At 34.0% G+C, this 72,089-nt stretch overlaps 5 protein-coding genes and 3 long non-coding RNA genes across 31 annotated transcripts; 4 read left to right on the top strand and 4 right to left on the bottom strand.

The window, feature by feature from the left end:
• Positions 1-13,276: 13,276 nt before the first annotated feature.
• LOC112288001 (uncharacterized) lies at positions 13,277-15,638 on the top strand. Its single transcript, XM_024531728.3, has 2 exons — positions 13,277-14,751; positions 15,128-15,638. The coding sequence occupies exons 1-2, from the start codon at positions 14,110-14,112 to the stop codon at positions 15,413-15,415; spliced, it is 930 nt and encodes a 309-aa protein (XP_024387496.1). The 5' UTR covers positions 13,277-14,109; the 3' UTR covers positions 15,416-15,638.
• Positions 15,639-15,781: 143 nt separating this feature from the next.
• Positions 15,782-16,749, top strand: LOC149988206 (uncharacterized). Its single transcript, XR_016504984.1, has 2 exons — positions 15,782-16,338; positions 16,585-16,749. It is a non-coding gene; the product is annotated as an uncharacterized LOC149988206 (long non-coding RNA).
• A 5,287-nt stretch (positions 16,750-22,036) lies between these two features.
• Positions 22,037-23,126, top strand: LOC112288002 (uncharacterized protein At5g01610). Its single transcript, XM_024531729.3, has one exon. It carries the CDS (start codon positions 22,268-22,270, stop codon positions 22,721-22,723), a length of 456 nt encoding a protein of 151 aa, XP_024387497.1. The 5' UTR covers positions 22,037-22,267; the 3' UTR covers positions 22,724-23,126.
• A 10,833-nt stretch (positions 23,127-33,959) lies between these two features.
• LOC112287917 (flowering locus K homology domain) lies at positions 33,960-38,356 on the top strand. 18 transcript variants are annotated; one of them, XM_024531540.3, is made up of 8 exons: positions 33,960-34,184; positions 34,636-35,222; positions 35,785-36,040; positions 36,268-36,419; positions 36,643-36,903; positions 37,157-37,351; positions 37,626-37,670; positions 37,882-38,356. In XM_024531540.3, exons 2-8 carry the CDS (start codon positions 34,638-34,640, stop codon positions 38,056-38,058), a joined length of 1,671 nt encoding a protein of 556 aa, XP_024387308.1. In that variant the 5' UTR covers positions 33,960-34,184; positions 34,636-34,637; the 3' UTR covers positions 38,059-38,356. The 18 variants fall into 18 exon arrangements, with proteins under 18 accessions (XP_024387308.1, XP_090109599.1, XP_090109596.1 ...); XM_090253470.1 differs by having other exon boundaries at positions 33,988-34,184; positions 36,271-36,419; XM_090253472.1 differs by having other exon boundaries at positions 33,998-34,184; positions 34,645-35,222; positions 36,271-36,419.
• A 2,438-nt stretch (positions 38,357-40,794) lies between these two features.
• Positions 40,795-41,987, bottom strand: LOC141045872 (uncharacterized). The gene is made up of 4 exons (XR_012218404.2): positions 41,958-41,987; positions 41,507-41,606; positions 41,119-41,266; positions 40,795-40,988 (listed from the first exon to the last, which is right to left on the bottom strand). It is a non-coding gene; the product is annotated as an uncharacterized LOC141045872 (long non-coding RNA).
• A 191-nt stretch (positions 41,988-42,178) lies between these two features.
• On the bottom strand, positions 42,179-44,491 carry LOC112287595 (non-specific lipid transfer protein GPI-anchored 14). Of its 6 annotated transcripts, none has more exons than XM_024530741.3 (4): positions 44,411-44,491; positions 43,335-43,687; positions 42,743-42,787; positions 42,179-42,420 (listed from the first exon to the last, which is right to left on the bottom strand). In XM_024530741.3, the coding sequence occupies exons 2-4, from the start codon at positions 43,660-43,662 to the stop codon at positions 42,308-42,310; spliced, it is 486 nt and encodes a 161-aa protein (XP_024386509.1). In that variant the 5' UTR covers positions 43,663-43,687; positions 44,411-44,491; the 3' UTR covers positions 42,179-42,307. The 6 variants fall into 6 exon arrangements, with proteins under 6 accessions (XP_024386509.1, XP_024386512.1, XP_073392960.1 ...); XM_024530744.3 differs by having other exon boundaries at positions 44,271-44,465; XM_073536859.2 differs by lacking the exon at positions 44,411-44,491 and adding an exon at positions 44,084-44,303.
• Positions 44,492-48,653: 4,162 nt separating this feature from the next.
• Positions 48,654-55,374, bottom strand: LOC112287594 (uncharacterized). 2 transcript variants are annotated; one of them, XM_024530740.3, is made up of 12 exons: positions 54,811-55,317; positions 53,599-54,488; positions 52,879-53,053; positions 52,516-52,647; positions 51,966-52,123; positions 51,584-51,692; positions 51,070-51,384; positions 50,594-50,815; positions 50,332-50,398; positions 49,802-50,068; positions 49,551-49,621; positions 48,654-48,957 (listed from the first exon to the last, which is right to left on the bottom strand). In XM_024530740.3, exons 2-12 carry the CDS (start codon positions 54,360-54,362, stop codon positions 48,877-48,879), a joined length of 2,361 nt encoding a protein of 786 aa, XP_024386508.1. In that variant the 5' UTR covers positions 54,363-54,488; positions 54,811-55,317; the 3' UTR covers positions 48,654-48,876. The 2 variants fall into 2 exon arrangements, with proteins under 2 accessions (XP_024386508.1, XP_090109595.1); XM_090253469.1 differs by having other exon boundaries at positions 53,599-55,374.
• A 3,091-nt stretch (positions 55,375-58,465) lies between these two features.
• LOC112287229 (uncharacterized) lies at positions 58,466-59,891 on the bottom strand. The gene is made up of 3 exons (XR_002971216.3): positions 59,750-59,891; positions 59,163-59,287; positions 58,466-58,906 (listed from the first exon to the last, which is right to left on the bottom strand). It is a non-coding gene; the product is annotated as an uncharacterized LOC112287229 (long non-coding RNA).
• Between the last annotated feature and the right edge of the window lie 12,198 nt (positions 59,892-72,089).

Genomic DNA, 72,089 nt, shown 5'->3' with positions numbered 1-72,089 from the left:
AATTCCTACTCTACCCCCCTTTCTTTATTATATAATTGAGCATGTTTGATTAGATTGGGCACCATCCCGGCCTCCACTTGCGGGCGGCACAAGATTTTTGTTTAACCCCCCAGTCCATTTCATAGTTCAAAGAAAGCAAGAGCCTTACTCCGTGGATACGGTTGACATGGGTTTGGTCCCTGGGGGGGTCCCATGATTGCGCCTTCATCAGAGGACTGGTGACCGCGGAATCTTTATTCGATTTTCCCTTCATTGCACAACCCCACCACCATCAATGCACATCCCATCCTAAACTTTTACTTTTTTATGGCAAGGGCACTCATGCAATTTATCGCGCTGTGACCCAAACTCATCCCTCTTGCAGCTTTACTTTTTCACCTTCCATAAAACTTTTTATTGAGTCTGCTGAAAAAACCGGAACTGTTGGAAGTGTTTCATTCCTTCTTTTTCTTTTTCTTTTTTCTTTTATTTAATATTAACATTTCCAAGGAGTGTGAACCAGATAGTTATGTGGAAGAGGAAGGAGATGAGGAGATAGTTTTGTCCAGAGGCAGCACCACCACCAATGGTCATGGAGATCCATCTCCTGGTCCAGCCCGGCCTGCTGATTCCCTCTTAGCCCAGCCCAGCATTGCCCAAAATTATGGGTGGTAGTGAACGCCAGCCTTGCCCTGGAATGGATGAGGGGTTTGCTTTGGATGAATTTAATGGATGTGAATCTATTTTCATCTACTGAACATGGAGGGAGATGGGGGTATTAGGCTGGTGGAGGTTAACCCTAATTTGGAGCTTAGGGAATGGGGGGGGGAGTGTCCCAAGTGGCAATGGGGCAATGGTTCTGTAACTCTCAGACACTGTGGCATCTGTTGACCTATTCATTCCCCTCCATCAACTTCCCCCCCCCCCCCTCATGCTTCAACTTATTTGACTTGACCAAGTTGGCCACTTCATTATTCTGACATGAGCAATCAAATTACCACTAATATATGGTCTTGTACATTGTTGAAAAATATGCAATTTATTTTGTTTTCTTTGCCAATTGTGTATACATAAAGATAAATAAATAGTCATGCATTCAACCGATCCACACAATCTTTTTGTATATAGTTCAAGATTGTGTTGCAACAATTACCATTGATACACAATCAACTATACAAATGAGGAAGTGGGTTGTGTTGAACGGAAAGATGGGTGCACTTTATTTTAGAGCTATAATAGAATTTCTCCTATTTCAATTGATGAAAGGGGTTCTATTTTAGATAAAGACAGGATGTTCAAGGCATGAATTTTAAATAAAATATGAACTTGGGGACATTATCTTTTTGTACAAATCACATGTGGTTATGACTCTGTATGCATCATTACAATTTTCTATAACTACAACCTTGTAGTTAAATTTAGGTGATACATTTCTGTACATGGGTTTCACTAAAAATATCAGCAATTTAATGCAATCATTTTACACATCAATTTCATACCAAACAATAAAGTGATAACACAGATATCATTACAAAAGTTTTTGTTTAATGATGCTAATAATGACAATCTCAGCAATGATCAATTTCATTTACATAAACATTGTTTAAAAAAAAAGGAAATAAATATCATATTGATTTTTTAATTAACTCTACATGCTGAAATTGACTCCTATTTACATGTTTATTTCCAGAGTTTTAAACAAAAAATAATGTTGATTGTTCATCAGAATCAAAGTCAGGTATTTCAATAAAAAAAAACCTAACACACAAAAGAATCATGACTTCCATATAACCATCAAATTAACTCTATAAGATAATTTATATTATTGCATTAAATGTTTGCAACTATCTGTAATAAGATTACAATAAATAACAACATTAGTAATCTGTTGGTGAATTTTAAATATTGCATGCAATATGATGTGTTGTAGGAAGATGAGGATGTCAATTTAGAGAATTGTCGATGGTCCATCCCCAACTGATATTGTTTCATTCAAACATGTTTTTTTGTTTGTTTTGTTTTGTTTTGTTTTTTTTTTTTTTTTTTTGCTTTCTCAAAGATAGGAGTGGTTGAAAGGAAGAAAGTGAATATTTTGTTAAAAAGAAGACCACGAGCTGATTCAAAAAATAAATAAAAAATAAAAAATAAAAAACATAACATAACATAACATATCAAAACAATATACATTACTGCCAAACATATAATGAAAACTTATTTTTCAATTTTTTATATTTTGGGTCAATATCAGGGTTAAATATTGGGTTGCAAACCACATCCTAAGCATTGAAGCAAGCTTTTTAGTCAATTGAAGTTGTGTGGAGGTCATGTGGGGTGTAGTGATATCAATTGCAAATGTAATGTTAACAATCATCTTAATTTAATACTGTTTTATATAAAAATATTCAACACTGCTCTATTTTGATTTGGTTTGAAAAAAATACTCAAATAAATAAGAACTATATTTCAGAATTTGAACTTTCAAACAAATTCATAATTTAATTAATAATGCAGTTAACAATAAAAATTTAATAATGATATGTTTTGTTCCCTATTATATGCATAGTAAGTTTCAAAGTGGTAAAAAATAAAGTATAGAAACAACATTTGTAGATTCAAATTAACCGTTTTTAGATTGTCAAAATATAAAGTAAGATGAAAATTTAAAACACTAATTGTGTACACAGTGTGCAAAATGGAATGCATTGACTATGTTCTGATGTTTATTTTAAAATTATACTCACAAGTTAACATTCATCTGTTAATGGAAGCTTTTAACATAAACTTCGTCCTGGAATAAAATTGTTGAGAATCTATTAAGCATCAAATTTAAAACTTTCAAGTGTTATTAGCAATGGGATCCTTGCTTGGCTCCCAGAGTAATTGACACATCAGTACTTACAATATAATAATGGATAATAATGCAAACAATTTCAACAAGAATCACATAAGATATCTATATATTGCTACACAGAAAGTAGCTGGAAAATTTAAGCAAGAGAGTGAATATTATAATTTTGTAAAAGTTTTCACAAAGGATTAAGTTGCACCGGACAAGAATGACTTTTTACAAGGTATTATTGAAGTTGTTGCTGAAAAGTTGTCAGAAAAAGCTCATGGGAAGGTTGTGGTAATCCTATAAACAATTTATTTGTTAGTTTATGGAGTACTTGCTTCTTCTTCATCTGCTTTATTCTTTTATTTTCAGGGACAGATAAATTTGATTTTTTTAAAAAAAAAACTTCAATCTACAAGTCATTTGATTAATTTTAATATTTTATACATAGTCACCTAATTTTTGTTTTTTAAGAACGTACATTGGTTTTAGAGATAACCGTCAATACCAATTAAATCCTAACCAACAAACTCCAAGTCTAAAATTCTCTGGTTAAGAATATGTTTTATTGTTATTCATTTTGTAGTTTATGATTTTATAAAAATCTAAAAACTTCAATTATTTTACTACTAATTTCTCAACATACCTTTAGTTGCGTATACAAAAAAATTAATCTTATTCAAATTATAATTTGCTTCCGTATTTGCATAATAATAACAACATTCTTCATTAACCGAATCTCTTGCCTGCTTGAAGTAATTGGTGCCCGACCAGTTATAAACAATCCAAAGTGAAACATACATTTATAGTTGATAAAAATAAGTATTTATAAATTTAATGATGACTGCAAAAACCAAGTATTATTAGCTTTTAAGTGCGTGGTGTAATTTATAATTTTTATAGCCATGTCAGTAAATACATTAACGAACACTAATATACACACATATATATAGTAAACACTTCAGACTTGATTAGTACAAGAGAGAACAGTGTGGGAACTCGTTTGTTCCCAAACTGTTCCAACCCCGGGAACAAACAGCAGCAGATATTTCAGAACGGGTATGCGAAAAAGTGCACGGGTCTGCCTTCTAATCTGACCCATTCAACCCAGTCCCATCTCCTCTAGTGCCGACCCAGGTTCTCTTTGCCGCCCCTAACCAATTTGCACCTGCCACGCGTCACAATATAATTGGCCAGGTCGAGTACCCATCATGTTCTGTCCACGTTTGCATGCAAAGTGCCTGTAGTGCTGAGCTGGCACCACATGAATATAATCGTGTGTGAACGTACAATATTCACTATTAGTAACTTTGTAAAGTAAATCAATAACTAACTAATTAAAAGAGATTAAGGATTCTTAATCATCAAACTGTGTGTTTCCCTATTTGTAATAGTGAGGTATATTTGGGTGCTTGACATTAGTTTTCAAGCAAGTTTTCTCCTGTGTTTTACTTGTCCTTCCAGAGATTTTAACAAATTATTTCGATATCATTGTATTGTATCTTTTGTTATAACTAAATATCCTTGAACATGTATCTTATTACAAAAGCATTCTTTTATTTTTATTTTTATTTTTATCATAGAAGTAATTGTCTTTACATGGTTCTTTTTATTCTTTGAGTTGTATTATTGCACTGCGCATGACTACAGAAGCTTGCCTTTTTTTCCATGTGCCAAAAAGGAACACCATTCTTAATGTGATCTTTGAAGTAAATTTTACCCATGCACTGTGAAAATTTTAAAACTTGTAAACTATGTATAAAACCACAGTATGAATGTTGTTGTTTAAAGAAATTTGAAAAAAAACATGGATTAGAGGACACAACTTAACTATTAGGAATGTAGAAACAAACATAGCATGGACTGACTTTTCATTATGTAAGGTAACCCTCTACAACTTGGATATTCAGCCCTAATATAAGATTCTCTATGTGTACCAAGTTTCTGAACTTATCAGCAAAGGGATTAACTTCCCTGCATTCCATATGTATATGTATATATATATATATATATATACTATAATGTAGTAATATTTTTTTGTTCATATCAGTTGGCATTATTTTTTCAAAATTAAATTTTTAGTATTAAAAAATATATATATATATATATATATATACAAACATATACAAAACAAAACAATCATAACAATATGCAAGTGATCATTGTTTTTGTAAGCCAAATGAAAAATCATAATAGATAACATTCGGAGTGACAATTTATGTATAATGAAAATTACTGTATAGCATCTTAAATCACGTATATATATTTATATACACAAGTGTTATTTTTCTTTGGAGGTAATATGTCAAAGAAAAATATTATATAATAATATATGATATAATGCACCACAACACACACTCTGTAACCAAGGATTACACAAAGACACTCCATTAATAATACAAAAAGTAAATTAAAATAGAAAAGTGTAAGAGAAGAATAAGTATTGAGAACAAGGGATAATACCACTTAAATTAGTACAGAAATGAAAACATAACTTGTATAAATGTAGAGATGCAGCAGAAATAATACTTAAAGTGCATTAAATACTTTTTTTTTTTTTTTTTTTTTTTTTTCTAATTTCTCTTGTGAGAACTAGAATCGTACAAAAATTTCAACTAATACTAATTTGCATAATATAGTAATTGGTTTTTTGAGAAGCAGAGTAAAAACTGTGAGGTAATAAAATAAATTGTTATTATCATCAGTTTTTAGTTTTTTAAAAAAATAGTTTTTTTTTTTTCTCTAGCACTTAATAAACACAAAGGGTGCTTGTTTGCTTTTTGATTCCCACGAATGTTGTTGTTATTATTACCAAAGTTAAAAAAATAAAAGAATACATGGCAATAGTGAAACACATTTGTGCCCATGTGACTTTTAAAATCTATTTATTTTTATTATTGGTAAACCACCACACACCTTTGAATTCACATTATATGAAGCATGTATAACAAGATATGTAAAGAATTCACATTTTATGTGTAATTATATCAATTATGACATATGTCCATTGAGTTTTTTTTTTTATTATTCTATTTCGGTGAATTTCAACATAGCTACATGATTCTAAAAACACACGTAAATGCAAACAAATGCTTTTGAATAATAGTATCTTTCTTTTTATCAATTTCAGCATGATAATAGATATTGGGTGATATTTGGTGCTTACCAGAAATAACTAATCAAGTTCGGACCGCAAATTTCACTTTGTTTATTTATTCATAACACAAAAATGATCAAAATATGGAATAAAATAAAATACAACATTGTTTATGACATAGATAATATGATTTATGGTAATCATAAATGAATTTGGGGGTCTAATTATTTGTAAATTTATTGTTAAAAATTATGAAATTGAGATCTCAATATACTATATCTCAAAGGTAAACATGTTCAGAAAAGTAGAAAGTAAGGTATAAAATTTTAAAGTTACCTCAAACATATCTCTGAATATGTCTTGATTACGAATGAAGTGGTCCCCGATAGCGGCTACGGAAACCATCCATCTACTACGTTTCATCCACTGCCCATCAGTTGAGACGAAAGCTGACGTTCCGTCGGAAGTTGGGGGCTCCAGAAGTTCCATCTCTCGATAATGGCCACACGCAGTGGACGAAGGACGAACAGAAAATAATCCGTCGGCACATCCAGGTTTGAATAACGGCCGACGACGCCCAAGCCCCGCCTGCAGAGTTCTCGCGAAGGATTTGAGTGTTTCACTGTGTCCGGGAAGGGAATGGAGCTCAAGCTAATCGGTAGCTCATACGGCAAGTGGCTAAGTGCAGTCTTTAGATTCTCTTGGACCCCCTACGGTCTTCATGAATCTCTGGGGACGAATTTGAATCGTTTCTTGGTTGCAACTTGCGGGGAGGTGTTATTGAATGGAATGTCGAAATTTGGAGGTTAGGAGTGTGGTTAGTGGCGCCATCGCACTCAAGGGCTCGTGAGTATATGCTGCTCTAATTCGGGAATAAGAACAAATTACAGCAGGCTTTAAGGAGGCATAAAATCTGTGCACGAGTGATAAAGAATTGCCGGTGGAGAATCTTTGCGCCATGATCGCACATGAATCAGCTGAAATCCTTTACTCAACTCAACTTGGTGATTAGCGTGTTTGTTATGTGGAGAGACAGAGGAGTTGAGAACTGTATTATTTTAGAAGTGTCTTATCGTCCGTTTTTTTTTATTCATTTATTTATTTCTCAAGGGAGAGTAAATTAGTTAGTGGAGTTCGGGCGTGTGCGCGGTGGACCCCCATGCAAGGCGTGCTCGTGGTAAATGCTGGAAACTGTGCGTCTTTCACGTGGTGCCAAAAATGCTAATGCTCAGTGATGTATGAACCCTGAAGCTTTGATTTGAAAGAAAGAGACTGACGCTTCCTTGCGTGCACTGCACGGTGAAACTGCTTCTACTTTCACTCGTTTTGCTGCTCATATCCTATTGAGTTGATAGATGCATTCTTCCGTATGGCTCCATGACAGTGAATCACTGGAGCTTCTCTTTGTGCTCTTCTAGGTATTTGTTTGCTCCATTGTTCAGACTACTCCAACGTTGAGATGGACATTGCAGATGCTTCAATGGTTGCCTTCAGAACTTCCTGAGACGTGAAATCAATCAGAGAAGTGGTGAACTTTTCCGGCATTTGACTTATTGTTCAACTGTTATTGGATGCATAGAAGTTGCCCAAATTGCATTAAGGAATCTGCTGCAAATAAGACATTCATTCTGTAGTGCTTAAACTTCGAACCATTTCTATTTTACCGTGTTTCACTTCTTCAATGTTTTCAAACCTCGATGCATGTCTTAAACTAATAAAAACATAGAAAAAAATCATTATATATATTCATAGATATAGCAACCTTTAATACTCCATAGACAGAAAGATGTATCCACTCTAAGGAATTATTAGTGCACGAATGGTATATCTTATATCAGTTTTAATTTTTGAGCATAGATACACATAAATAAGAACTAGTAATATTATTATACTGGTTCATTGATGCAATGTTTTTGTAAGATTGCTTGGGATATGTGCGATAAATGGAATTTGATGACATCATGGCAATGGTTAAACAAAGACACAGTGATATAGTAAAGTGAGGTTTCATTAAATGTTGCAATAAAAGTTAAGTGATGAATCTGATAGTTTACATAACAAATCTCAAAACTAATGTCAAAACAAATCTCAAAACTAATGTCAAAACAAATCTCAAAAATAGGTTCAGCGTAGTACGTGCTTTATTTTTTCGTTTTAATCCGATTTTTTGATAAGTAAAAAACACATTACAATAAATACCAGTTAGTTTGTGTCTAAAATTTTAAAACCCTTGATTTCTATTTTGAATTTTAAATTTCAATGAATATACACTCGAATACTAACTAAAAGTATACATGTATTAAAAGTTGACCATAACATAATCTCTCACTGTTTTATAAAACTTAGAGCTAAATTCTAAAAAAGTATCATAAAACAAAAAAATAAAAATGGAATCAGTTTAAATGTATGTAGATATATATATATATATATATATATATATATAACCAATAAAAAACTAAATTTATATAAAATTAAACCATGCTAGAAATATAAAATTTGAATTAAAAAATAAAAAGAAAAAAATGCCATTACAAATGTTTTGTAAGTTATATCAATAGTGATGATGATATTATACTGTAAAGTAGTTTTTTTGATAGTACACATGATTTACAAGTAAAAACTTACTATATCATCTAATTTCAGATTTAAGATGACTTTTCAAGTACAAACATAATCTTGAAAGCACTCTCCCTTGGAATACAATTGCCATAAGAGCCCAATGATTTAGTTATATTTGTATTACTATAAAAAAATACTAAAGGGTATATATATATATATAGATATATGTAATGAATCTGCAATAAATTAAATATACTTTGTTACTTGCAAAAATGTAACAATATTATATATATATATATATATATATATATATATTATTGTTGTTATATATAATGTGTGTTCAATCTTGATCGACCGTGTTAATAAATGTTATAAGGGAATTTCAAATATCTTATAGATATCAAAGATCTTAAACTTATTCATAAACATGAGTATGTATAAACCTTTTTTAAAAAATAATTGTTCATTGTAAATATATTAAATGATTCTTACTTGCCAAAGATTTTTGTCAGGAAAAATTATATAATAACCATCCTATCTTTCATCAAAGCAAAAATATCTTTCTTACTAAAAAAAATATTTTAAGGAGTTGGGTATTTCTTATTGGATACTATTAGATTGAACTAAAACTATCAAAGATGCATAAAAAGTAAATACCCTGACTTTATTATCAATCATACAAATAAGAATAAAATGAAAATTTATGAGATATAAGATACTCATCTAAAGAGAGAACGTGCACATCAACATGTTCACAAAATCAATGGAAAATTGTTAAATATAATGGTGGATGATTAAGCTCTTAATCTTACACTAAAAATAGTGATATAAATCCTTAAGTTGTGCTTTCTCTATTGGATTAATTTATAAGCAAATTCATTGTAAAGAATTTAAGTCTATGATTTCAAATCTATTTTTTCTTGGAGAAAAAAAAAACAAACAATTGTGTTGAAAGGCATGTATTGTGTATTGTTGAAACTTACATTTTTAAAATGTACAATATATAAATTTCTTTTAGCTCATGTTTAAAACAAAATTTTATAAGATAAAATGAGTTGTTTGTTTGAAAAAAAACACATTGGTGAAAAAGGAAACAAATTTTAACACCTTAAAATGGAGTATTAGAGCTGGTTGACTACATTTATATATACGTTTTTACTTTTTGATTTTTTTATACGTTTAATATTATGGTTTAAGAATGATTAGACAACATGTTATGCAATGGATCTTTATGTTGAATCTAATTTGGAAGCAAAAATAAATGAAGCTTTGATCTTGAATGATAACAATATTCATGATTTTACCATGGTACTTCATGATAAAATTCTAACACAAAATCCATTTGGTAGTTAATGATGTTGTTTGAATTTTTTCAAAATGAACTTATGATAACACAAACATGTTCTGTTCTGTAGTCACGTTTTAAATTGTTTTTGAGACAATATGATATTGTTTTTCAGAATCATTTTTTAAGATCATCAACACAAACTGGAATCCACCTGAAAAGAGCTTTAGAGTAGAAGATCAACTTGAGGTGGAAACAAATATGCATATTAATTTAACTTATTTAATGTTATAAAAAATTTAAAAAATAAGACTCCAAAAGTTAAGAAGTATATCTAATATTGTTGTTTTGGATTTCAATTTCTTTTTATCATATTTATTAAATTTAATTAAAAATCTGCCTCGACCTACTATAGATCTTTTTTCTTTGGAGACTGAGTCTGCAATTGAATCTTGGAATTTCAAAGCGGCACATTTAAAGGAGTTAAAACATTTTAAGATCATTTTTCCAGAAATAGTTCTATTATTCTGTAATTGAATAAAAAAATAAAATATCATGCATGTTTGTAAAAACATCTTTGTGGTGTTGTTACCAAATTTCAGTAACTTTGATAAAGTTCAAAGTTTGAATATTTCATAGAAAAGCTCAATCAATTGTTATATGTATATATATATATATATATATATGTGTGTGTGTGTGTGTGTGTGCTTACATTCTTACTTTTATAACAAATATGATTAAGTAAATTAAAAAGAGAAAGATTTATACATAAAGACATAACAATACAAAAAGGATGTTAAATCTCATAATATCAAAATTCTAAATACATAAATATCTGTTTTTTTTAAACATATAAAAAAAGAAGAAAAAAAAAACTTAAAAAAAATTAAAAATTATAAAAAGAAATTGGTGGCTTTCTTGTTACATGTGATGAGAACAGTTGAAATTAAAAATCTCTATGCAAAAGATTTGTTTTTTTGTTTTTGTTTTTGTTTTGTTTTTTGTTTTTTGTTTTTTTTTCAAGTTAGCAATTTAATTCATAAAAGATACAACATGCCATTCAGTGGATTAAGTTTTTAACTATTACTTAAACACAATATGAATCAAACTTACAAAGTTATAACCAACGTTGGTCTTAAAAAAAAAAAAAAAAAAAAAAAAAGAGAGTAACGATGGTTATTTTGGGACTGCTTTGTGATGATTTGAATTTGTATTTGAATTATTTATTTGTCTTTGAATTTGACCTACTTAAATTTTTCAAAGATTCATACGATTTCAATCTATTTAATTACCCTTGATTGAATTGAGATGTAATGTATAAATAAATAAATAAATAAAACAACAACAACAACAACATTCTTTGATTGAAATTGGTGCAAGACTAATTCTGAAGCAAGCTAAGAACATGATTGAGAAAAAACTGCTTTTCTATTTGAAATGTATTAAAGGAAAAAAAAAAAAAAAAAAAAAAAAAACGTTAAAAATTGCTGCAAAATTAGATGGAGTAATACATTTCCTTGATATTGTTTTCTTTCATTGGGGTAATTTAAGTATTACAATTATGTTTGTGTTGCTAGTGTTAGTGGTGCTATTATCAATGAAAGAACCATAAAAATACATAGTCAAAGACTGTTAAACATATATGTATATATATATATATATATATATAAACATATTGGTTCTTTCTGAAGTTGTTAAACAAATATGCTTTGATCTGTTGTGGTTGATTTTTATTATTAATAATAAAAAAAATTATAAATCAATTTTGTCACAGAAGATTATTTGATATAATCCATAGGAGAAGATTAATATCTCAGAAGAGAAAGCTTAGAGACTTACAATGATCAGATGAGTGAATTCTATTCATGGTGCAGAATATGAGGAGCTGCCGGGCATTTTGAAATTTGATGTTAATAAGTGCAATAGGGAGTTCAAACATGACACTTTTGCAAAACCAAATAACTCAAATTCACCACCTGATACTTCTAGAATCACTTGAAATATCAAATCCAAAATATCGCAGTTCAAACTTTATTACTTCCTAATATTAGCCCCTAATTCAAACTGTATAATCCCTATGGTATGGAGTCAAATAGGGAAGAGAGCTGAGGCGAGCGACACACTTATTGATATTTGACTTGCAAAGTCACCCACCTCGCAAGGAAGATGATTTGGTGAAGGATCAAGTGATATTTTGAAATATCATGGAATACTTTGAGATCTCATTACGGATGAATTTGAATTTGAAATTGACAACAACAGTAATTTCACACTACATAATTATCCTATTTGATATCAATGTATATATTTTTATATATATGTATATATATAGACACACACATACAAACATATATGTACTAATTGAAGGGAGAATTCTGAAGTATCCTTGCAAGAACATTGTGTGGATTACTTTTTTTTTGTTCTATAAATTTATGGAGTTATTTAAGAGCAATGAGTGAAATAAAATTGGGAAAAAATAATAAAAAATAAAATAGCTAGATATTGAAAAAGAAAAGAAAAAACTTATAGAAATGATACTAAATAATGTATTTTTTATAAATATCTATTTAAAACTTATTTGAACTTTTAACAACAAGAAAAATGAAACATACTTTAACTTGGTTGATAACATGAACAAGAATTTTTTAAAGGATTGTAATTATTGATGATGTTTGTCTTTTTGTAAAACTTACATTCTATTTGTAGGATTTATATATATATATATATATATATATATATATATATAATTAACGAGCATATTTTTTCCAATGGTAAGGTTACTGCAAAAGGAAAAAAAGAGTGAATTAGAATGTACAGAGATTACAAAAAGTGAATGTATTTGTTAGTAGTCTATTTAAAGGTTTAATCTAAATTTGGTAGTAATTTCACTTCAACTTTAATTTTTAATATGAAAAATTACAAAGGTGGAAAATTTAAGTGTTTCTTAAATAGGTGATAATAATATAAAATATAGTAAGAAATCAAAGAAAACACTAAAAGAAGAAGAAGCATAGAACATGTTCTTTTTAAAATGATATTGGCCTTGTATTTTGATTTTGCTTCATTTAATATTATTAGTATCATCATCATCATCATATATCTTTTTTCTCGTGCAAAAATTTATATTTCTCCATCTTAATTTCAAGGCCATGTAGACGACTTCTTTGAAAAACATAGAAAAGTTTAGTAACACAAACTTAATTTTTTAAAAAAGAAAACAAGCAAAAAAAAGAAAAGAATCTTGTAATTTTGAAATTGCAAGTCCATTAGTCATCGTATTATAAATAAAAAAAATGCAACAGTATTAATTTTTCGATTCTATTAATTAATTACATGAACCTAGAACTTCCACAGAGTTCTCTTATTTAGCATCAGCTTAATTGGTATGACTAGTAGTGTTATCAACCCATTCACTTGACGATTTTCCCGCCACAGAACGCGCGGGTCCGGAGGTCCAGGTGGGCAATTTCCCGCCCCCGCGGATCTCACGTCCGTCTCCCGCTCCCGCGCTTTTTTGTTTTGTTTTGTTTTGTTTTCTCTTCGTGTTTCTGGTTCTGGAAGGGGCGATATGTTGCTCCTTTTGCACCTTCAGTCAATCGAACCCTTCGAGTCTCCTCCTCTTCCTCGTCTCGTTCCTTCGCACCGATGCATTTCCTCTTAGGAGTACCGACTTCGTTTGCCTACAGTGACGAGATTTTGTTTCCTTTCTTTTTGACTTTTAGGGCTTGTGAGCGTATGAAACACCCACAATCCTCCTCATCAATTGATGGTTTGCAACTCTCGGTGGCTCTGGGTTCATCGCATTGTTGAGTTTATGTGGCGCGGCTTTCTGGGTCCTATTTTCTAGAGCTTTTTGGGCGAATTAGGGTGATTTTGTTTTTTTTTGTGGGGTGGGGTTGTTCAGTCTTTGTGCTTGCAGGATTTCTGTTGCTAATCATGGAAATACGAGAGGGGTTGGTGTATTTCTTTCTCAAGGTTGGGGTCGGAAGATGACGTTGTAAACGGTTGATTATTGTTGTTGTTGCTGTCTTGTTGGGAGTTGGGGTGTTAGCTATTTGCGTTTTTGGGGGGTTTAGGGTTTAGGGTTTCGGGTTTCTGTTACTCATGTTTCCCGTGTCCCAGAATATTGTTCGTCAAAGTGAAGTCGGGAGCAGTGTAAGGAAGTAGAATTGGTCCAAGTGTGATGTACTGTTCATTCGATTAGCTCATGGTCTTGTTGCTCTACCGTGATTTCATGGTTATCGTGTTAGAACTCTTCAAGCTCTGTACATGTATGCGGAAAGATCGTCTCTGTGGAAGAATTCAGCTGAGTGATCCGGCGCAGAGTGGAGGGCCTCCGAAGGGCTAGCCTCGAATATGGGCGACGAGGTTAAGAATTATGAGCCTTACAAACACAAGCTTACACTGACAGGACACATCAAACCCGTATCCAGTGTCAAGTTTTCTCCTGACGGAAAGTGGGTGGGGAGTTCTTCGGCTGACAGGACTGTTCGTATTTGGAATGCGACGGATGGAAAATGCGAGCGTTCTCTCGAAGGGCACAGCAAAGGCATATCTGATCTTGCTTGGAGTTCTGATTCGCACTATGTATGTACTGCCTCAGATGACAAAACCCTAAAACTCTGGGACGTGCATACCGGAGAATATGTGAAAACGCTTAAGGGTCACACAAATTATGTATTCTGTGTGAACTTCAATCCTCAAAGCAACGTGATTGCTTCAGGATCATTTGACGAGACTGTGCGCTTATGGGATGTGAAAACTGGAAAATGCTTGAGAACCTTGCCCGCGCACTCAGATCCCGTTACGGCGGTTCACTTCAACAGGGACGGTTCTTTGATTGTATCTAGCAGCTACGATGGCTTGTGCAGAATTTGGGACAGTGCTACCGGGCATTGTTTGAAGACTCTCATTGACGACGAAAATCCACCCGTCTCATTCGTGAAATTTTCACCCAATGGAAAGTTCATTCTGGCTGGCACACTCGACGATAATCTGGTGCGCTCTCTTGCCTTGCTTCTCCCTAGTTGCCTTTGACAAATCACAGCGCAGCTGCAGTGATATGTGGATGTTCGAGTGAAAATTCACTTCTATAAACCTTCTTCCATTCCTACTCTTGTGCTCTTTACAAAATAGACGTGGTTATAAAATAAATTTGCTCGGTCATTGCAATCCAAATAGAGGAAAGGAAATGCGGACACAAGTTCGATATATGGACTTAATTGAGTATTCCTGTCAATTGTGAGGTCTATTCCTGCACAAGTGATTAGCCGAAGAGTGGACAGAGGAGGCGCTTCTTTCGTCAATACTACCCCTCTGGCGGTTTATTCCTTTCTGTTACTTGAGATTCACATTTGTATTCGGGGATGTGCAGAGATTATGGGATTACAACACCGGCAAGTTTGTGAAAACTTACACGGGACACAAAAACAAGCAGTTCTGCATATTTGCGACATTCTCCGTTACAAACGGGAAGTATATCGTAAGTGGCTCTGAGGACAATTGTGTCTATCTCTGGGACCTCCAAACACGGAATATCACCCAGAAACTGGAAGGCCATGCAGAGGCTGTGCTTACCGTCTCCTGTCACCCAGTGGAGAACAAGATTGCGTCAGGTTCGCTAGACAGAACGGTCAGAATATGGGTGCAAGACGATAAGTGAGATGTACATTTCCTTGTATCATATTCATCTCTAGGCTAAAGCGCGTCTAGTTATCTCCATGCGAGTAAGATCAAAGATAAGTTGTACAGGAGGCAATGAGTCAACGAGGCATTGGTCTGTGGGCAATGTCCTTTGTACGATTCAACCTGCGAGATTCAATGTTAATGTGTATTCAGTTGGTGCGCTTCCCAACTTGGAATAGAAGTCTGCCTTTTTCCAAAAACTTCGTGCTCGAATGCTCCAGGTCGTATTTGCAGCTGTGTCGCAGGAACAGGCGAACAGTATTATCTGCCATTCAGTTGTAACTAGCGTTCTAACCGTCTCACCGGTTTATGTTTGTGGCGTCGGCATAATCAGGATGTAAATTGCAGATGATTATTCAATCTTCTGCCTTTCGATTAATTTTTTTGGTGAAAATGTCAGTTGACTTTCTAACCAAAGTAGATGTAGATCAAAGTCCAAAATGCATTGTGAACACTTCTTCAACGCATACCGATACCATAGGCTGATCCGTTTCTTCATAGTCTCAACTGCATAAATTTGGGTACTGATTATCTCAATGTCAAATTTCTATATTCCTAGCTATGCACTCAACATGTGTGAGAGATCTCGTTAGGTCAAGTCGAATTAGTCTTCAGTAATGATCTCTAAATGTGCAAGTATTTTTTCATGTCGTGAAATGGTGAGCACCGGAACAATTCAAGTAAAGAACCGACTCTGTATTGTTGATTAGCATCAGATGTGTGAGGCTAAATGCTCAGCTCACAATGTTCCGTGGAGCATACATCGAAACCACCTCTACATCGTGACAAGCATGATGTGCCCCTTGGAAGCTCTTTGGACCAAGCCTGTACGCACCAAGCGGAGTGGGAGTTTCTGTGGAACGTACCTCTTCAATTTATTGCCCTTCTTGCAGTTGGAAGGTCTCATTCTTTTCCCTTAATCGACAATATCTTCACCAACTCTTTTCCTGTTTCTGAGCTCTGAAGTGACATGGTCTTTTTTGGTTGTCCTAAGAGTAAAATGTGTACATAGATGCAATTTCAATTTACTGAATACTTGTGGAGCAGTATTTACGTAAAATCGTTTGTACATTCCGTTTACATCTTTTGTCTTCATCATGGTACTGCCATTGCTTCTCTAGCTCAAACATGCGCTGTGACTTGCAGTTTTGAAACTGGTTTTAAATGCAAAAAAAAATCTTTAACTGCACGAGGTGTGATCTTGTTCAAGCCCAAAATATGTGAAACTTCTGGAACATTGTAAAAGTTTCATGAACATGAATTATGTATAATCAATATGAGTTGTTAGAAATGAAGTAAGTGAAATACTAACGGATTTGGTAATGACTTGACAATTAAGACATATGGGTTGACATTGAAAGTTTAAATTATATATATATAGAGGATATTGCTAATGCCATCACAATTTTTTGAAACTTATATATATATATATATATATATATATAGGGTGTTGCTAACGTCATCATAGATTATGCTATTGCTACTATAATTTGCCATCCACCACGTCATCACAATTTTGCTATTGTTGTTGCAACTCATTGCCAAATTGACATATTTTTTTGTTTCGTTTTGTTTTTTTACATAAAAAAGTCTATTAACATTTCTACTATATATATATATATATTAAAAATACTTATAAAGTAAATTTTATTTTGATAAAAAATATTTAAAAAGTTAAAAAAATAGATTGTAATAGTACTACAAAAATGTGTGGTAGATGAAAGGTTGTGGGAATATCAAAAATTGTAGTGGCATTAACAACACCTTACATACATATGTATAGATAGAAGTTGTTGGTTTGTTATAAACTTACATATTATATAAAGGTATTGAGGTAGTTCAATCTTAAGGTTATTGAATTAAAAATAATAATTGCACTTATAAAGATATAGAAATTAATACCATATTATAATATAATTTTTTGATAAAATTTACAATCTTAAAATATGCATCTTGAAAATATCTTAAATTTTCTTCTCAATTTTTTTGAATTAGTATGTATTTTTTATATATAATTTATAACCTTTTTACAATTATTTTTTGGCAATGCATAATCCCAAATTAATTAAAATAATCTTATATTTTGGTAAATCATATTAATTTTTTAAAAAAATTAGGGAGATACTCTTTATTATTCATTCAAATATTTTATGATTTTAGTTTTTATATCACTGCTAATGAATCCAATGTAGTTTAAAGCCTAACATATTAAACATCTTATTAAGTACTCTCTATAATTCTATTAAAATTTAGAATTTAAAGTGTTATAATTTATATCATTTTTATGTTGAAATTTAAATTTAATTAGAAAGCTTTAAAATATTCAAACTAACTTAAAACCATACAAGTTTTTATGTATACATGTGGAGATTAAAGTTATATATATTTTTTCTAATACAATATTTATTGTTTAAACATAGAAACAAGATGGACAGATAATTTCTAAATTTTCTGAGAATGAATTTTTAAATACAAAAATATATATGATAGAAATAAGTTATTTACTTAAGTTTTGAAAAAAATATAATATAATATATTATTTTAAATAATAAATTAGCCAATGTATTTTGCAAGAAATATTTTAACATAATCTAATTGTTTTAAGTTATTTAAAATATATTTCTAATATAAAAATGTATATTTCTAATATATATACTCTTTCATACATACTAAATGAATAAATGGGGCACAATACTTTAAATACCCCCTCCTTGGTTATTTTGATACCTCAAAGTTGCTCATTGGTTGTTTGAGAATGGATCACATGAATGAGTAGAGGATAAGAGGATTAGTGGTAACAAAACATTTCATTGAGGTCATTGATTTGATCAAGGGATGTACTAAAATAGTCAAGAAGAGTACTAAAATATTAATTTCCAATAAATAATATCTAATTAATGATTGTCTTCAATGCTTCATTTTTTAAAAAACTGATTTTATTTAAAATTTCTTCAAAAATCATTTACTATCATTTTTTACAAAAAATAATGTATTTTGAAATAAAAGACTTAAGTATGAACACATTTGCTTAAAGTTCTATTCCACATAATTTTTTTCTATTAAAGTATTTAATTTCATTCAATATTAATTCTCTAAATTTCCTTAATAACATATTACACTTTTAATGATTCATAATTTAATACTAAAAATATATATCAAATTAAAAAATATACCAAAGGACATTTTGTAATTAATAATGTGTAATTTTTATATTTTTCAAGTATGCATTGGATTTTAACTTATTGTATTATCTAAATAAAAATAAAAATTTATTTATTTATGATAAGAGTTTTTGTTTTGCAAAGTTTGTTGTTGTTTATATGTATGCATATATGTATTTATGTAAATATTTATTAAAATGTGTATACTTTTATTTTTTTAATTATAAATTAATAAATTAAGTAAAACTGATAACAGTAAATTTGAAATTATAAATATTCTAGAATTATTTATGTTTGATAAATATAAACATCTATCAAATTTTCAAATTTTAGCTTCATAAATATTAAAAGTTAAGATACCTATGTAAACTTATTATTGAGTTGGAATATTGGTACATTTAGCATAATAACATTAACAACATTTGTGAATTTTATTTAGTTTAAAAAATTCAAATTATCTTTTATTTAATAATTATATAAATTTCTATTACATATGTATATAAATTCATTAATTCTCTTTAAATTGATATAATTCCATTCCTGTGTATTATAACACTTTACTTTTAAAAAATCAACACCATCAAAAGAGCATAGTTTATTTAACTTATTGAAACATATTTTTAAATTGCAGAAAAATTAATAAATACTATTAATCAGATGATTAAATTTTTAATTTTATTATTTTTGTAATTATTATTTCTCAACTTTCTTCTGTTGCAAATTAAAAAAATTTCAAACTAAATCAATCATTAAACTATGCTAAATTTGAATTCTAAAGCTGAAAAACGCCTATTTTATTGCATTTAGAAATTTAGAAATGTGATTTTATTTAATACGTCGAAAAGAAAAAGCATGTGTACATAAAAAATTTGAAATATTTCATCAAAAACAAAATATTCATGAAATTTATATAATTCAAAATGAGTATAGGAATGTCTTTAAAACTTGATATTATTTTCTCTTATACCCAACTTGTAAACTACCTACAACATTAAAGAGTTTTCTTCTCTCACTCATGAAATAGCTTTTTTTCTATGGATATAACTTTAAACTAACTAGAACTTCATATATATATATATATATATATGTATAGATACAGATATACGAATTTCCATTCTTATATTTTTGTTTCTTATTAGTATATAAATATGATGTGCAAGCACTTGAAATGATAAATTAATAATAATAATAATAATAATAAAAACAAAATATATGATAATGCTAAGGTGCATAAATGATATTACACATGGGTTTTGTTTATTTTTATTTCGAAGCTTGTTCTGTACTAGATGTCAGCTTTTTGATAAAGATATTGGAATCATTTTTGTTAATTATTATTAATTCCAAACCAATTGGTTGGGTTTGTTTTATTTTATTTTTTGTAAACACTATTATCAATAAATTCCTATATATAAGGCTACTTTTATTAAAATAAAGATATCAAATTTTTCGTTATTAATTTTTCTTTTAATTTTAGGAAAAGTATAATTATAATAATATCCACAATCATAACTTGATATGATTTCCTTTACAAACAACATGGCATCTAGCATATTTAGTGTCTGTTTTTATTTTAATACATGTACATATGTACGCATGTATTTGAGTTATTTTTTTATTTTTATTTATGATTTTTTAATTTGATTTTGTGCAGATTTTTTCAATCATTAGTACCTTAAATACTCGTTTTTAGAAAAACATCTTGGTAGAAGGGATTTTATAAAAATTGCAGAACCTTTGTAAAAATATTAGACCATATTAATTATTTTCGAAATATTGTTACAATTTTTCTATATTTGAGGACAATTCTAAAACTTTGCGATAAAATAAATTTAATCATAAAAACAAAATTTGAGATTAGCTATTCTTTTTCCCATACAAATACAACCTCTTTTATAACAAAGAACAATTTTAATAAATTGCAAACAAGAATAGGAAACAAAACCAATAAACACAAATAAAGTTATTTGTATATATGACTAACATTAGATAATTCATGGTTTTTACTTTATGTGATTCAATATAGCATCTAATTGTTGCTTCTATTTTTTATCTTAGAGAAGAAAAATCCTTAAAAGATTTTGATATAATTTTAAAGTGTCTCTAGCTCTTTAAAGTAATCACAAGTATTTCAATTTTACTAAATTTACTAAATTTTTAGTAATTTTACCAAATTACTACAAAGAGGATATTGGAAGAAAAAAAAAAAAAAAATCTTTCTATAGTAGTACATATAATTTTTGGTAAGTACTTTATTTTCTCTTGTTGAAACAATTAACTTTGTTGCATGCTATTTTTCTTACTAACAATTGCTAACCATTATTTAAGGTGGATTTGATTCTTCTATTGACTGTATCTTCACTTCTTCTTTTCTTATTATTTATAAATTTATTTAATTAAATAAGAGAAGTATTTATATGGTTGTGTATCCTTTATATAAATATTAGTAAATATTTTACTTGTTGGTTTTTCATCTAAATATTTGGAATTTTTAGTTTTTGTTCTATTCTATTATCTTTGACAGTTTTCTAAATTCATGACTTTGTGCTTTTATCTTCAAATCGAGTAGTTTTTGGTATTTTAGATAATATTTTTTCTAAATTTTATTTTACAATTTTTTCCTAAATTTAAACATCTGGTATATTGGCATGAGATTGGAAGTTTTAAGATATCATCATTTTTTTTGAACTTGTGTTCACCATAGAGGAATCACAAATAATTATCAATTCTACAAAAAACCTTTGTCTATATATATATATATAGAGAGAGACACAAAGCATTGAAAATACAAAATAACCACCCACATGAAAACAAACCATCCATAATGCAAACATCAAACATATATTGTATTTAAAACCAACTTTATATTGCAAAAGATGTTTCAATACAATGATTGCTATTAAATTCTATTGGTCAATATATGTCCCATAACTACCACACATAATTCACACTTATTTGCATGGCAAATAGTTAAAGGTCTGCACGAATTTAATTGTTTTAACATTTACTGTTGACAATGGTAGATTAATGTACCACTCCAAATATCACGTACCCCATTCTCTCTCACTCTCACACACACACACAAACACACTTGCCCAGAACCTTCTCAACGCTTTTTGGGGCTTTAAAGAATAAAAATTATATATTAAAATTCATTCCAAGTCCAATTCGCAATGGCATTTTTCACCTATTAATTTAGTTTTGAAATGAGCATAAGATGGATTTTATCATCCATCTTAAAATATTAATATTAATACCCCCCCCCCACCCACTTTAATTAATGGGTAATAGACTCCCAAGCAATGGGGTGTTCATAAACTCCCAAGAGCTCCTCAATGAACGCATCTTATTCCCGCTGGAAGTACTCAGCTACTGGCACGTGAGGTATGTTAGCACGGGGATGGGAGCTGTACCACCTTCACCCGTGGTAGTCAGTTGTAAGTTTTGTGAGGAAGTGACTGGTAAGTCATCAACAGTGAGTTCCGGTGAGTTTGTAAAAGGGGGCGCATTGCCAACGGCCGGCGGCACTCGCGGTGCGCTTCAAAATTGCGATTGCCCGGGCCGAATTCTGTGAGAGAAGGCGAGGCAGAGAATACAAGTTGTGTTTGGTATGATTGTGTGGAGCTATTAGCAATTGGGTAGTGAGGGTTTGAGAGTTTCGAAGGGCGATGGCTACGCAAACTAGCGGAGGAGGAGGAGGAGGAGGCTTGGCGTCGGAGACGAAGAAGGACGTGGTGGAATTGTGCTACTCGGGGGAAGAATCGCTGAGCAAGGCCGTCGAGCTGCTGAAGGATTTCGGTCTGCCTGATGGGTTGTTGCCGATGCAGGACGTGGTGGAGTGTGGGTACAACAAGGAGACCGGGTTCGTGTGGGTGACGCAGAAGAAGCCCATCGTGCACACTTTCAAGCAAATCTCGAAGCAGGTGAGTTACAGCGATAAGATCACCGCGTACTTGGAGAAGGGCAGGCTGCGGAAGCTCACGGGCGTGAAGGCGAAGGAGTTCCTGTGGGTGTCAATCGTGGACATTGCCATCGACAAGAACGACAAGGAGAAAATATACTTCACGAGCTTCTCCGGTCTCGGGAGGTCTTTCCCTGTCAAAGCTTTTGTTCGAGGGGCTTGAAGCGGCCTCGTGTTCTTCGTCGTTGTGTAGGTTTTTTTTTTTTCTTTCGGTTATTAGGATGATGACCCAATTCGTGTCTCTTTCAATGGGGGCCAATCAATCTCCCCATGTCCATATCAACTTGGCAGGTTTTTAAGATTCTCCGAGGAGATCACCACTTCTGCCGCCACCGACGTTGTAGAGCTACTGGACATAGCCATTAATCTCATGCTTGTGCTTATTTCTTTTTTTCTTTGTTGTATACTGTCTCACAGCCGCGCTTGTTTTTAGCACAAGTTTAGTCTGCTAGAGCAGTACACGCCATAGCCTCAGTTCGAGAAGACGTGAACCTTGACAAACATTTTTGTTATTTGTAATTTATGCAAAGCAAAACTGCTTGGCAGTTTTTGTATTCTTCCTCAAACATTGTTATTCGTTAAGTGGTTTTTCACTACAACTTGGATACTGTCATTCACGTCTATGCCAAGACGGAGAGATTAGTGTCACGGTCGTAGTTGCGTTATCGTGTGCATTTATGAAAAACTACCACCTTATGACGATTTTTTTTCCTCTGCAACTATTCCTGTATTGTTAAAAATTATTGTCAACCTTCATACTAGAACATTCTCATGCCCTGTTGATAATCATGACACGGATTCCCTGAGTTCAACAGCTTCACTAATACCATAAAACCTGCACTGATGTGGTGAGATATGTCAACCTTGACAGTATCCTCATTCCACACTGCAGCGGCTTGATCTGCCACAACATTTTGATACCTCGTCAATAATCTGTATAGATGCAGATCGAATTCATGAGCCTGATCGACGTGGATAGTGCACGTAGTCTACTATAGATTGAAACAGGTAACCGACCAACCAGATGACTTAATTGTATCTATCCATCCTTGTCTGAATTGTGATGGATACGAACTTGACTTCTCGAGTTGGAGTGCAGACAAGGCGATGGTGCACTTTCAACACTGCACCGCCCACATCATCTTTGCCAAGTGTCAGAACATTGAAGAAGTCGGTGCGTACTACAGCTCAGTCCTCAACCTTGTTAAAAGTTTTTAGACGACAACTGTCTTCTTCAAATAGTTCTACTGCTTTCTGTACGAGGAAATCGCCCACAGCAACGCGCTTTTCCTCTCTTTCTTTATCAATCCTGTTTGCTGGAGTGGTATCTGATTCTGTGATCAAGTCTTAAAACAGATGGCCAGTGTAGATTCTTCCACTAGAGTTTCAACACGGTCTTTGAATCAAGACTCCTGCATATACAGAAAGGGCTTGAACCTAAAAACAAGGCAAGGTAATCTCAACAGAAATAGGCTTTCCGCAACTATTGTCAGTGACCTCAGTAGTGGGAGTAATCTTCAATCAATGAAGGCAACAAATTCACACAAATCTTCGTATATATCAAGCATGTGAGCATCCACACTGTCGGTGTCAGAGGTCAAACTGTATCTTTATGTATCTGGACAGGAACAATGATTCAGAAATGATATGTATGGTGGTGAGGATGTTGAAACACAAAATGTCTACTTATTTAACAACCGCAAAGTATGTATACATCTCATACGTTACAGTCAGAATTATCAATGTAAATGTGTCGTTGAAAAGCAGAATTTACTGAACTCGCACAACTTGGTTACTCTTTCCCAGCAGCCACATACATTAACCCAACCCTCCAGAAGTGCACATTGTGTTATTTTAATAGATCGCTAATTCGCAATTAGTAAGAGATGTAAATTGCACGATCTGAAGGAATCCTACTCACAACTGTCCAACTCCAAGGATCTCTTTGATCTCTAAACTTTGAAACCTCAAGCCATCCCACAAGCAACCAGCGTTTGCTAGCAGACGCTAAAATGCTGCACACAATACAAATTGTAGCCATTGCCTACTGCAAGCCACCGTCGGGGACCAACTCCCACAGTATTCACAAAAGCAACCGAACAACTGCTACAACAGTTCTCCAAGTGATAGACTGTCTGCCACTAAGACAAACGTCGTGACTGAAGACGATACAGATGTACAGATTGTTGGTTCCCCCTCTCCTTGTGGAAACTTCTCTGCTTCACTTAATAGTAAACAGTAGCAAGCCTTTTGGCTTAAATTACCAATCCAGCGTAGTGTTCTGAATGTAACGTTTCTTATTTCGATTGTTGACCTTTTAGCTCTATCGGAAGTGTCTAACACCTGCTATTCTAGCTCTAAGCATACAGTTGAGAATTTTGAACGCCAACACCCCCTCTCCGGAGAGTTTAGACACTTTGTGCTTCTGAGCTTTAAGTAGAGACGAGAGATATCTCATTCCGAAAGCATCTCGGAAATGAAAAAACTTCTTGCGTCCAATAGATTTAGTGAATAGATCAGCTAATTGATGCTCGGTGCCAACATGATGTACTGTGATCTCTTTTTCTTTAATGAGTTCACAAACAAAGTGATGTTTGGCTTTTATGTGTTTGATTGAGTGTAATAGGCATGATTGTGAGCAAATTTCTATGCGTCTTGATTGTCACTATTTAGATGAAGATCTGCCAGAGTAGGAATGTGTGCACTTTGAAAATCTGTCTGAATGTTTGAATCTTTGTGATGTACAAAAACTATGGTTTAAGTAAAACTTAAAGTTCATTGAGTAATCTCTTTGTGGAGACTCCTTGTTTGATTTCTTTGGACAAAGCCTTGTATTTGGCCTCTGTAGAGCTCTCAGATACAATTGCTTGACATTTGCCAGATAGCTATATGAAAACACTAGCTACTTGAAATAAATAAGAGCCAATAAAGTGACATAAATCTAAATATTTGAAAAAGTTGAAATCAATATATCTAATAAGTGATTAATTTCCAATTTGCTTGTCGGAGATTCCTAGGTCAATGGTATTCTTGAGATATTGAAGAATGTGTTGAATGGACTTCTAATGTTATTCCTATAATTTATTCCTATATCTATTGACAATTCCAATTGCATATGAGATGTCAAGTCTAATGTAAGTGAGGAAGGTCATTTTATCTATTGTATGATAGTATAGATTGCCATCTAATGTAAGTGAAGAAGGTTAATTTATCTATTGTATGATAGTATAGAGTGTCATCTAATGTAAGTGACGAAGGTCAATTTATCTATTGTATGATAGTATAGATTGCCATCTAATGTAAGTGAAGAAGGTCAATTTATCTATTGTATGATAGTATAGATTGCCATCTAATGTAAGTGAAGAAGGTCAATTTATCTATTGTATGATAGTATAGATTGCCATCTAATGTAAGTGAAGAAGGTCAATTTATCTATTGTATGATAGTATAGAGTGCCATCTAATGTAAGTGAGGAAGATCAATTTATCTATTGTATGATAGTATAGATTGCCATCTAATGTAAGTGAGGAAGGTCAATTTATCTATTGTATGATAGTATAGAGTGCCATCTAATGTAAGTGAGGAAGGTCAATTTATCTATTGTATGGCAATATAGAGTGCCATTTGCTTGTGAAATGTTTATTTTTTCTTTAAATACATGTCATTTGAAGAATGGTATATATATATATATATATATATATATGAATCTCCTATTTCTCTTTCTTGTATAATTTTGATATAAAATATTATTTGATGCAAAAATAAACCAACAAAAACTTAAAAAAATTAAATTCTTACATAACATTCAGCTTCTCTTAAATCCTTCATCTAATATATAGACATTACTCCATCTTTTACAATTTATAGTTCATTTAAATTATTTTTTTGTTACTAATAATTCATCAGCATATAATATTATGTTAATATTTTTACAAAATTTCTATTTAAAATAGAGATTGTAATCAACAAGGCTGCAAGATTAATCAAAGTTCTACAAATATTTGTCAATTTCTTCATATTAAGCCCTTGGAGATTGTTTTAGATCATAGATTGATCTTTATAGTTGACACAACAATTCTTCTTTGCTAACAATTTCAAATCTTTAGAACTATTGCATAAATACTAGTTAATTTAGAATTCTATTCAAAAGTACTAAGATGACATCTAAATGAAATAAGTCCCAATATAGAATTACTTCAATTGCAATGATTATTCATAAGGTGCTTCATTTGACTAAATAGACAAAAGTCTTATCATGATCTAAATCTTTCTTCTACTCAAAATTTTCATGCTACTAGCTTTAATTTCAAGCATAACCTTGTAGAATTCATGATTGGCTTGGTTTTATAAATCTACTTAGCTAATAGTGCTTTTTATCTTAGATGTAGAGATGTAATAATCCATGTAAGATTCTTTTTTTAGAAAATCTATCTCTTCCTATATTTAAACTCTTTAGTTAGCATTTGCAAAGACTTTGTTAAATGTTAAGTTGTTTTCTTGAGATATTATCTTTAGAGATGTAATTTCTATTTGTAATATAGAGATGATAATCTTTGAATTAGATAAAAGTCCAATGCATTTTGATGCTTTGTGAATTGGATCCAATATAATAGATTGATTTATTGGAATAATATTAAGAAGACTAATTCAACTATCTCTTTCTTGTTCTTTGTAAAATAACTCATATTTATATAATGCTTTTGTAGTATGTGGATTTGGCACACAAGCAAGTTCTTCATCTCATTTCAATAAAACAAACATGCTTGAAGAAGAGAAAATGAGCTACTCAAAAATATCAAGTGCCAAAGTAGTGGTTGAATGAAATATGCATATAAAATCTTTAAAGAAGGCTACATCATAATTAAAAACAATTCAATAGTAAACTGGATCATAACACCAATTATCTTTGGTTTGGACATCACAATCAACCAAAAAAATGTAAAAAGCTTTAGAGTCCAATTTAATTTGAAGAAAAGAATATAAAAGAACATACTCTATGCATCTAAGTACCTTGAGATGAAATAGAGTAGATTTGATTTTGAAAAGTAGTTCAAAAAATATAGCTAGTTTAAAAAAGCAAGTAGAGTAGTGGTTAGGTATATATTTTATAATAAAAATAGATTTTATCCATAAGTAAAGAAGAAAAAAAAATATAAAAAATAATTATGAGAAACTTTAAATAAAATCTAATTCTTTCTTTTAAAAATATTTTTTTATTAGAGAAAGCAAGCGGATGTGAATTGGCAACATGCACTTCTATTAAAACAAAATATATTGAATGCAATAGAAATAACCTCATTGCTTTGATTAGTTTGTAATTAATTAACTTTTAGACTAAATTAATATTCTATGAACTATATGAATTTTTGTATAATTAAAAAACTTTTGTCTTTAGTGGTAAGGAAGAAAAACCAAGTATAAAAAGAAGAATCATTACTAATTGTTAGAAGATATTTAGCTCCTATATTTAAATAATTTTCCTAAAAAGATTTGAATGCAAGAATTCCAAAGGTTAAAAAAATTAAAGTAATTGTCTTTAGAATTCTCTCTCAATGGTGTTTGGATTGAATAGAAATCTCATAAAAGAAATTAATGACAACTTGTTAAAAGCCAACAATAAGTTGCTTGGTGTGCATGTGATATATCTATTGATGATGAATGTCACAAAGATATCTGTATCAAAGATCTAGAGCATTTTTGGTGCGACTATGTAGTCCTGATAGAGCAAGAATTGGATGATTGACTCAAGTGGTTTGAGCCACTAGGATCAATAGAGTATCTATAAACAAAGTAGTAAGTGGAGAAGAACTGAATTTGTATAGACTACTAGAAAGATCTTCATAAAATAAAATATTACTTAATTTTTTTTTAAGATAGACACAACAAAATTGATTATTGAACAATACTTAATATCCTTTATTTGTGAGTTTTTCTTTTGAAAGAAGGATCTTTGTCACTCTTGACATGTATAAAATGTTGTGTATAAATTTATTTTTACCAAAACAAGAAATTTCTTTTCCAACAAGCATAGTAATTATATTGGCTGTAGAACCAATAGATTTGACATATAATTTACAAGAAATAATATCTGAAATGTAAGCACTATTTCTAATAACATGTTGGCAAGTCAATGAAAAAAAAAAATTCATAATTTTCAATCACAATGATTTTTGTTAAGTTGATTTTATATGTTTTATCTACATTATCATCTATTCTATTAGCTTCTTTGCTAGTTTTGATTAAATATAGCTACTGATGAAGAATTCTTTCTATTATAATAATATAGACCTTCAAATTGACAATGTTATTTTTAAATTTTCTTAAATCACAATCTTTTTTTGAGTAATTTTTTAATTCACAACATTCACAGTTAAGATAGTTGAGATGATTAATAAGATTGCATTGAAAATTTAATTAAAAATACTTGATAATTTTATATCTATAATTAAATAAATTTGTAGAATCATAAGTTTAATTATTTTTATCTTTTTTAGTATAATTTTATTTATAGCCACTTATAGAAGAGTTGATAGTCTCATAAGATTGTCTACATTTTCAATTAGAAGAAGGCAATCAATTAAACTTGATTGTAAATAGTGCCACTTTGTAGAAGATAGTATTGTCTTTTTTGGCTATCCTTTTAGTATTCATTTGTTTTTATGCCATTGCAAAGGTTTGTGTACCTTGACTTAGGTTGTTTAGTAAAGTCTTGATCAAATATAGATATAAAAAGTCTTTAAAAATACAAAAGATTTTTAATGATTATATTCATCAATTTGTAGTCTAAAATTATCTTGATAAGTCTAGCCAAAAGTGAGACTTGATCATCCATAGTTTGCAAGTAGTCCTCCACCTTCATTTTTTTTCTCATTGTGGTGTTTTTGAATTTTTTCTCTAGTGGCATGATGTTTTAGAAAATATCTCCTCTATCTTTGGGCTTAAAGTAGTTCAACAAGGCAATAAAATTTATATTATAATCATGTATAATAGAAAAGAATTTATTATTGATTGTGGAAGTAAATAGAGACTAAGCCTTGATACAAAGTTTTTTTTAACTTTGCTTTTGAGTAAAAGATTAATTAGTTTGTCAACTAGAATATTAGGCTTAATTCTTTATTGAACTAGTTCAATAAAATCATCATCTTCTTCAACTATTCCAACAATTTCATCTATTTTGGCATCATCATTATAATTTTTATTCTCATCTTTAATTGCAAAATCCAATTTAAATCAAATTAATTCAATTCTCCATGTAAGTTGTCTTTTTGATCGAAATATTTTTCTAAGTCCAACTTGGACTATGAATTTGACTAAATAAGAGACTCAATTCTAAAAATGCATTTTATTAAGAAAATTATCACTTTAGTAGAGCATATAAGTAGCTAATTGTACTAAAGTTTTGATACCATGTTGTTTCCTTCTTTCATTGTGGAAATCTCTCTATTTCACTTAATAATAAATAATAGCAATCTTTCTTGCTTAATTTATCAATCTTAAAAAATATTCTTAATGCAATTTTTTTTTTAATCTTGTTTAACACATATATGAAATGTTTAACACATGTTTTATATGTATACAATAAAAATGTCTATTTTAGAATATGTATACAATAGAAAATTTTAAATGTCAACACTGATTAGTACTAACTTATAGCATCAAGCTAAACACAATGTGCAAGAGTGTTGAATTGTTGAATATAAAAATTGACTAATTTAGTGATTAGCACTTAAATAAGCATATTTTAAATATATAATTTTTTTAACATAATATGATACTTCAAGTAATTTTTATAATACAATTGTTTCAAATTGGTTCACATAGTAAATATAAATATATGTATATATAAATATATGTATATTTTTTGAATTTTTATAGAAATTCTAGTGTCCAAGCATTTGCCTTCCAATGATGTGCTACACAATACAATACAATACAAAAAGATTAATTTTATGATTTATTATTATTATTATTATTTATTTATTTATTATTATTATTATTATAAGTAATATATATTATCTTATATTAAAATATTTTTATATAATTTTATAGATTTTTTTGTATATTTAATTTAAATTAAAATAGTCTTATTTTATATATATTTAATGAAAAGTATTTATTATTACAAAAATTCAACGTGATATTTATTTATATGCAATCTTTATATATATATATATATATATATATATATATATATATATATATATATATATATATATATATATATATGCAAATGAATAAAATAAATTATTAATAAGATAATATTTAATTATTTAAACCTAAAATTAAAAAATAGATCCAATGCTATTTTTGAAAGTCTACAAATCTAAAATTATAAAAATCCTTTAATAACAAAAATAAAAATCCTAAAGTCTAAGTCAAAGTTGTTATATCTTGAAATCTAAAAACTTATAGAACAAGTTTTTTTAGTTATTAGAATAAAAAACATTAAACATAGAAGAATATATCAAGTCAAAATATAAAAAAATAAAGGAGGCAAAAAATTGGAGACACCTATATAATAGTAAATTCTAAATTCTAAACCTTGTCAACTAAAAAGTCAAAGATTTGTAGAAAGCCAAGTTTTAGACATGTGCAATGTGCAAGGATAGAATTCATTGTCTTCTAAGCCAAGAATAGAGAATCATATAGTCAAAACCAAAGTATCAAGAATTAAGACTAAATGAAATATAAGACATATTAGCAATGTAGGAAGGAATGTCAAAAGATATGTGTAGAAATTATTCTTTTAGCATTAGAAATCACTCTTTATGCAAAGAAAGTTGTGAATGGATGTAAACTTTGTAGAAATCTTAATTTTGATTTGTTTTTAAGGCATTAAAAATTGTCCTAGAAGCTAATTTTAATTATCAAAATAGATCTATAGAAATATTTTTTAGAACATGCCTTGTTACATTAGAAAAGTTGATAAATGAGAATTGTAGAAGAAATTCATATAAACTTTTTATTTGTGTGAAAAGTGCATTGACTTTTGCTAGACAAGCAATAGAAATGAATGACAAGCATATATGACATTAACTTTAATAAGCAAGAAAATAAAAAAAATATTCATGCATATCAATAAACATTGATACATGAAGGCCAATTTTTCTATAATATTTGAAAGCAAGATGATTTAAGTAATTATTACCTTATCTTTGATTTATTTTTTTATAATGCACATTAGTTTATTTACAATAAATTTGTATATAGAAGTGTGAATAGAATAATATTAAAGATCAATGGTGGTAGGTATTAGAAGAAATGGTTAGGATATTAGTTTTTTAGACTTGGTTGTGGTATTTATTTTTGCACTAGCATTTATAAAAATAAAAGTATTTATCTTATTTTTTAAAAATTGGATATACATCATGTATTTACTATTTCAATTCCATCATGCTTTTATTATTTGATACATTAAGATTATTGAAAAAAAAACTATACTACAAAAATGTGTGCACTCAATAAATATTTCTAAGAATATAATTGGGTTTTGTAGCTTTTAGATTTCTTTTAACTTCAATCTTTGACATTCCAAAATCAATTACTTTTAAAATGGTATGTTATACAATTTTATTTATGATTTTTATTTCTATAGTATTAACTAAAATATTGCCATGCTTTCAATCACAACACACAATGTGTATACTATGCAAGTAATACATCTCTTTTGTAATTTGATCTATAATATTAATAAGAAAAATATAAGATGCTTTCTTTTCTCCTTTCAACATATTCCTCAATTATTTTTTGTATCAATTCCATTCCTAAGTATAAATAATCTTTATTGTCTTTTATTATAGAAGATTCAACTATTTCATTAGGATTACCTTTTATTGCAAAATAATATGTTACCAAGTTGGGATGGTTTGAATTATCATATGTGAAATATATTACTATTTAATTTATATATCTTTATTTTTTCATAGGCTTTAAGAATACTTTTAGTCATTCAAAAATATTACCAATTGATTAAAAAATAATATACAACTTTTCAAAATTTTAATTTTTATCATATTAATATTGCTAGCAGAGGTATATAAGAATCCAAAAAATAATATTATATAATCCTGTAGTTTTGCTTGCATGGTTTTCTTGTATGTTAGAATAATCATTTAAGCATTTATTTTTTAAATACTAAAGTATTTTTAAAATCAAATGAATAAAATAAATACTTTTAATTTTAATTTTCAAAAAAAAACTATATATATTTTAGTAAAATTCCAATTCATTATATATAGATATATATATATATATATATATATATAATTTCAAAATTAAATATATTCAAGTATAGTATAAAATAAAAGAATACAAAATTAAAAAGGATTTATTTATAAAACAAGAGAATATCAAAAAAGTTATTTTTAAATACAACAAATTTATTAAACTATGAATAAATTATAAAAAAGACATCGACATTAACCTTGTCTTTCTGAATGTCAGCTAATAAAAAGATTATGTTGAAGTACTTAAAGACTATAAAACATCAAGTTATTGGATTCCTCAATTGTCAATTGTGGTCTTTAAAAAGTAAGAAACTTTGAAGAGTAATTACTACATCTATAGTACACATGTACATACTTTTATGTATCAAATTTCCATCTAAAACACTTCTTCAATATTTCTTGATGATATTTTGTCTATTTAATCTATTTCTACTTACTTCTATTTACATAAACAATTAAATAATTGTAATACATATGCTTTCATATTTTAAAATAATTTAAATAGACATTGATCATAAAATTAATTTTTAAATCTTGGGATGCTCTTAAAACATTCCTACAATATTCAAAAAGTTGCATGGTTTGAACAACTCTTTTTTAAAAGAACTCAATGAACAATTGAAATTCTCAACATTTAAAATTAATATTCAAAGCTTATAACTCTCCTAATATTCTCAAATAAATTCTTTTATGTCACAGCTCCTTAAAACAACAATGAGTTTTATGAGGAGCAATAAAAATCCTACATTATGTAATTCTAAAACAAATTGTGAACAAGTCATGGAATACAAACTATTCCACAACCACTCTAATCTCCACCAAATAAAATAAAAAGAACACAAAATAAACAAATAAGTATATAAACAATCAAGCAAAAACATTACAGTTCATTAATAATCCATTTGTAAAGCAATAGATAGATGTAAGATTGATTAGCCGCATGAGAGTACTACAAGGCAAACCCTAAACCCTTCAATGGTCCCAGAACTGGAAAACGAGCAATGTCGCAGCTCCCAGGATTAGAAACATTGACACGCTGGCAGATTCGGAAGAACCTACGGGCTGAGTCAGGTCGCGGTCAACCGGGATATCATCCATCACGTCAATTTCCAATCCAAAAAGATACATAAGTAACCCTGTTGGATGGATGAGGGGGGAGCGGGGGCACCCTAGAGGCAGGGCCGAGGGAGGGAGTGAGGGAGAAAGGCTTCGATCAGCGATGCGGAGAAACTTTGGGGCCCTAGAAGCTCAAGCCAGAGCAGGGCCTCGATCATCGCAGGCCTCGATCCCCTTCCCTACAGTCTCGAATTGCGTTGCCGTTGCTTGACCCAACTCAGATCTTCCTCCCAGCTAGCAGCTGTCTGTTGGGTTTTGCACCAATTCGCCACCTTCATCGGGGTATCGGTCTAGCATTTCTTGCTCACTTTGCGCCTTTGCTGCTCTTTTTTTTTTTTTTTTTTTTTTTTTTTTTTCTTCCTTCCTTCGTCGTCTTCCTCCTCCTCCTCCTCCTCCTCCTCCTGTCCTCTGGCTGGCATTATCTCGACTTTGATGACGCTGAATTAGGGTTTTCAAGTGTCGCGTGCTGGGATTGCCTTCTATTGAGGTTCGTGCGTGCTGATGACTGCACTTATTGCTCTCATGTACTGCTGTGGCAGGAGTTTTTGTGTGGGTTTTCGTATGCGGTTGTGGTTTTAGCCGCTGGGTTATGGTTTTGTGTTTTTGTGCGGCGGGTGTGATAGCCAGTGAGATGAGGTTTTGAAAGTGTGGGGTGAGGTTAGAGCTGGTTTAGCTAAATAGTTGTGAATTGTCAGTGGTGGCTATGGTAGAGATTTTCTAATGAGAGATGCAGTCATGGCAGAAATGGAGGCCACGGAGGTGATTCAAGTGACGGAAGTGATTCAAGTGACGGAAGTGATTCAATTGACGGAAGTTGCAGTGGCCCCCGTTTCTGCCAACGATCAGCCTCCACAGGAAGAGAGTCATTTGTCTGCCTCTTCTGTGGAAGATCAAAACGTGCCGCTGCTGCCGGAGCAGGTACTACCTCCATCCGAGTCTGAAGAGGGTCAGACTGCAGCTGCCTTGGAGATCGCACCGTTGGAACAGGAACAAGGAGCGGAAGCTCAATTGGAGGAGAAAGCCCTGCTATCTCCACCTCCGATTGACGTAAAGGCGGACACTGCGCTAGATGAGAGCACGCCTGCCAGAGGATCCACCCCTCCTGCAGGGGCGAAGAGAATCCGCGAGGGTGGGGAGGAGAAGGATGGCGAGAAGAAGTGGGCAGGCTGGCCAGGCGACAATGTGTTTCGTCTTATCGTGCCTGTTCAGAAGGTAGGGGGTATCATAGGTCGCAAGGGAGAGTTCGTGAAGAGAATGTGTGAAGAGACGCGTTCCAGAATCAAGATCCTCGAGGGTGTGCCTGGCACCGCGGAGCGAATTGTAAGCCCTCTCGCTTAGCCTCTCGAATTTAGAATTTTAATAGCATTTTTGCAGCAATTGAGTTTCAACTGCGAAGTACCCAAGTCAAAGAAAACTGTTTTGAAATTGATCGGGATGCTTACCGACTACGTACATTCTAATTTCAGATTAGGGTTGTATTTTCGACTCTCTTCGTACCAATCGCTCAAATATGTAGCTTTGTTATTACTGGCGAGTGAGTACTTGCAGCGTACTCTGCCTTTCGAACTGCATGGTGTATTTATCAGATCAATCTCCTCACTCGATTCCACTATTGAGCTAAGACAATCCCTGTTGAGCTAACTTTTTCTGGCATAAGTTTGGAATGGAGGATAAGTTCTTGCAAGGGATCACATGTAGGCAACTGGGTCACCTGAGGCTATATACTAGCTGGTTCTCTTTCGAAAACGAAAAAAGAAAAACAGAAAAAACCTCTTCCTCTCTATTTGTTCCTTCAGTGTATCCAGAGGTGTTTAGTTTCCAGGTTATAGATGCCTAGCCTAAAGTGAGGATTGCTCATGCCTGTTCCGTTACTGTTCTGTAGGTCATGGTTTCAGCGAGGGAAGACCCTGAAGCTGCAATTTCTCCAGCTATGGAGGGGCTTCTACGTGTTCACCGGCGCGTCATTGAAGGGGCCGAACCAGAGTCGGCGGATGCGGAGATTGCACCTGGGGGTGCTCCAGTGTCATCTCGTCTTCTGGTGGCTGCTACTCAAGCTGGTAGTCTCATCGGTCGCCAGGGTGCTACAATCAAGTCTATCCAAGATTCCTCCGGCGCTACTGTTCGTGTTTTGCCTGCTGGTTAGTGGGTTTCTTTGGACGTCATCATAATTTATGTTGCTGTTCTATCAGTACTTGGGAGAGTGGTGAGATGTGTCCTTGTCTTGCTTAATTATCAGCTTCTGGACACAAGAAAGGTCAAGTGGCATTTACTTCATCATCGTCCTATTTTTATGCGACTTAAAGCTCACTTGTGTATAATAGTCTTACTGACACTAGAATGTCGACTTGTGGTGAGGAATGGAAAGCAGAGGAGCTTCCACTGTGTGCGCTAGCAGATGACCGAGTTGTGGAAGTTACGGGCGAGCCTCGCAATGTTCAGCGTGCAACGGAGCTTGTTGTCGCACACCTTCGCAAATTCTTGGTGGATAGGAGTGTCCTTCCTTTGTTCGAGCTAAATGTAAGCTGTTTACACAAGCTACCCTGAATATCGGCAAATTTTTAAAGTTGTCAAAGCGATAAGTCAGTGCGTTGAGTAATGAAGATGGAGGAAGGGCGTTATGCATATGGGTCATAGTTGGTCTCTTCTATTGTGTAGTTATGTAGTGGAGATATACCATGCGTGTGGTCGTGCTGATATTATGTGTTGAGTCTCTTACTGTGTTGTTTCCTCGTTTCTTCAGCGGGCAGTAGCAAATCAGAGCAACCAGCAGAGCACAGCCTCTCAATGGCAGCAGCCGAGTAGCACCCAACAACAGCAGCCACCCAATTACAGTAGCAACGACTCCTCTTACTATGGAGCCGCTGAACTTCCGCACCATTCTCAACCACAACAGCAGTCACATGACCTAGCCAATCATCATCACGGTCTGTCTTTGTATGGCCGGGATCCCACGTTAGGAGGCACTATTGTACCTCCAACTCCCGCTCCAGTGATCACGCAGGTACGTCCTTCTCCCCTATGTACTATTTTCACGTATTCTGGTTTCCCAATACGTAACTCTCATTAAATATATTCGAGTTCGTGCAAAGACCATACTTTTGTTCTGAAAGCGATTGAACAGTTTGAACCAGTACTAGTTGAGTAACACTAGCTTGACCGTTACGGTTGTAATCTCCCGTGGGGTTTTTTTTTTTTTTTTTTTTTTTTTTTTTTTTTTCATGGATGCATAAACTGACTTAACGATTTGCGCACAGGTGACTCAACACATGCAGATTCCACTCTCGTATGCAGACGCTATCATTGGTGGCGCAGGTGCTAACATCAGCTACATGCGTCGTACTAGTGGTGCTACAATCACGATCCAAGAAACTCGGAGCGTGCCTGGCGAGATGACTGTTGAGATTCATGGTAGCGCATCTCAAGTGCAAACTGCTCAGCAATTAATACAGGTAAAATGCAGACTGTGGAGGGATAGGGGTAGGTGAGGAGGGTTCACATGCATCTCAACCAACAACCGCCTTTTACTGGGGTGCTTTGCCTTAGTTGTAGATTGGCATGTGAAGATTTCGATGAATCAATGCCGAGTTGTTTAGCAAGATTACAAGTATTAAAAAAAAAACCTAAATAGGATAATCGGGATGACTGACCTGGACTGTCACGAATGGGTCAATATCACCACAATTAAGCTGCATTGTCTGAACATGGTGGGGGAGTTTGGTGCAGATGCAATGTAATTCTTGCCAGCCTATACAGGAGGATCATTATCAGGTCACTGAGGACACAGTGCTATGACCCCTGTGCATATAAATGAAGGATAATTCTTTATTGTTATTTTGCTGTTAGTGTCATGTAATTATTACTAAGCATTCACCTTTCAAGAATCAATGTAAGTCGATAATATCATATTATCTTAATACTATGATGTTTTTAGCAGGAGAAGATCTGTTTTGACGTTGGTCTTGTGGTTTGCGCTTTGCAGAATTTCATGGCAGGCGCATCTAGTGGACCCCCGCAGTACTCCAGCACTTACAGCAGCACAGTGGACACCAGTTACAGCTCATACCCAAGCCAACCTGCTATGTACTCAACAACCCCCGCAACAGTTCCGCCCACGGCATCGTATGCGTCGCATTACAGTACATCTTATGGATATTAGTTTATATGTATATGGCCTGTCTGGAACAATCGGAAGCTCTGTAGCAACAATTGATGACCTTCAAAAGGTCGAGGGTCCCTGTCCAACACAAGTTCGGTGGATTTGGCAGTATAATACCATCCTATCCGCCAACTAGACTTCAAATCTATTCGTCCAAATTTTGGCATTGTTGTTTCGTGGTGCACCGTCCGTCAGGATGTGGTTCCTCTCAACATAAAACTACGTGTGTGTGCGGCGGCTTTTTTGTTTGTTTGTTTGCTTGGTTAAATAAATAGTTCGATTTTTTTGTTTATTTTTATTCCTTTGAAGAAATGGGGCCCGGTCACTCGAAACCTTCATGTAAATTTCTCGAAGCTGATTACGAAAACATGATTTCTGAACTCAACTTGCTCCTCTCCTTTGTTATGCCCTAAGGTTGAGACTAGGTTCTGGGGGAACTGATGTAGGCAGAATCGACACTACATCCTCTCCATCTTGGGGCAAGTCAGAACTTGTATCTGGTGCACAGAACATTAAAAAAAAATGGCGCAATAAGTAACAACTTTGAAAGACTTGAAAAGGATCTTTGCAAAGGTGTTGGACTCAAACTTAACCTCTCTCTCAGACTGACGTCAACTTCTCATGAACCTATCAGCAGCCACTGCAATCTTCGAGATCTCGGGTACTTGTTTCGCATGTCGGCAAGTGTCTCGAATGGCAGGGGTCACACTCAAAGCCAGACCGCATGCAGGTGTGATCCTCGTCCTCACGAACGCCATCAAGCAGCTATCCTGCTTGGATACCCCTGCAATTGTCATCGCCAATCATGCAACTTCCAACAATAGGTTTCTGGATTACTCATTCCACAAGAGGATGCTCTTCAATAAGGGGATTCAGACTTAAGGTTTTTGGGTGATATTTCACCTGTAATGATATCTTAAAGTATCCTGTGATATTTCAAAATATTACTTGATACTTCACCAAATCACCCACCTAGCAATATGGGTGATTTTGAAATCCAAGTATCAAAAGAAGGGTCAGAGATATATCAAAAACTGCCTCACTTGCCGTATCAATCTTTCCATGACTCCATACCACACTGCTCTGACTTTTCCAAAGCACCGAAATATCAAGTGATACTTCAAAAACTTGAAGATGGTATTAAAGTTTGAACAGTGATATTTTGAATGATCTGTGATATTCGGTTTCTCAAAAACCTCAAATCTAAATCCCCTTAATCTCATCTCTTCTTCTCATCAGTTCACTCAAGACAACAGCCCCATGAAGCAAATGAAGGCATAATTTCATACTCCTTTCTACCATCCACAACTAGTAACTCTCGTTGTAGACTGTTTTTTGTTTCTGTTTTTCTTTTTCTTTTTTTCTTTTTTTTCTTTTGTTTTATTTTTGGGTTTGTTGGATTTGTTGGGTTTGAATGGAGCCACCGCCTGGCATCTCCATGATTTTGTCTTTAGGATTGTCAACTTGGCCACCTGTATATTTGAAATTAGTGTACATTTTTGTATGTATTTTGGTATAAATACCGTATATTAAATCGATGACAACCAAATAAAATAAAATAAATCGAAAGATTATAAATCATTGAATCCAAAAATAATTCATTTGAAATTGGAAGAGTTGACAACAGTCCAGCTATGCAAGTGTAAGATTAAATCCTAATCAATATGTATTAGTGATTATAACACTAACTAGTCTGGAAAAAACAATGTATTACTGCCATTTGATATACATAAACCTGATTTTTTTTTAAATGCCAATTTTTTTTCTTCATATTTTTAGAATCAGAGTTTTGTGTACATGATATTACTTTTGAAGTTGATAGATATTGGTATAAATAAATAATGGAAAATGGAAATCTGTGATCTATTCGTTTTAATTCAAACATTTATTTAATTGGGAATTTTAATGTTAGGACACATTTTCATCAACATGAAGTTGTTTTTGGTTGTATTATTAGAATTCACCAAAATTGAAGTTGTTTTTGGTTGTATTGTTAGAATTCACCAAAATCGAACTTGTATGTCTACTACTTTTTATCCATCCTTGCTTGGTTCATCAAGGATATATAGATTGTATACATAATAATTTTACTAAGGTCAAATAAGTACTCATCTTTGGTAAGATTAATAACAAGCCATAAAATTATTTTGATTAGGTGAGAAATGGTGATTGATATGTTTTAAGTTTGCTTGTGTAAAATGATTTAATTTTAGATTACAGAAATATGTGTATGCATGCTCATATATAAGTGAATATATATATATATATATATATATATACACAAGCAAACTTAAAACATTTTATTATATATATACACACACACACACATACACATGTTTTTTTTATTTATTTAATTATGGTAACAAATGATTGACAAATAGTGTATACAAAAATTACATTAGTTAATATATCCACAAATTTATTATCACAATGATTGAAGACCATAAAAATTCAACATTGATCAATCCTAAAACCTTTCGTAGAACTTATAAATGACCAGAAGAATCCTCACACTTCAATATTGATAGGACAAAAAATGCATTGACAACACCTCAAAATCATCATGTGTAGAATCATGTCAGAATTCTTGAATTTTGCATTTCTTTTCAAAGAGAAACCTGAGATCGAAAACTCATTATGCCACTCTTGTTTTATTGTAAAACACTTTATAAGCATCTATATTTCAAAATTCATAAGCATCTACATTTCAAAAGAACTTGCAACCAGTACGCAAACTTTAATGTTTAATTTGTACACCAAAATTTTATTCGTTTATTTAATTTGACAGACCATGATTTTATTTATTTAATTTTGTACCTTCATTTCATATATATACCTGAGATAGTAAGAAGTGAGTAGTAAGGGTGGTACCATTCCTGCACAGACTCACAGATCATGGCTTTTGCCCTCTCCTGGCAGAAGATACGATCCTGTGGGCCAGTTGCCATAAACCTAAGTTTCCTCTGTCAGCTTCTATTGTAACAGTAGTAAATGAAGTTTAAAAAAAAAACCAAATAACGACACAAAAGCCAACCATGCGAAGGGTAGAAAGGCTCAAACCTGGCGTAATTCTTCCACGTACAGGAGATCTTTGCAAGCACATGCTGGGTGAGTGATCTCCCTCACTGACACCAACTGACCAGCTCATCCACTTTCTCCATCTCAGCTCTCACTTTATCCTCCCTAAAATCTTGTTGGGTCCTTCTCCCTTCAGTCCAAACACATTCACATCTTTGTAACACATTCTCACACCGTAAGTAAAATGCTTTAGGGAGTTGCAAAAAGCCTTTGAAGAGAATACATCACACATCAAAACAATGATCTTTGAACTTGCGGGAGAGTTGATGAGAGAGTTGATAAGCGTGAGGTTATGAGTGAAGTTGAGAGAATTAATGAGGGAGACTTAGTTGCCCAACAACTTGGAGTGCAGGGGAGAAGGGTATTCAACCTGTAATGTGTAGAGGATCAGACCTTGGGAGCTGATTCAACTCTGGCAGTGCCTGGACTTGATGGCCCACCTGCAAGGCTGCAAATGCTGCCAAACTAACCTTCACCAACAATCTCCACCGAATTTATTTCGCCCCAGTTCGTTGCTTCTGTTTAGGGTGTGCATACTGCAGCCAGTCCAGCATCGACGCATGGGCAAAGTACAAGCTCTCTAACCTGACAGATCCGGTTCTCCTTTCACGTGGTGAGAGCACATTGTCCGGCGTGGTGGTACATGTATGAGAAGAGCACTACGGCGATGTATGCCTTGAGTATTGTACATGGAACAGTACATGAGTTAGTCAAGTCGGCGGTTTACAGATAAGGATTTGACTGTGAAGACTGGTAATTGTAATAAACTGCATATTTATGAAAAACTCCACTCAGATCTTGATGCGAAGATTCGAAACAACATTGCGATGACAGTTGGGAAGGTCTACCATTACTCCGGTCGTTGAAACTACGAATGTAAATTTTGCTCTGTAGGAGGGGTTGTCTCGACTCAGGCTGATTTGAAAGTATCAGCCACAGTGTTATTACGGCTATGATCCTAGGAAACGACGAAATGAAGAATGGCGGATATGAAACTCTTTTCTTGGAGAACAAGTTAAATATGATCCAGGGAGACAGAATGTTCATAAACTGTGCCAACAATTGTATTAAACCGAAGTGTACCAAAAATGGTGTTTAAACATGAGGATCATCTGCGAAAACAGAAACCTCTATTAACTAACTAACTTCATCCTCTTCTAGCTATAGGTTCTCAGAATATGGAAGCGATTCCTGCAGCTGCAACGGCCAAGGTCGCCACCCAGCTTGTGTGCAGAAGTCGGGAAACATCATTCGTTAATGCGGGGGCTGCGGCAGGACCTGTAACTGCACCAGCGCCAAAATCGCAACGTAAGTTGTGGAATGGTACACTGTGTGTAGGTAACAAGTGCAGGCGACCATGAAGTAAGAATACGAGGCAGTAGCAGGAGCTGCAAATAGCTAATGCAACACTAGCCCACCATTAAACGGATAATCCTCAGAAAACCAATGCATTCGATCATTTATGTGGACCGTAGGACATCAATTGTTTGAGAATCCTGCCCATGTTCAGTGATATGTCCCTTACTGTGTTCTAATGTTAGTTCCCGCAAGAAATTACACATCGAGGAAGTTTAGTTTAGATCGCCAGTTTGAATGCGATACATACCTGAAGATCCAGCCACTGGTGGTGCAAGAGGTAAATTGGCCAGAGCTGCAAAATCCGAACCATTTAGAAGAGAGTGTAGTTGAGTATCTTTCCACGATTAAGCAACATATTGACTGGAATACATCAACATGCTCTATGTCTAGTGGGTACATCCCAGAGATCACTAAAAAAATAGCATATTCTTTCTTCCAATCCAAGTAGCGAAACTTCACACACCACAGTTGAAGGACGACAAGAGGATTTATGTGCATTGGTTACGACCGAAGGATGGTCGACTCTAAGCTCAATGCAGCTAACATGAGTAAGCCATGGCAAAGTGTAAGACCTCGCTTTGATCATTCCTTGTTTCAAATGCTTTGCTACCATCAGTATTGTACCTCTTAACGTCGCCAAGAGAATGTTAATATTCTGAACTTAGCGCTGGTAAATATTAACGAACGCCTTTGTCTTAAAAGCATCAACGGACAGTTTTAAGTTGACACAAGAATCCATGCCTACGGAAGAATAAACTATTTCGCTGGAATCTAACGTGCTACAATTTAAGTGAAGGGTCAAAGAGCAAATTCCTACCAAGGCTAAAGTAAGTCTTTACCTGGACAATCGCTGGTGATCAAGGTGACCGAACAATCCCTTGGAAGGGCTAACACTTTGGCAACGTTAACATTCGACGATCCGCTGGAAGTACTGTTCAGCTGCGTGATCAATTGACACAGGCAAGTGGGATTGTTCGTGTTCAAATCCTTCAAGCCGCTGCAACATTCCGTGGGTGGTTTCGAATCCGATCCCGTCACATATGTAAGGCACGGCACTAACTTCATCTGAGCTGACTCGCAGTTGCTTGAGGGAGTCGACGCCGACATCACACCCACCACCACCATCGCGAACACCACAGCTGCAAGAGCCATCCCCGATCTCGCCATCTCTATCTTGCTTCACACTCCGCCACTGCAAACAGACACTCCCTCTCATTACCAATACAGAAAAAGATGAACAAAGAACAAAGAACTGCCACCATAACCCAGGTTACGTCCAATACAACCAGCGACTATGGTCCAATGGAAACAACGCCAACACCTTCTTTACATATCGTCTTATCACCACGTATCAAGCAAGTCAGTGAGGGAGAAGCTCAAGGGAAGAACACTAAAATCAACTCAGCTCTTACAGAATCAAGCCTCTTATATCCCTAACGTATCAAAGAAACTCAGACAGAACCAAGCAACGGTTCCGACCTTAGAGAAAACCTACAGGGACCCAATTAAAGAAAGTCCAAGCTGAAATACCCCCTTGAGCACACATTCCCACACAGCAACAACAACAAGAAGCTCTTTCTCACTAAACTTGAGTCACTTCGAACAGCTGTGCACCAGCAAACCAGACCCACAAACATCCATGACATCAGCTGCACTACACTACACTGCAGCAGCAGCAGAGATCATGCATGGTTGCAGACAGACAGTCAAACACACAGACAGTCACTCCGCAGCAAGCAGGTGTGGGGCACGATGGGGGAGGAATAGTGAGCCACCCTTGAGCAGCAGGACTTTCTGCATTACACACACAGTTAAACACACACACCCACACCCACAGATATATATATATATATATATACACACACACACACACAGTAACACACAGTAACACATGAAAATAGATGGGAGTGAGTACCTGGAAACTAGGCCTTGCTTGGCCTGGAGGAGCTGCAAGCAAGCAGACACAGCGAGAAGAAGAAGGAGAGGCGGCCGGTGCTCGATCAACCACAATAACATGGGGCCTTCCTTCACATGTTTGAATCCACAGGTTTGAATGAATGAATGAATGAATGAGGGAGTGGGATGGGTGGTGGTCTTGGATGGGACGCCCAAGTAGTATTTGAAAGATGGGGCTTTTTGTATTTTTTGTATTTTTTTTTTTGATTGTTGTTTTGCTCATGGAGGGAGGTGCTTTTTTTTTTTTTGAATATTAATATGTGTTTTTTTGGTTGACATTCACTAGGAAGATTTTAGGTTTTGGTTCATGGTTAGTTATAGGTTGGGTTTGCTTTTGCTTCAATCTAATTAATGAAATTGGTAGCATCCAAGTTTTGTAACAAGAACATGCTTAGTGCATCATAATTTCTCCAAAACTAAATACTATATTAATCTAATAAATTTATATATTCAAAATTATATAAATTTAGATAAATTTGAGGTCATGTGGTGAGGACTTATTAGATGTGTTTTTTTTAGTTTTCTAATAAAATAATAATAAACTAAAATTTCATACTTTATTTTTTATAACCATTTATTTTTTGTTACCTTTTATGCAAAGAATAGGGGAATAAAAGGAATTTTAAAAAAACCGAGGCATAATGAAGTGTTACACACTTCCAAGACTAAGGTGTGAAATTAAGATCACAACAAAAATATTTGAGAGTTGATTTTTTTATTCTTGAGATTTTGAAGTGGCAACACAAATGTTGTAAAAAAATTATAAAAAAAAACATTTGTAAGATTGGTTTGAAAGCAACTATTAAGTAATGATACCTTACAAAATTAATTTGCTCCTGGGGACAACTTTTTGCTAGAAGACTAAGTATGCATATATGTGTGTGTGTCTCTCTCTATATATATATATATATATAATTTTAGAATAGAGCCATAAGTAGTACTATTAAAGCAATTTAAAAAGTAAATTCAATTTCTCTTTTAATAATGATTTTGTATATTATAATGTTACCTGTCTTCTTTGAAATAAATAATCTACAATCTATGGTATTGTATCAGATATTTTTGAAAAAAATTGCAGTTGAAAGGATTGTTCAACCAATTTTTAATTTTTTTTCTTATCTTGGCTAAAATAAATGGAAGTATTTTAGAGTTATTTATCAAAATAATAACCTTCAAAGTAATTAAATAAATATATATGTATGTAATTTTTTAAAAATTGAATGAAAAAATTATAAAAATCGAATTGATATAGATGCAGTTGAAAATGTTTAAAGTTAAAATACCAAAAATTTAATTTTTTTCATGACATATTACATATTGCAGCAAAAATTAACAAAAGTCATTTTGAATAATGTTAGTGTATTTTCTTTCTTCTATGAACCAAACCTAAAACAAATTAAAATATATTCTAATTGTGTTATGATTATTTTTATTTTAAAAAATCATCAGTTACAATACATTTACATGAAATTTACTAAAATTATTTTAAAAACCCAAACATGAAATAAAATAATAATAATAATAATAATAATAGAATAAAAAGTTTGAAATGTACTAAAAAATAATCAACTAAAAATCCAAAAAATAAATCTTTATTATAAAGCATAATAATAGAAAGTAAAAATAAGAAACATCCTAGCATGTAAAAGAATATATTAAAATATACACACATATATAAATACATACACATACATATATATATATATATATATATATATATATAAAGAATATCCTATTTTTAATCAAAATTTATTGTAAGTAGTAGTGTCAATTCCTATAAAGAATTAGGAATTATATTAAACCATCAAGATACGTTTAACATCCATGTTAAAATTTTATTTTTCTTTGGGAGTATATTCATCTTATTGAAGCGTTGCAAATGACTTAATTAAAATTTCTTTTTCATTTTATGCTAATAAAAATAAAATAGAAAACTTAAAAGTCTTGAACAATATGCCATGTAGATAACTGTAATGGGATTCACTCCGCAAAATCTAATATGATAACAAGATGAAAAAGATAAAATAATGTAAGAAAAAAGTTTTAATATTTTAATTTTTCCAAAAGAAACCTCAACTTGGAATCTATTAATTAGTAAAATATGTGTCTATATATGTATCAGATGCTCCTTTGAGTTGTAAGTGGTGCAAATGGTGACAAAGTTGTGGGTTTTGGTTGTAAGTTGAAGGGGAATGTCAATTGGAAACTCATCAAACATAGAAATAATTGTGATTATATGGCGAAGCATTTAGCAATTTCATTATAATATCTTGATTTAGTTGTGGAGGGGCTCGGCGGATTCCTGAAACAGGTTAACATACAATAAGATTACATGCTCACTCTCACACACACACACACACCTAATTTCTTAAAACCGCGGATTCACCCCAAATTCGTGAATTGTGCTGCTGAAGATGAGAAATGCACTCTCGATTTCATGCGATGAAGATGAAGAAGTTGATGAAGGAGAGGTCGGCGATGGAAATTCAAAAAGAGTGCAAAACACTGGGACACACTCGCCATACTAAAATAGCGAAGTGCCCCTCCGATGTGTGCCAATTGCGGGGACTGACTGCACTTCTACGGTGTCTGCGATCCCACCACCACCACCACTGGCGAAAAACAGACAGACTGCACCACCGTCAGAATCATCAACAGCAGAAGCAGAAGCAGAAGCTGCAGCAAAAGCCAGATTTGTGAATCAGTCAGTCGCGGCCTTCCACACGGCGCCAACAATGCGCGACAGAATCAGGAACAATACCGCGGTTCTGGAGAGCACTGATCCCCGTACCTCTCCCTCCACCTCTGACTCTCACCAGCAGCAGCATCGCCACCAGGTCCAAGTCTCCGTCAGTCTGTGGATCAGGTCCCTCCCTCCCACCCACTCACACACTCACTCACTCACTCTCACTGATATTGTCATCCTTTCCTCCCTCGGCGTCGGCGCTGTTGTGTTCAGTCCATCTGTGGAGCTCTGTCGATTGACTGCATTTGCGGCGATTTCCAGAGAAGCAATTAGACTTGGCGAGACCGCAATGGGGTGAGGGGAATGTTGAGAGGGGAGAGTCAGTTCAGTCTTTGTTTTCTAAAAGGACTGGAAATGTGTAGTTAGTTGTTTTGTATTACTGTGATTAATTGTGTTATTGCCGCTTGTTTGTAGAACTAATAATAATAATAATAATAAAATGCATTGTTACAAGTAGTGAGTGATTTTTGCTAAAATAACCAATAGTGATTCCAACTTATGAATTACTGTTTTAGCACAGTACTTTCCCATGTTTTGACTAAGTATAAAGTTTCTTGCTTGAATTGAACTGAGAACTAACTTCAGACTAGTATAACCTTAAGGAAATATTATTTAGAGAGAATTAGATGAAGTTTGAAGTAAAACATAAGATTATGATGTAGAAATGCAATTCAAGGCCCAACTTTTACTCTTTACAATCCAGATTTTTAAGTTGGTTTATTTATTTAATTAAAGTTAAACAATTGAACCATTGTAATAATATAGAATAAAGGAATTAGAATATATTGTCTAAAGTATATAGAATATTCATTAAAATATTATCAACAGTATAAATTATAATTTATTGAGATTAAGGTCTATTATTAACTTATGTGTTAAGTATCACTTTTAAACATTGTAAAGTATGATGATTTATTTATAAATTGAATTATGAACTTCAAATGATAGAAGCTTGTAAAATGTCTACTCATTTTTACAAAAAAAAGTAAAATTGTTTTAATATATCACCAATAGTCTCATTGATTTGAAGTAGGATCCTCATGACTGGTTTAACTTTTCGTATTAAATTTTTCAACTTTTTTCTTGCTACAACTTTTTAAAAATAAAAAGTAAGAAATAAATATAACCTTCACTTGTTTCTATATTTAGAATATCTACATAAAGCTCTAATTAAAATATGTACACACATATGATTTGATTTTTAAATTCACACTAAAATTTCTATTTAAAATTGTAATATTCAAATTCATTCAAAAGATTTTCATTATCAATTTGTACACAATTTACATTTTACCCTTTTCATCACTCTAGTTCATGATTTTAAAAAAAAACATAATCGTTACTGAACTTTTGTGAAAAAAGCTTACCTCTACCAGCACTTTCCACTACATTACGCAGATTCGAATGTTGATCATATCACAGTTCTACATATAATATTGGATGATATTGAACTAGATTCAAAGAAAGTACTGTGTGACACATTAACTTGTAATGTCGAACCACAATATACAATTATCAGAATGATCAGAAAACCCATATCAACAAGTGCATATCACACTCTAGAATAAACTCTACAATTTCATAATGCAAAACCAACGCTAGTTCCACCTGCACTGCACAACTCAATTCGACGTCTTCAATCACTGCTTTTCTGCAAGTAATGAAGATACAGAACTATTCTACCTCAGTAAATGTAGTCCACGGAAACTTGAAACAACTCTCTTGCCACCAGGACCATTCAGCTGCTGGTCACAGATTGTCTAGATATGCAACGTTCATGGCACACATTCACAAATACCCACACAGATAATGAAGTCGTTAGACTTTTTATCCATAACATGAGATACAAAGAAAAAAAAGGTTTACACAACGGAACAGATTTTGGATAAAACAGGGGGAACACAGCATTCTGTCTCCAGTTTCATGATCTTAACAGTAGGTAAATAAAAGCATTCAATATTCCTGTGTATTAAGCTGATCAAAGATATTTCATCCATAATTAATTCTCCAGTAACGACCCAATTCACAAGCGTATGAAGAGCAAATTAGTTGTGCATTTGGTAACCAAATTCTTAATGTGTTGCAGAATTTCTTAAATTCAATATAAAACATGTCCCCAGTATTCACTTGTCAGACGCAAGGTAAAAGAAGGAGAAAGAATGTATGCTATAACTAAATTAATGCTGCTAAAGAAACGAGCTTCAAGATGGACGGGATTAAATGCTAGTTATACCCAGTGTGCCCTCCAATTCTAAGCACATCACGACAATATGATACTTTTGATCAGATCATTGTACGCTACAACCGCAAAAACATCAACCTAAGGGGCCCACTTGCAGAACTGTTATCTTACTGTTAAAAAAGATTTGTCACATCGTCTCAGACCATCAAGCATATGAAACACCATTTGCTGCACCACTTCATCTGCAAACATTACAAAAATGTCCATCAGAATTCGTAATCGAACAAGCAGGCCTCCTAGTTGCTGAGAAAATCCTTGTACATTCACAAGTTTCTTGTGCCAGTCACCAAGTTGTGATGTTTGCTGGTACAAAAGTAAAAGAAGGAAATCAAGAGGTCTAGGTGTACCACACCAAAACTCACCTCCTGGAGCTCGAATAAGAGCTGCACAGAGTTCAAGCAAAGCTTCCTTGCAAGGAATGTCATGCATTGTCTTGTCCAAAGTCAAACCATCACGATCCAGTCCACTCGAATTTTTACTCAATCGTAGTTTAGCCAGATTCAGGTAGGGTAAATGACCAGCTCCTACTTCATAACGGGAACATGCTTTAGCTCTCTGGAAAAATCGGGCTGCAAGACTAATGTCGCCAGCGTCCCATAACTCACACGCCACATCATTCCAAGGATTTCCTGTCCAGAACACGTGATTTCATGAAATGAGTGCAAAACGCAACAAGCGGATTTCTGACAATCCCACATGCAAACACCATATTTTGAATAAATCATTTCACAATTTCTGCAGTTTCGATTTAAATTTCACGACTGCATACTAACAAATACGAGGAGAAATCACTGGTAGCTACTGCGAACCAGCAAGTTCCATTACAACGAGACATCACAGAACAAGTGCCTCCAACGTATTCTGAATTCAGTATGTTAGTCAGGGTCATTACCATAATCATTGTCAAGAAATATAGCACGAGCACACTCACGAACACATTCACTTCGGTGTGCACCAGCCTGCAGAAAATCCAAAACCGATACCATTAGAACTTTCATTTAGTAAATACCTTAATGACAAAAAAAAAAAAAAAAAAAGAAAAAAGAAAGAACCTTGTTCATATCCAGAAATCTCACAAACTTTAAATATGACTAAATCTACAAGGTTTTTCTTTTTCGACAACATGAAGATCACTAAGATAGCGGTGAACTCACAAGTCGTTGCATCCATGCCATGAACGTGTAAGCTGCAGCACTAGGGTTGAAGTGACAAGCAGCTCGAAATGCATGTGTGGCAGCACCCATATTTCCACCTGAAAGCTCCATTTGGCCTTGCTGGAACTGATGAGTTGCTGCTGCATATGCAGCCTGAGTATCCCCTTCCAATCTCCCAACTGGTGGCTGCATTTCAGTTTCGGTACGCCTACCATGCGTATCCTGTAATTACAAGGCACAATTGAGTTCAAAATATTTTAGAAATTAGTTTCTTATCACATAGGAAATTCCTCTAACAATATATGGAGATCTAAACGGGAATGTAAAATTTACCAAGAAATACAGACTTAAACATGATATCCCAACATGACCCGAACAGGCCACAGATCAGAACATGCAAAGAAAATGTCAAATGGGCTGACTTCAAAAGTTCGTTCCCGTGAAGGTCATTTACAATAGTGAAATAAGAAGCTTACATCTTTGTCTTGCGATTTCTCAGTATTTTGTTGGTCATCCAAGGCAGGGCGATTTTCACGTGTACCAACATTCTCATTAGACTCACGAAGTGTGTTATCATCCGAGGGAGAACCAGGTATCTTGAAGTCCACGCCCCGTGCAGGGTAGAGCAACGGAGGTGGAGGTGGGGGTCGAGCCGGAAATGGAGCTGCATTGGGAAGTTGGTTCCCAGCTTCAACCATAGCTAACCGAACGCAACCGCCATTAATGAGCTCCTGCGCGATCACACTAGCTTGATTTGGGTAAATAGCCTTGCAACCTACAAGACACAAAGCCTGTAAAAAAACGTGCATCACAACGTTAGTCAAATCGAACTTCAGAACTCTAACAACAGGATATGTAACAAAATCCTATTGACATCATAAAAATGTTACGTAGAAGACCAAACAAGCGAACATGAAAACCAATCATTGATACAAGATGCGCGTAGACGCAGATGTTAACTGAATGAAATACATAATTTTTAAGGAATACCTCAAGAGAAACACATCCGCAGAGGTACATGAGATTATCCACAGTAACACGCGAGCATCCAGCAAGAGATAGAATTACTAGTAGCTTCAGCTTTCTCCCAATTTCCTTCCTGTTGATTCCAGGAGCGCACAACAACGCTATTTAGAACTAATTAAGAATTAGATCTGTACGTAAAAAACAAAAATGAAAATGAATATGAAAACAAATCCTAAAATTGCTCAGCTGGTGAGGAAGATGCGTTATAAATTGCATGCTAAAAGAGAAATTTATGAATTAATTGTATGTAAACTGCAGAGTTTTCCAAAATATAGAATCAATCTGCTCCCGAACAAATAAAACTCTAATCGATAATTAACCATATAAGGCAACAAGAGGAACCTACAAGGTATGTTGAGAAACATTAACGCAAAGGCCAAGATCCAGTTCTCGTAATTGAGACAAGTTGGATAGTCCCGCTAAAGCTTGCCCGCTGACAGAATCTCGCCCTCCAAATAACCGAAGCCTTTGAAGTAGAAAGCAATTCTCAACAACCTTGTTCACCTTTACAATGGAAATGTAACTAGATTATTTCACTATCTATACACAAAGACAACGTTCAAACCAAGTAGAATTGCAAGCAAGCTGAAAAGATAAGAAGATATCAAACTGGAATAAAATCAGTGAAAATTAAGTTATTAAATACAACGCTTAATTTTCTAATCTATGGTTCTAAGTGCAAAACTTCAAATACAGCGACTTTTTTCCTTTTTTTCTTATCTTTTCTAACGTTCAAAGAAAGAAGCACACTGAAAGCAAAATCAAATCAAGATTGTATCATTCTGCAAAAAATGCTATGTAATATGTTTATAGTGAGAAACTTCACACATCGTATCATTCATTGTGGGATTGACATAATCGAAAACATGGCCGCCGCTAAAGGGTTAAATCCTTACCACATAGTCATCCAAATCACAGAAGGAAAGATCCAGACAAAGAAGCTGTTTTCCGCACTGAGATTGGATGAGAGATCCGAAACCTTGGCTGGATACACGCCAGCAGAGAGCCAGGGACAACACAGTCGTGTGCTGCCATGCAACAAACATTCCTTCAGCGATATGTCACAATAATGTAGCAATAATACAGCTCAATCAATGCGCCGTCATCAAATTTATAATTCCTGTCATTTGGAATATGACCTCTGGACTTGTAATAGAACCAAACTTCGAAACAACGATGTGTTTCATGTCAACTGACATCTAAACACGAGAATAATGAACATTAATGAAAATACATATACAACAAAGTCAAATGTGAACCTTCAGGCGCTTCTCTCCAAGAAGACCAAGCTCTCTGTCGCCAAGAGATTCGGCCACTGATACAAACTCTACGTGTCTCCACAGAGGCTCACAACTTGCAACATCCCTCCATCTTCGACAAACTGACGAAACACCAATGACCTCCCTCCTCGATAGCTTAGCAAATATGCGCATTCTGATATCACGCACAGAATATGATTAGAAACTCCGGTGCAACATACAACTCCGGTGAATACTTAAAAGGAATGCACTCTGATACAGAGAGACATACACTACAAAGTGTAGAGGGGGAGGAAAAAAAACCTCATGCAGGAGCAGGAAGCACAGACCAGGGGTATGAAAACAACAATACAAATTAACATGCCAATACATATCAAATGTGACGCACATTATTCTCTTTATGTAAATTCTGAAAAAAGAAAACTATGGTTTCATACAAAGACACGTTCTAAAACATCAACTTGCAGCCATGGTTATCACCCTAAACGTCATTGCTTCCAAAATATTCAGAGGTTCGTCTTCAATTAATAGAATGTTAGTTACTGAAACACTGTGCATACAAATTAATCATAGATAGTCAACCTCACCATATAAGGACCATTTTACGAGAACGTTATCCCGACGATAGCGATAAATGCCATGTGCACATAAGTCATACCCAACACGTCGGAACCATTGCACAGCCAATACCTCAATAAGAACAGGAAAGGCAAAACTCACAAGACATCATCTGAAACTCTATCAACAGGGGATAGATTTCCGAGGCGTTTCCTCCGAGTATCATCTACAAATTCACCAGCTTTCTCCAGATTCCTAAGGCAGCTGCAGTGGATCGGTCTTTCTGTACCAAATGAAAAGATTGGCCATGAGTCTCGCATAATCAGCCCTCTGGGAATGTATACTGGATCTTCTTGATGCTCCTGTCGATATGATATCTGCTTCAAAACTGTACATTGACATTTTGAAACACTCCCATGTGAAGGAATTTGATTATCTACGTCCATTGAACCACCTCTCCGCCCACATTCTAGACACTCGTGAATTTCCCTACATCCAAGAGTTTCATGACTACTGCCGGATTTTCCCGAGGTACTATCGATCTTCGTTGCGGACCTACCCTCGGCCTCATCTCCCGAACTCTGGCTTCTTGAGTCAGATTCCGAAGTAGAACTCTTCTCAGTTTCTTGAATTTCATTTAAGGAAAAGTTTCCTAGAGACATAAGAGCGGCTTTCAACAATTCGCCATCTGCTTGAGCCGAACAAGGTTGATGTCCCCAGCGTCCTGCCTGCCACGCAAACTGCTCGCTCTCTACCTGGCTGACTTCAGCCGCAGCTGCTCTTGCATTTTTTCGCAAAGCTTGATCTATCCGCAATGCGATGCGACCACTCTCATCCCAAACTGCGTTTCCTTTTGCTCCCCACAGCCACGTACTCCAAGCCCTCTCTTCTCGCCTCGCTTTCTTCTGCCGCTTACTTTTCACCATTTCGACTCTTAAACTAATATTGATTCAAGAAATTACGCTCCTGCTCCCACTCAAAGCCGGTGTTGAGCCAAGTGCGTCACGGGAAGAGGTTTACCTACATCGCGCAGTTCAAAGCGCAGAGGCAGCCTGCACAGGAATACCGGCAGTCTTTAAGAGCGTACCCAGACAGGCGAACTCCATTCAAGGTTTTCGTTCTTTGGAATAGGTGCTCAGTCCTCGCTCTCGAGACCTTCACTAAAATAAAAATAAAAAACACGACCAAAAATCGCGGGGCGTAAAGATACTAAACTTCCAAAATTCTAAACAAGAACGACCCCCAAGACTACATCTCCCTCTGTTGTATTCGTACTCTCCAAAACTGTGCACAAAGGAAAGCCTAAGCGTACACGAAGATCATAGACAGAATTGTCTTTAACAACACCGCATTTCAAGTGTAAGAGATCCATACTCTGGAGCAAGACAGAGACAGGCACTTCAGAAATTGCGAAGCCAGAGCCAAAAATACCACTTCTACTTCCGTTCCGTCGTTCCTTATTCTCTGAACCCACCCTCTCCCGCGAAAAGCAGACACTACTCTAGTTCTCTCTCACACACACACACAATTCCAATACCGCGTGCAGAGTAGCCTAAGCGAGATCACGCAAACAAGGATTCAACACTGTGCAAATCTCCTCACCACCACTACGAGCGTCTCCCTCATCTACAGATATTCATTCACGCACGATGCTATTCCTTCTCCTCCTCCTCCCCAGCAATCCTCAACCCCACCACACAAACCATCGCAATCTCTCGTCAATCGGGCTACGATCCAACCCCACTCCCCTGCTAAAATCGGCAAAACCAGAAACAAAGAAAGAAAGAAAGAAAGTGACAAACCAATTCTAAGCCAAGTCCACGAGCTTATCTATCTATCTATCTATCTCGGTGAAGGTAGTAGACAAGGTAAGGTACTACTTCTTCTTCTTCATGATCCTCCTCTCTTAGGGCTAAGCTCTATCATCATCGACGCAACAACAACAACAACAACGAAACTGAATCAGGACAAAAAAAAAACAAAGCAGGGAGACGTGCCCGTGTGAACGGGGTTGATTCGCACCCCAAATTTAAATAAACCCGCTGAGCTCCAGATTGTGAGAAAATATCTCCCCGCTAAGATCGCCACGTAAACCACTCACGAGCCTTAGAAAGGAACAGGTGGCAGCTTTGCATATATAGTTCTGGGCTGTGATTGGCGGAGGGGGGAGGAACCCCTGGAACCGTGATGCTGGGAGATATTTAGGCGCATTCTTCCTCCATTGGCCCCATTTCCGACCCCACCACTTCACCGTCCAGTCTGTCCCACCTGCCCTGCTCCGTGACGTGGAGTCCACCTCGGCAGGATCGTATCTGGGTGGGGCCGCGTCAGCACTACGTCGCCAGCGTGGCCCAACCGGGGGGAATGGGTCTGTCGGCAATGCCTCCGGGCCAATCACAGGGCGTTTTATTATCCTGGTGGGTATTCATTCGAACGGAAGTGCAGAGCCTGGTTCCCTCTTTCCCTGAAATGGATGAATGAACTTTTTCATCCATTCACTTCCTTGTTCTCATGTTCCTTCATCATATTTCCATATTTGGCTGATGAAAAGGCTTCTTTGTCTCTTTCTTACACCCCAAGCTGTTTTTATATAATAGAGACTGGGTTCATCTTTTACTATATTTTTTAATTTAGTGGTTAAAATAATAATTTATACTGCTCTAAAATTTATTACTTTCTTTAATTTCTTCAATTAAATATATACATTTATTTATTTTAAAATAAATTAGGTAAATATTTTTATGTATATGAATAAATTATTTATTCTTTTTAAGGTTTTTATTATGTTGTTTTTACCTATAGAATGGTTGGTTTTGGCATCAATAATGGCATAAACCATCATTTAAAGACTGGTGTGTAATTTAAGTGTAATCCAAGTCAGAATTTGTAGCTGTTCCTTTTCGCTGAGAACAAAAAAAGAAAAAAGAAAACATAAAAACAAAAAAATACACTTCAGTCAATTGTTATTGTTAGTGTGTGGATATATATATATATATATATATATTTAAAATATTTTTGATTTGACTACTCAATCAAATTGAACATGAAGTCAATATGAATCCATCAAACACACAATGACCACACACAGAAATCCAGTCCAGAATGTGCACCATTATAAATATAATAAAACTAGCATGAGCAAACCACGTGATTATAACAAAGCATAGATGGACTTGCATTTTGTTTTAAGGATGCTTAGAATGAGAAAACATTATCAAAAGCAATACATGGATGTTTAGTGAATCAATCATCTATTAAAACAATCAGAGAAACAAGCAAATTCCTCATAGATATTTCTCTTATTAAACAGAAGTTCTCAAATCTACATCAATGGTGCAGACTTCAGAACTGATTATGCTAAGAAAGGAAGTGCCATGTAGAGAATCCACACTAAGTTTCATCACTTCTTTTGTAATGACAATGATAAAAAATTAATCACAATAAAAACCTATACCATGGCTTCAATTATAGTTCTTGGCCTTGATGTCAGTGCCACACTGGGATGGGGCATGCACCTGTGCTCTCATCTTAGTGAAGGGCCTAGCAAAGAGAAAGCAGCTGGGAGTGCACAAACTTAGCATGGGACCCAACAGCTTCAACAAAAACAATATCATCAACAACATGGGTTGCAACTTGCAAGTTGCAGATATTTTTTTTGCTTGCCAGGTCTACAACACCCACTTGACATTGCTGGTCAACTAGGGCAGAGAGAATGGCCTGCCCTGGTCTTTTGCAGCCCCAAGCAATTGGCTCCTACAAGCTGCTCTGCCATGCATCCATGTTTTTATCTCAGGGAGATGTTGCAGGATACATAGCACTTTTCTACACCTCTCCTTCACACTCAGAAACAAGTCCTTATTTTGCAAACCCTAATCTGACCCTGAAGTTGTTGTATAAATATGTGTATATATATATATATATATGGGTTGCACCTGCTCTTCGATATCACATCAGTATCTGCACATATACTGTGAGAGACGTTGACCATTGAATGAAGAGTTTGTTTATTTTTATTCGACTCTGTGAAGTAGGGCTTCACCGCAAACGGCTAAAATTATATTTCCTCAGAAAAAGCACATGAGCGATTGACAATGACCTCCTGTGAGGTAGAAGCATCGGGAAATGTCTATAGGCTGAGTGTAGTAGATCTGGGACTAGTGTTCACTGGAGAGGATGTGAACTGATTCATTGTCATCAGTCAGTCTCCAATGACAGTAACCAGAGGAAAGGCATGAGACTGTTTATGCAAGTGATTGCATAAATAAGAAACTATCTCATGTGGAAGACAGGGTGTGTAACAAGTTCACGATTCTGCACCAGCTAGATTGGGACTATAACATGTGAAGCTCATGCGTTTCAAGTTTTCGGCATTCAGAGCTGTGAACAGCCGGAACCCTGATTCAATTATCCAAATCAGTGTGGAGGTGGGAAATAGATCGACAAACACACCCAATATCGGCCCACTTGAAAAATGAGGCTACTAACGTGCCGAACGTGTTGGAGTACCTACACCAGAGTGATATGACAAGTTTGCAAGAAATACAGGTTCGCACTTGCTGATAGTATTACGAAGCATTCTACACATTATAGTTTATCCTTATGAATGGGTCAAGAAGGAGACCCATCAACTCCCCCTACACCATACATAGAAGGATGTTTCGACACGTAAATAAGGACAGGGCAAGTGGGTGGGCGGACTTAATTTAGAACCGCGTCTCATTACAATCACCGTTGTGACTACTGCAACAGTCGATACCAACCAAAAGAAACTTGTTCGATTGAACTTATTGCTTCACGACTGCACAATTTTGATCAAGATTTCTATAGCCCCACGATGCGATAAACCGGTCATCGACACGAAAATTGCGAGAGAAAATATTGACGATCGCACCAAGAGTACATACCATAAAACTATCATCTCCTGGATTGCATGTGCTAAAGCTTACACATTCTACTCCTTGATACAGTTCTTTCTTAGACATTCTTTACTGCAACATGACGAAACATTATCATAAGGAGTAAGAACATGTACCAAAAATATCAGGACCAGAGTTATTAGATAGAAATATGTATTTCAAATGCGACAAAAAATGGAAATTGAAAAAAGATAATACTAAAAGAGTAAAAGAACCATTGGCGTGCCTCTGCTTTCTTTTTCTTTACCTTAGCAGCTATCCAAAGTAATAGAGAAAGAATGGCAGCAATTCACCATGATAAGGAGAGGCACGTAGCAGAAGCCCGAATCCTGCTGTCGTGGCTGAATCTCGAGACGAGCCCCTAGCCAAGTGTTACTAAGTAATACAGCAACTGTGTTGAAGGTCTTGAAGGACAGAGGGCACTATTTTGAATAATCCCACATGGCTTTGATAACATTGGATGATGTCAAAGCTATGTGAGATTATTCAAAGCAGGAGATATCAACATGGAAGTTAAGAACCCACATAAAAGGCGCGCCGTCCATACAGTGAACCTGATGGTTGAGAGGGCGAGTAGCGAAATCAGTATTTCACATGGTCCTCACTGCACAAGTGCACCATTCTACAATTTCGGACACAGCGCTATGATAATAAGAAAGGTACATCGGGAACCGCATCAATCAGTAAGCAGGAGCAAAACTGGAGAATCTTATCATGAGAGCGGAACCCGATGCCAAATATTTAAGTAATGAGCCGAATGTTCGTGTTTCTGTTGAGGTGCATCGAAGATAGCACAACAGAAGAACTAACCTTATCCGTAATAAATTATAATCACTGATCAAAGAACTTCAATTGCATCTACACCTCCACGATTTGCATCATGATCAGACGTACACGATCCTCTGGATTGTTGCTCCAGTGTCACTTGTAAAATTCTGCCAAAACATGATTGGCCATGTATAACGGGACCAATGGAATAATTCACTTAACATCCCTAATGTTCCCAGCTAGACGCGGCAGCTTTTGAGAAGATATGCGTAGTTTGCTGGTTAAAACTAGACCCTTCAGAGGTCAAACTGATTACTGATGACCACACTAGCATTCATCTCAAGCTGCTACATTCTAGATAAAATTTTAGGGGCTTAGATATCACAAGTTTGAGGGAGAAGACGGGAAAGTGCTCAGTAAACTGGAACACAAAAACCTTTCACTCAGTAAAATCTACCAACGGCATCAAGCTAACACCTCTATCACGTCATTGCAGTATTTGGTAAAACTCAATATCCCGAGCATTGATCTTTTAACACTACAAAAACCAGATCCTTGAGGAAATCAAAACATAAAGAGTCATCAAGATACAGGAGATACAGAAAATAAGAAGTCTAGTGATCTCAAACCTGCGCTGTCTGAATGTTAAAAGCTCGAAGTGCAAAGAGCCGATGCAAAGCACACGCGCAGTCTTCCAAGTCATATGTCTTCCTCCATCATCAAAATTGGTTGAAAAGACACAGTTCTCCGGATCGAGTTTTCTAAATGGCAAAAACGGTGCATCAACAGCCCCTCCCTGAGACTAATTACCAAAATCCTCATTGAAGATTGCGAACCGCTCAAAAGAGTATAACGTGGTAGAACACACCAGGCAGCTGGACACAATAAAAGAAAAGTACTTCAAGTTTGGGAATCAGGCCCTTTCCATCCAAGAGAATGCTAACGCCTGCACATAGAAGATTTAAGCTAAAATTTGGTTCAAATCAAATAATAATGGTTCAGGATGTGATACAAGAGACGAGACACAGCATTGAACAGGTGTCTGGAGACGATGAAGATGAAAATACAACCAGTTGCAACAGGTGCCATAATTTCACTGCAATGATGCCACAGGGAGCAAACCGCGGAGCAATCTGGAAAAGAACATCATCAAGCAAAAAAAATTTAAACAAACGTCCTCGGGAATGATATGACCATAGCTGGCAAATGAGCAGCAAACATCTTCGTACGCAACAACACAAGCCTGAGGAAACGTGTTGTATCAAACCACTCGAAATCCAAGAGCTAAAAATTAAGCACCAAAGGCATATTTATATCTTTAATGATGAGAAAACGGCGTGACAAAAGCGAGAACTCCACGCGGGACAATTGCGTTGCATCTACTTCAAACACTCAAAACAGGGGACTATGAAAAGATGCGATCGATTCTAACAAACATAGCGCACCCTGCAAGCGGTTTTACAACTAAATGGTGAAACCCTCACTGTGCAAGCTGACGTGGCACCTCCATGCCCAATGAATGAAATATGAATCATCCAAGCGACAGCGTGCGCTGTTAGTGGATGTTTGAGCTAAAATATTTAATATTTAATATCTATTTATCTGATCTTAAAGTATAAATACAAAAACATTAGATCGAAGACTTTATTGATAGATTAAATATTTAATTGGCACAAGTTAAAACTTTGATATTAAATTACATGTGATTTTGCAATTGCCGCATCAAAGCTAGGTTCATTGTGAAAGGACATAAGCAAGAGATGGTTCTATCTTAAATTTAATTTCTGATCCTATAGATATATACATATATATATATATATATATATATATACTCATATACTTGTTCTTTGTTATGTGATAATTTTTTAATGTTTATTGAATCATTATCAAAATTTATGTAATTTAAATAATTAAGGATTACCTATACAAATTAATAAAAAAAAGTTCCATAAACTTTTAGTAACTCCAAGTATGAAATAAAAAATATAATAAATATGTTTTTTTTTATTACAATTCAAAAAACACATAATTAATTTCTTTATTTAATTTATATTATACAATGATTTTTTTGAAAAACATTTTAAGTTTATATTGTTGTCATTTTCTGATCAAAATAACATAAGTTCTTAGAGAAAATTTAAATTTAATCTACATATTTTTTTTAAAAGCACAATAATGAACATGCCATGGATGCCAAAACATGTACTGGTCACAAGGGTATTCTAGAATAATACAGTTTCTAATAATTGCAAGTGATAGGTCATATTTACATTTTATTGCTAGCATAGAGAATTATGTCTTTTGTCTAGTATTTTTCAATGGATGCAATAAGTAGTAATTCAAAAATAGTAAAAATAAAATTGGAGTTACACATTTGGATAGATTAAACTATTTATTAATTGTAAATATTTTCTCAAGGTATACTACAAATTGTGTTTGCACTACTTAATATGCAAGAATTAGGTTTTAAGTTCCATTTTAAGATTCCAGTAATTAACTATTAATTGCGTATGTAAATGAATGTGTTCTGGGAGGGACTATATAAGAATATCTATATACATCAAAATGCATTACAAAATCTAGTAGAACAGTGATGAAAGCAAAAATATTGGCTTTACTTATTTCATACATATATACAACAAAGAAATTGTGTAGTTGTAAACTTACAAAAATTTAGATCTTCACTAAAGACATAAAAAAAAGTTACAGCAGTACAGAATGCTTCACTTCATCAAGTTTTGTGACTCAGAGAACGCTAGATCTATCCAATAACCACCTTCACTCAGCATGGTGTACATTACAATAGTCGATATATGTATGTATATATATATATATATACATACATTTAATGAGTCAAAACAAAGAAATTCCTCGCCTCGCCGTGTCAAATACTCTCACAATTTTCGACTGCATGTTCATAGCCACGATGCACGAGACCAAATCCTAATAGCTGTGCATCCGACAAAGCATCCCACGGTTACCCGGCGACGTTTTTCTTCCCGACGTGACCACCGTCTATGATGTGCTTGAACTTCACACCTCTGGAGATTGGCTGAGTATTCGAGATCGTAGAAGTTGCAGTGGCAGCAACCATTAGTGATGTTCAAGCTCCGTGTGCGCCGAGATAACTTAATACTCCGTCGTAACTGTCGACACTAGTGAATAGGAACAAAACAAAACGAAAAACAGAAAGCAAGAAAATAATCTTCTCGATTCTTACCGAGGAATAGCGGTGTTGATTTTCGAACAATTCGGGGTTTCAGACGAGGTTTGTAACAACCAGTACAGTATTTGTATTCGGCTCCGACACGTTCCCTCCGATTTCAGCATTCATGGGAAGAAGAGGAGTGTTACCTGCCGGTGATCGAAGCTAAAGACAGCCTCAGAAAATGAATGTTCTCATGCGTAACTAATTACAAGAATTCATTATGCAATAGTTCATGTTGCACTTACCAGGGAAGGAAGATAACCACGTCCAAGGAAGCGGAGCGACATTCAGTGGATTGCAATCTACGTGTCGTGTTCTTGGGATGCATGCACTGAAATCATTGTGAAACCAGAATCCAGAAGCTCAAGCTCGAGGTACTGATGTAAACCAGAATCGAATCAATCAAGCTTGCAATTCATTGTACACTCTTTCCGATTCCCTCCGACAAAGGATTTTAAGCAAGCATACATGTGTTCAAAACATATGTACTTACTCAAGGCTAGCCATCATGGGAAGGGAAACGGAGAGAGTGGACACCGAAATGCAAGCTGTGTAACTGCGCGACACACCGATCCCAGACACGCCGAAAGGACGTAACCGACAGTGCTAGACACAACTGCCACAAGCAAAGATGAGTTCTGAAGTGGAATCAACATTCGGAGCCTTCATTATATAGGGCCTGCACGAGCGTGAGCTTCAGCCTCCGTTCGTCGGATAATTACCTCCGATGCGCAAGCACCAAGGATGGTTGTGGATAGTCTTCTGACAAGCAAGTGCCAACGAAAGTTGTAAACTTCACGTTCACACGTGTAATCTCAAACGTTCATGGCATCCAATCTTCACCTATCCCTCTCAACTACTCCGACAACGAGCATATGCGGAACCCACAACCTGGTTGAACCTTCCCGTGCTTACACCACAGCTTTTTCTTCCGATACTCTGAACAACGTCTCGCCGCACTCCGCCCTAAAGTTCCCACCCACCTACTCTCTCTAAATGCAGCAATTCTGACTCGAATCAACCACATGTGACCTCAACTCCGGCAAATTGTGCCGCCGAGCTCCGACTCGCCCCAGATCTAGTCTCTGCATGCTAAACCTAGAAAGCGACAGAGCTACGAATTTATTTTTACGGTATATGTACTTCAGAAGTACGTGCCGTACGGGAATCGGTACGGTGAGAACGGTTGGCAGCACAGAATCGGCGGGCTGTAATTGCGGAGCTTCAAATTTTTTCTCGAATCGATCTGTCCCCGCAATTTTTTTTGCGATGCTTGGACGAAGAATCGAATTTCCTCTTCGTGATTTGTTGTGTGTTCGATTCCTTCCCTTTCCTCTATGCCTTCTGTTCTAAGCCGTTGTTCTCCTTCAACCACACTTCCCACGTTGTCTTCCCGCCGCGTTCACTGTTGCAGCCGGCTCTGTATGGCCGAGGTGGCTCTTAGATTTGTTACTTGTTCGTCAACGCAGCAGGCCCCGTGTGTTTGCTTCGCGGGGCATCAAAGTCGGAATGCATGGATAAGTGTTGAATATCTAGTCGTCAGCCATATTGGAACAAGTCGCCGTTTGTTTGTTGCATGAGTAACACTTTGAACCTACCTACGCTAGGCGACGTGAAGTTCAGTGTTCCACGCGCAATACAGGATAGAAAATTTCCAAACTACGTCTGCTGCTGGTGCTATGACTAACTATTGTGTGCGGATGCACTTCCAGTTTCGGTGCATTCTTTCATGGCTGATAGCAGATTACTATATTTCAGATGTGCTACTATCAGAGTCCAGGGTCCAGGTTCAAGGGTTTAAGTGTTGACAAGTGCATGGGACTATTAGGAGTTGTGTTAAAAAATCTAGTGGAGTTATGGCATCTTATAATTGATAGTAAGGCCTCAATTCTTTTAGAATTACTCACATGCAGATTTGCAACGGATATTTGGTCTTATTGTGATGTAACATACAAAATGTCATGAGTTCTTGTATTCCTCCATGACATGTTTATTTAACAAGAAAACACAAATTAGACTCATAATCAAGGAGATTTTGATGATAATGTATTGTTTCAAATTTAAATTTGTAAATTAATTATTTTTCAAAAAATAAAAATTTTATGTATTAAAAATTACAATATAATAATATAATAAAAATTATAATATTATTAATAAATATTTTTTATATTTTATTTTTTATATTATTAAATTATAATTTCAACTTTGAGACAATACATTATCATCACAATCTCTTTGACTAGTAGTTTAGCTTATGTTTCTTCATACTTTCAACTAGTTTCAATGTTTATTTGTTGAATTCAAATTTCTAGTTTGCTTGAGCTTCTATAAACTTAAGGAAGTAGGAAGCTTGCACCACTTCTATTTTGGATTGAATTACAAGACAACTTAGGTAGGCAGGTTCTCTTCACAAAGTAGATATGAAAACCATAAATGAGATAGGAAGCATTGTACTACAAATCTACATAATGTAAGTCGATTGTGTTTTGGCCAGTTAAATTCAAGTAGGATAAGGACTGACCTGAGTTCCTAGAGTATTATTGTGAAATGTAATCAGGACTATACCTTTTACTAACACGTTGTTGCAAATGATCACTCTTTTCAAGCCAGCACATCAGTCAACCTAAAGAAAATCATTGAGTGTAATTCAAAAAGATGAATCATGTGCCAATCCATGTTGGGCGGAGAAAGACAATGCTACACTGTTCCTTCTAGGCTAGTCCACTAAGTCATATCTCGAGAAGCCAACCTCAACATGTCTGAATAACCAGTGCTGCAGAGTTAGTGGATCGATACAGGTTTCAATTCATGATGCACTCACAACGATTACCTTCCCCTGTCTTTCATGAGCGAGGTACACAAGATCGACAACTTCAGACGCACGGAAGGGAAACGGAGAGAGTTTATGATGAAATCGGAAATCTGAGCTTGAAGACGCATTATGCAGAGGTCACAGGCAACATCTCACGAATCAAAAAGGAACTTCCTGACCTACAATTGTGAGAAGCTCCAGAACTCGGTGCGACTACCAGGAACCCTCTACTTCGGCATTGAGCAAGCAACCCAACACGACGTTAATTCTGCCAAAACCACAACCAGTCATTCCCATGATCGCAATTGTGCTGAACCCTTGCGAAAGGCGATGAGTAGCGAAGAATACAGTTTCAGACAAGGCCCTAAATGATTATCTACTGAATCGGTGACCCCATACGTACGACGCACTCCACCAACGAATATAAACAACACGAAACTGGATCCAAACAAAACTGCAAAAAGTAGATTCTCGGAGAAGAACTGGTCAATCAGGCCTCTCAAGTTAGTAATCCCTGACGCTTCTAGCGAATTCTTACCAACCAGTTTTGCATCCCGCAAAGCTCACCAGTGGGATCAACTGACTGCGATCTATCGAACTCGATTGGGAAATCTTGGTGAATTGTACATAGTGGGTCTGCTGACACTGGTCGGTGCCGATCTTCCCACACCGCATTTTCCTCGCCGGACCCCCCCCCCCCCACCTGACGCGGTGAATGTCAGATTGGAGAAGGGTGGTGTTTCTCTTCTGACGGATGATGCCGTCGTCGTCGTTGATGACTCCCAACCCACAATCCCCCCCGGTCACTGATTGGGTGATCAGACCGTGCCGGTTTTTCCTCGATTCCCAACACAACCTACTCCATGCAATCGGCGGTGGCAAGCTGTGACAAAGACCACACCTTTCGGATCTTGGATTAAAAGATAGCCGCTCACTGCTGAAGTCCTCCCCGCACCAGTTAGTTGTCTGGAAACTACCGATTCCGCATATACTTTGTTTACCGATCAGAGCCTCCGTGGTTGTTTCCCTGTGTGTGACAACGCCCCTGCAGACTTAGTGACGACAGTGAAAACTTGCCTTCTGGCTTTACGACCGCATGCCGCTCTCGCTCACTTTTCTCCTTCACTGACTCTCTGGGTTATGAAGGTGTTCGCTCAAATTCGCCGTTTCTGAGGCAAACTGGCAGTTTTAGAGCAAACTTAATTGGTTTTTCACCCCACAAGAAGCAGGTGCTGCCCCCCAGTGACTGAGTTCAGTTGTCGTAAAGTTAGTGTATGGAAGGCTTGATGTTCGACAACGGGAGGTGGCGCTTTTTTGCATGGATGCTTCGAGTGGAATCTAAAGTTTGTGGATTCGAGTGTTGTGGAATAGCATCTTCGCTTCGACATTCGAGCACAATCAGTGTGGACATCGAGGAGGATAACAATCTAAAGTTTGTGGATTCGGGAGGTTGATTTTGCACATGAAATTTAGACAGAAGGGTTTTTTGGAAGCAGATGATACTGTTTGTTTTTTACCTCTCAATACTAAGAAACTAAGAAACCTTGATAGGATGAATACCACCCTAGCAAGGCAATGTACATCATGAATGGTCTTCCACAAAGATTGAGACAATGGTAACTAAGAGAAAAATGAAACAACAATACAATTGAAAAACTATGAAAATCTCAACTCTAAATGGCCCTACAGTCAAAACATAAAAATAAAATCTAAAATGAAAATAATGTTAATTTAAAAAAAAAACAATGGTTCAGTGAAATTGTGGAAGGAGGCATCTGATTGCTTTATGGTCTACATAAAGATAATCCAAATAAGATTATCCTGGAAGAATCTTTAAGAAGCAAGAATTTACAAGCTACATGCATATCTATCAATAATTTAGTACTTTTTTAAAAAAAATTAACAAATAACAATTCAAGATACAATGTAACATATCCATCTATCTAGGAACAAAAAAACAACAATTTTAGCTAAATGTATTTCTAATACTTGTTAAGAAATAACTATGTTTCTAAAAAACTTTATAAAGCATTTTTATAAAAATTAATCATCAAACATCAATATACAAAATTATATTATTATTGTTAATTATCAAAAGATCTTAATTCAATCTTAACATAAGCACTAGCTACTTTCTATTTTAGGATATTTTAAGCAATTAAGAACATACTTTTTAATAGTTTTGAGGATGTTCTAATATTATTTATTTTTTCATAATTATTATTGATATTTTAAAATGCCACTGTTATGATAGATTGTAGGATTATTATACAAAGTATTTCGTTTTTGCCAAAATATCTTTGATTACTTTTAGAAGTTGACATTTATTTAATAAAATAATAATTTATAGCTATTATAGGCATAAGAGCCTTTAATGGAATTATTCAATTGAGGAGGCATTACATTCACAACCATACAAAAATAATACAATGTATTACATAATTCATCCAAAATATATATTGTATTTTTTGATGCTAAGATTGTAACATATTCTGATGAATTATTAAATAGAAAATTTTAGATGGTTTAATTTTAATATATGTAAGCTAAAAATATAATAATTTATATCTACATCTAAACATCAGATATTGCAATAGAAGCTATTGCTCTATAAAGATTATATTAAAAATTATAACTATTCAATTCCATGTAAAGTTGAGTTTTTATTACAAGAAATAAAAGAATACTTTGCAAAAGTATACAAAGACATAACTATGGTGCATATTATATACAAGGTTTGATTATATATATTAAGTAAACATCTATTTTTCAACATTGATTTTACAACCTTTATATATTTATAATAAAAATATAAATTGGTATTATCCCTTGTAGTTTTTTTGATTTTAGAAATCCAATTTTATATTACAGACAATCTAGAAAAATGTAATAGTATTAATGATGCATTCTCATAATTATTAATAATTAATTAATAATTATTCTCATAATTATTTTAAAGAATTTCCTATAATTTTGTATTTTTTTTTTATTTTTCTTTTGCTTCTTTTTTTCTTTAGATTTATTGTTGTTAATATGAGTTATCAATTCATTTCTTTTCTTTTAACCACTAAATAAAATTATCTTTAAGAGTAAAAAATGTTTCAAATAACTGATGTTCTTTTATAACATATTAATAGTTCTTTACAACACATTGATAGTTCTTTGTAACCATGAATTTTTATTGCTACTGTAATAATTTTAAAGGATTCAAAAAGAAAAATTCTAGAATAAATTTGAAGGCTTCATGTATTTTTTGGAACAATTGAGTAATTTTAAATACTAGGATGCAGTCAATTTTTGAAAATAAATATTTTTATTAAAAAAACTTGTATGTTCAATATCTAGTTGATAATTTGATGTATTAGTTTTATATAGTTTGTAACACCTTGAAAGTATGTAGATTGATAAGATTAAAGCTTCAAGGTCCTTTTGGAGAATATTTTGCATCGCTTATAAGTCTTAATGAAGCATGATCCTTTACTTCTAAATTACTTCTAAATTAAATTATAATTATCACTAATTATTTATAATAATTCCAAAATATATAAAATTTTAATAATTAAATAATTTGAAATAATTAATCAAATTAGTATCTAATTATGAAGTTTACTTTTTATCAATTATTAATGAAAAAATCTAACAAAAAAAATATATCTTATTTTGATTGAATAGTTTTATTTGTTTATTAATAATTAGATATGATTTTCTATATTAAGTAAGTAAATTATATTTTAATCACAAAATTAATCACAAAATTACTAATTCATATTTCTAAATTTAAATAAAACTATAAAATTTACTTTAAATATTGTTACATGCTCTTATTTTCCATCTAAATTCTATATTATTTAGTCGCTTTTGCTTCTTGTAAAGTTCTTTAGAGTTATGATTGAGCTCTAATCTATAAGCAAGCAAAACAAAAATTAGTCTTTTATATCTCCAATATTAGCAATACTTCAATAATTGCCTTGACTCAATGTTTCTAAGTGTGATATTTTTTTAAATTTTTTTTTTTTGGCTTTTTAAACTTTAATTTCAATTTACAATTATTAATTGTCTCTTTACTTTCTGATTTTTTATAGCAATTAGAAAAATCATCTCTATGATCCTTAAATATTACTAAATTACTAGCCTAATTTAATTCAACTTTATTTATTCATTTTCTCTTTAATTTAATACTATTAATGATAACATTATAAAACACTTTCTTATCAATTCTTACATTGTTTTTAAACATGAATTCTATCTTAGCATTAAATGCACGTTTTTCAAACACTTTTTTCATATCTATTATTTTTTGAATATCAAATTTTATTTTACAAGTAACCATATATATATATATATATATTTTTAATGTTATTTGACTTCTTTGTTAATAGAACATCTTTGATTAATAGATCTTATGAAGAAATCTTAGATAGCATGTATTATTAAGTTTGTGTTTTGAAAGAGGCTATTTTTTATATCATTAGAATTTTGCATCTTCTTTTCTTTAACAAAGCCTTCTATTAACTCTTAACAATATATAGAAATATTAAAAGAATTTCTAAAAAATATTTTAAACTAATAATATTAAAAATATTTAAAAGAATATTTTATATTTTATCACATCTCATCTTATTTAAGAATATGAAGAATTAGGAAGATCTTCCTAATTCTACATATTATTAAATTTATTTTTAAAATTATTATGTATTTCTAAGACCATAATAATAAAAATATATTTATATATAATAATATTTTTAAATTTTTAAATCAATGAAATACATGCTAAAAAATCTTATTCATAAGATATCTTTTACATCAAGTAGTTTTTTTTTTCAAATATTATTTGAATATATTTATCATAAAATAAGATAAATATATTTAATTAATACAACCAAAAGAGAATTTAGCTAAGAAATATATATTTTAAAATCCAAATTTTAATCTTATAATAATATAACTAATATAATATTTAAACAGAGGCAATTATGTTTAATATTGCACTAAAAATATTATAAAAAAAATACATTAGAATGAAGATTAAGTCAATTTTTGTCAACTCTGTCTACATTTGAAAGAACTTAATAACAAACTTTCTAAGTACAAAACCAAGCTAATATCCTTTAAATCTTTTTTATCTAAGATATTTTTAGTAATATTTGTAATATATTTTATTTATATTTAATAACTTATATATATATATATATATATATAATTTAAATTTGTATTCTAGAATTATAAAATTTAGATTAAACTCTATGTGTAATAAATATCTATATTACTTAAGTAAGTATGAATAAATAAAAGTAAGAAGAAATAAGTAAAAATATATTAGAAAGATAATACTTTTTTTTGGAAGCTTCAAAGAAGTTTTTAAAATGCAAATGAGATATTTAGATTTTCATTGATATGTTATGTGGCTATTGAAACTTGTACCACAAGTTTCTTACTTTCAAAAAGTAATATTTGAAACAACCTACAACTAGACACTAAGGTACCAAACCTTGCAAATCTTAAGAAACTTCTATAAGACTTTCTAGTAGTAAATATTTAATATTAGATTTTTTTGTATGCTTTATCATCATATAAATTTATTTTTATAAAATATGTATTTTTAGATTTAAATAATTTATATATTTTTTATAAATAGAATGCAATATAAGGAAAAAAAATAAAGAAAAAAAAAAATATATATATATATATATAACCTTTGTTTCAACTAGATAGTGTGTGTGCATATATATATATATATATATATATGTGTGTGTGTGTGTGTGTGTATTCTTCTTCATTTTCTCATTGTTGTTTTAACAACTAACTTATTTTTTGATATAATTAAGTAGATTCCAACTATAAATTATAAGTAGTTTGTTGGCATTAGATTCTAAAAGTGTTTTTCTTCATGTAATTAGTATTTGATGAAAATATAAAATTTTCTACTAAAAAAAGAAAAAGAAATAAAAAAAACTAAAAGATTACAGTAAATAAGAATATAAGACAAAATAAACAATTGAAAGTGTGATCTACTTGTCTCCTATTTTCTTTGGCTGTTTTTATCAATAATCAAAGGTCTTTGGAGACGTACCTCTATCTTTAACAATGTTTTTGGTCAAATCACACTTTCAAGTGGCCCTAGATTAGCTTTCCACATTAAGCAAATCATTTATTTATTCATTTATTTGATAGAGAACCATCTTTGGAGACATCAATCATGTCAAAAGAGAAAGAAAAAATAGATGCTAGTTGGTCAAAGATGCAAGTACCCACACACAAAACATCAAAACATATTTATCCGATTGACCTTAAAACAAAGCCACTACTGTAATTTGACTCCCCCTTCGCAAATACAATTAAATTATAGAACCACACCTCAACAAATAAATTACCAATAAATAAATAAAATAAAATGAACAAATAAAAGGAACCCATTAAAATGCTCCCACACCTGAATGCTCATTCACTCGCTTCGATCTTTCAAACTCAATAACAAAGTGGCTCCAAAGCCCGCTTTAGCTTTATGTGAAAAAGGCGCGGGCGGGGGGAGCTTCGGTCCGTACCGGGGAGGATGTAGGGTTCACTATCACGAATCGGTCACACGACCCGTGGTTGTGGGGTCCGCAAGCCGTTCGCTACGACCCGTACCCGTCCGTAGTCCTATTCCGTTCCGTTCCGTTCCGTACTTAGCTCGTGTAGCTCCGTGTTCCCTGCTTGACCCAAGACCGATTTCGCCGCCCGATGACCGATACCCATCGCCGATCGGAAGCTGAGGATTTCCTTTAGCTGCCCTCCTCTTCCCCCCGAATCCGCCGCCATTGTAGAATTTCGGGCTCTGTGGATGTCGGGTTGCATCGGAGCGGCTCATGTCTCGGCTCAAGTCGCCGGTGGGGCTCTCTCGGAGTGTGTTTATGTGTGTGTTCCGGAGAGTTGCGAAGCAGCTTTTGCAAATGTGTGCAATAGCTGCTAC

The sequence above is a fragment of the Physcomitrium patens genome, chromosome 10 (assembly GCF_059467195.1).
Source record: "Physcomitrium patens ecotype Gransden chromosome 10, ASM5946719v1, whole genome shotgun sequence".
Classification (NCBI taxonomy): Eukaryota; Viridiplantae; Streptophyta; class Bryopsida; order Funariales; family Funariaceae; genus Physcomitrium; species Physcomitrium patens.
Note: the sequence above shows the minus strand (reverse complement) of the source record. Positions and strands in the feature narration are given on the sequence as shown.

Coding starts and splice junctions, on each gene's coding strand:
- LOC112287594 (XM_090253469.1), bottom strand. CDS start 54,362: ATGGTGAAAAGTAAGCGGCAGAAGAAAGCGAGGCGAGAAGAGAGGGCT. Junction 53,054..53,598: donor AGAGTTTCAGATGATGTCTT/GTGAGTTTTGCC, acceptor GCGTGATATCAG/AATGCGCATATTTGCTAAGC. Junction 50,399..50,593: donor TGGCATGGATGCAACGACTT/GTGAGTTCACCG, acceptor GATTTTCTGCAG/GCTGGTGCACACCGAAGTGA.
- LOC112288002 (XM_024531729.3), top strand. CDS start 22,268: ATGGCTACGCAAACTAGCGGAGGAGGAGGAGGAGGAGGCTTGGCGTCG.
- LOC112287595 (XM_024530741.3), bottom strand. CDS start 43,662: ATGGCGAGATCGGGGATGGCTCTTGCAGCTGTGGTGTTCGCGATGGTG. Junction 42,788..43,334: donor GATCACCAGCGATTGTCCAG/GTAAAGACTTAC, acceptor CGGATTTTGCAG/CTCTGGCCAATTTACCTCTT. Junction 42,421..42,742: donor ACCAGTGGCTGGATCTTCAG/GTATGTATCGCA, acceptor GCGCTGGTGCAG/TTACAGGTCCTGCCGCAGCC.
- LOC112287917 (XM_024531538.3), top strand. CDS start 34,623: ATGAGAGATGCAGTCATGGCAGAAATGGAGGCCACGGAGGTGATTCAA. Junction 35,223..35,784: donor CTGGCACCGCGGAGCGAATT/GTAAGCCCTCTC, acceptor ACTGTTCTGTAG/GTCATGGTTTCAGCGAGGGA. Junction 36,420..36,642: donor TTCCTTTGTTCGAGCTAAAT/GTAAGCTGTTTA, acceptor TCGTTTCTTCAG/CGGGCAGTAGCAAATCAGAG.
- LOC112288001 (XM_024531728.3), top strand. CDS start 14,110: ATGGGCGACGAGGTTAAGAATTATGAGCCTTACAAACACAAGCTTACA. Junction 14,752..15,127: donor GCACACTCGACGATAATCTG/GTGCGCTCTCTT, acceptor GGGGATGTGCAG/AGATTATGGGATTACAACAC.